At 34.3% G+C, this 72,089-nt stretch overlaps 3 protein-coding genes and 1 non-coding gene across 6 annotated transcripts; 2 read left to right on the plus strand and 2 right to left on the minus strand.

Annotated features, from left to right (window-relative positions):
• Positions 1–3,959: 3,959 nt before the first annotated feature.
• Positions 3,960–17,376, plus strand: LOC141671891 (protein CASP). Its single transcript, XM_074478321.1, has 19 exons — positions 3,960–4,231; positions 5,133–5,243; positions 5,512–5,690; positions 5,853–6,002; positions 6,609–6,697; positions 7,465–7,574; positions 7,741–7,835; positions 8,673–8,728; positions 9,451–9,616; positions 11,210–11,302; positions 12,198–12,326; positions 12,522–12,641; positions 13,097–13,177; positions 14,296–14,397; positions 14,552–14,695; positions 14,808–14,909; positions 15,065–15,144; positions 16,987–17,079; positions 17,162–17,376. Exons 1-19 carry the CDS (start codon positions 4,150–4,152, stop codon positions 17,220–17,222), a joined length of 2,043 nt encoding a protein of 680 aa, XP_074334422.1. The 5' UTR covers positions 3,960–4,149; the 3' UTR covers positions 17,223–17,376.
• Positions 17,377–17,882: 506 nt separating this feature from the next.
• Positions 17,883–22,804, plus strand: LOC141672237 (uncharacterized). 3 transcript variants are annotated; one of them, XM_074478792.1, is made up of 4 exons: positions 17,883–18,093; positions 19,935–20,038; positions 20,879–21,058; positions 21,830–22,804. In XM_074478792.1, exons 1-4 carry the CDS (start codon positions 17,898–17,900, stop codon positions 22,493–22,495), a joined length of 1,146 nt encoding a protein of 381 aa, XP_074334893.1. In that variant the 5' UTR covers positions 17,883–17,897; the 3' UTR covers positions 22,496–22,804. The 3 variants fall into 3 exon arrangements, with proteins under 3 accessions (XP_074334893.1, XP_074334895.1, XP_074334896.1); XM_074478794.1 differs by having other exon boundaries at positions 17,973–18,093; positions 19,704–20,038; positions 21,830–22,801; XM_074478795.1 differs by lacking the exon at positions 17,883–18,093 and adding an exon at positions 18,102–19,837 and having other exon boundaries at positions 20,863–21,058; positions 21,830–22,803.
• Positions 22,805–25,875: 3,071 nt separating this feature from the next.
• On the minus strand, positions 25,876–25,982 carry LOC141676147 (small nucleolar RNA R71). The gene has a single exon (XR_012556753.1). It is a non-coding gene; the product is annotated as a small nucleolar RNA R71 (small nucleolar RNA).
• A 34,726-nt stretch (positions 25,983–60,708) lies between these two features.
• On the minus strand, positions 60,709–62,980 carry LOC141673193 (uncharacterized). The gene is made up of 3 exons (XM_074479927.1): positions 62,233–62,980; positions 61,896–62,128; positions 60,709–61,305 (listed from the first exon to the last, which is right to left on the minus strand). Exons 1-3 carry the CDS (start codon positions 62,978–62,980, stop codon positions 60,709–60,711), a joined length of 1,578 nt encoding a protein of 525 aa, XP_074336028.1.
• Between the last annotated feature and the right edge of the window lie 9,109 nt (positions 62,981–72,089).

The raw sequence follows: 72,089 nt of genomic DNA on the forward strand, positions 1-72,089 counted from the left end.
CATTTTTTAAAGAATCATGTATGTTTAATCCAGTTTCAGCTCACAAAATATACCTGCTGCTGAAAAGAATTTGTTGCACTGGGACATATTTCCTGCATTGCATCTATATTTGGTGTTAGAGAAGATCTGTTTGCCTTTGACATAAGACCTGCCAAAACATGTTCCGGAGATAACATCAGCAGAGACGCTTCTTGAATCCTCGTCAACTCTTATCTCTGTCATCACTCCAGCAGAGGTTAGTTAGCTAGGATATGCCTTGAAAAAATTGGCAGAAAAAACAAGTGAAATAATCAGGATTTCATACCAGTAGAATATGATGCAGTGGATGGGAAATCTGTAACCACACCATCAACAGAGAACTGAGAGTTGTCCTTCGTTACAGGAACAATGTAGTCTTTAGGGACAAGAATACATATGGCTCACATAACAAAAACATATATATAAAAAGAAGCCAGAAAATTAAATCAGTAGAGGAATCCATAACTAACAGCCTGTGGTGTTGATCATAATATCACATAGAAATCAGTACAATTAAGCTAAGAAAATGACTAGTTAATCCAAATGTTCTAAAATTATTTCATACCAGTTCTAAGCACATATGCTCTAAAATTTTAAAGCTACAAAATCAATCCAAATGTTGAAAACCTACAAAAATATCTAAGATTAATTACCCATCCAGGATAAGAAAACAGTCATGTTTATTAGTCTCTCAAACACAAACAAAATGCAGAAACATAAATATAAAAAGACTGGTAGAGACTCAATCAGAATTTTTGCCGTTCACACCAATAAGACTTTTGACAAAAGAAGCTTTAAGTGCAGCCGAACACTTGTTAAAAATCATGAGCTTGTTCGGTTGAGATGTTAGAATGTCGGCAATCTCAAAAATTTGAGTAGTACTAACACCTTCCAAATTGAACGAGAGTAATTCTTCTATCACATTCTCACTTTTTTCTGCTAATTTCTGCTCTCTATCATCAGCACGTGACATAACATTAGCCATAGTGGACAGATGAACGTTCATGTCTTTCATGACAGATTGTAAGTTGGAAATTTCAGAACCTGCAGGAGTAACAATTTTCTTCACTCCTTTTTTATTGGAGGTTTTTTCAAGTTTTGTTTTCTTTGAAGGGGGAGCCTCAGACTCAACAGTATCAGTGGCATTGTCACCTACAACATCTTCCTCGTCATCACTTGAGTCAAGAGTGACTTGAGCAGGGGCTGATTTTTCCATGTTACTGACCGCATCAACAAAACCTTCAGCCGGTTTTCCAGTAGCATAGTCCTTATCGTAAATGGCCATCAAGTCACTAAAGTATGGAAATGCAGTTCCATACAAGTTCTTGCATGAAGTATGAGTCTGAAAAAAATACTAAAAATATTAAACACTAAGTGGCATAACAAGTTAATAATATCCAACAAACTGTTTTGAGTATACCTTGCAATATTCATCATAAACTGATCTTTCCACAGAAATCATTTTTTTATCATCATCCCAGCCGAACCCACTAGTAGAAAGCATTTGAGCAATAGCTCTAAACTTGGTAACAAGTGTTTTAAGCCTTGAATCAATGTGTGGTATCGCTTTTAAACCACACCCAGGAAGAGCCTTGCCTATGACCTCCTCCAAGCGAACCATATATCCGTTCCTAAAACCATTTTTACATTTCCAGTGCGGATCAGTAGCTAGCTCTGACAATGCAGAGACAAGGACTTTGTCTTATTCGGTAGTCCAGAACCGTTTATTTCGGCCCCTACCATTTCCACTTGTACTACTTTCTTCCATCCTATCATAACAATCAAACCACATAAAAGATGCAACCTAATATATATAAATAAGAAGTGCCAAAATAAATGATCAAATTTTAACTAAAATTTGCATTAGAGATAAAACAAATTCTTTTACATTGCAGTTCAAGAAAGATACAACCACAAATATTAAACAATTAACAAATTAAAGTTGGATCACAAGGTAAATCTACGATTATGTCTAGCTCTCCTTTCGTTGAACATGTTTTGAGCCATGTGATTCCTAAAATTAGTCCATGGATCGGTTACGGCAATAGTGTTTATAAACTCCGTTTCCCTATCTTCATTGCCTTCATCACCGTCACTATCATCGTCACTATCAACCTCCTCATATAGCTTATTATCATTAAATGATCTTGGAGGCATATATCTTTTAATCAAGTTATGTAATAAAGCACATGCAAGCACAATACGACCATGTGTTTGTAAACTAAACCAAGATGGACTTCTAAGGATTCCCCATCTCCCCTTCAATAACCCGAAACAACGTTCAATGACATTTCTAGCTCTTGCATGTTTTAGGTTGAAATGCTCCTCGGCCGTGTGTGGTTGACGTGAACCACTATCCCACTCTCGAAGGTGATAAAGATGTCCTCTATATGGTGTAAGAAATCCCTCTCCATTAGTATATCCTCCATCACATAGGTAATAACAACCTTGTCACGAAAAAAATTATTTTATTATTCACACAATTAAATACTTTATAATAAAATTAAATATACGTACTAATTAGATTTACTACCTTTAGGAATTTTTAAACCATTAGGCCTAGAAATTGCATCTCGAAGAACCCGACCATCATGTGCTGATCCCTCCCAACCAGGCAATACATAAATGAATTCCATATCGGGTGAGCATACTCCTAACACATTCATTGCAAGTGTACCTTTTCTTGTTCGATATTTTGATCGTTCCTCAGAAGGTACATTTACATTTATCATTGTACCATCAAGTGCACCTAAAGAATTCTACAAACAAGTAACATTTTAAATTATGTATTATATTTAGGCCTTACCTCTATATAAAATAAAAATAAAAATAGTACCTTGAAGTATTTCCATCTCTCATCGTCGCAATCCTCACATATAGGTGTCGGTTTTTTAAGTAGTACCTCATGTAACTTCAAGATTGCCAATAAACATGCATGAAATTGCCTACTAACGGTTTCACCACTTCTGTAAAAGTGACCACTAATTGTTCTATTTTTTTTGTGGTGAGCTAGTGTATACAGAAAACCTGCAAGAATTTCCTCCAAACACATATTTCTTGTCTGGTTCAACCCACCTATATCTCTAACCATCTCAAGTAGTACAACAAATGTTCTCCGATTTACGCGAAGAAAATTTCTACACATAGTATCGCTCTCCCTTATCATTGTATTCAAATTATACAATCTTCTTTTTCTTCTAGTCCTTTTATCAAGTTGTATACACCGAGAATTATATAAAGTATTTCTGATTGAGTACCACATCAGATTTAACAAAACAACACAATTAACCATTGTAATTATAAACCGAATATAATCACAATTTCTTCTACTTCTCAAGGGAGTACCAATTCGAGCCATTTCTGTATAAGATGCCAGAAAATTATATACACACATATATATATATATATATATATACATAGATGACATGAAAGATAAAAATTTGAGTTTGCATCAAAATAAAACAAGACAATAATTCGATTAACGGTATCCATAAGAACATTACAAAGAGAAAAATGTAAAATCATGTAAAGCTTTAAAAAAATATAAGCAACACACTTCAAAAGTGACAAGATTAACGAGAAAATGAGGAAAAAGATTGATGATGTTGAAGGCTGATTACCTTGGGAGTTGTTGAAGGAAGATATTGGATTTGATCTTCGTTGACGTTTCAGAATTTGTTTCGGTATAAAGATATATACGAGCAACCGATAAAACGAGGGATGATGAGGTAATGGGCCGAGGAAAGAGAATGATAAAACCTGGTGGGTAGCGGGGAATCAGGGTAGAGGAGTATTGGGTAAACCCAATAATAAAAATGGTTAAAGGGAATGATTCTTTTTTCTAACCAAACAGTAACAAACGGAATTAAAGTAGTTATTTCCCTTTCCCTTTCTTGATTACCTATAACCAAACACCCCCTAAAATGAATCCATTTTTTCCCAATTACCCGACCCGAACGAAATCATACTCCCTCTCCCAATTTCATTTTCATACAAACAAAATCCAAATAGATCTACACACTTGATCACACTATCAAAATCTACACACACAAAGATCCACACACATAACAACACAAACGAAGCACAAATTAACATTACACTAGATCTAACACACACACACACACATAATCAATGGACGCTTTAGGCGGATCAGAGCGAGATAAATCAAATTCATCTTCTACACCTGTTCCTTCTGTTGCTAATTTCTGGAAAGGTATATTTATTTTTAAATTTATACTTACAATTTTATATTGTTTATATAATCATGTAATTCAAATGCTCTCGTTTTTGTTATTGTTGTAACTTCGTTCAGTTATAGATGTGTTTGTGCTATTGAGCTGTTTTATACTTGTTTGATCACTTTTTTTTCGAGAATCATGTAATAGGCGTAGCTGTATTGCACGCGTGTGTGTAGGCGGCAAGTACAAATCAGTTGAATCGTAGTCGTCGAGAATCATATAATAGGCGTAACTGTATAGCACGTGTGTGTAGGCGGCAAGTACAAATCAGTTGAATGTCGAGAATCATATAATAGGCGTAACTGTATTGCACACGTGTAGGCGCAAGTACAAATCAGTTGAATGTCGAGAATCATATAATAGGCGTAACTGTATTGCACGCGTGTGTGTAGGCGGAAAGTACAAATCAGTTGAATCGTAGTCGTGTTATTATGCTTTGTGAATTACGGTTTAAGTTCGATTTCATTTTTGTAGGTTTGTAGTTTATTACAATTAGCGTAACTAATAGCACGATGTTAGTTGAATCGTAGTTAACATTTTCGTAGGTTTGTGATTGAATCGTAATTGTGTTATTAGTGAATTATATGCTTATGTTTTATGAAGTAGGGTTTAGGTCCTATTTCATTTTTATAGGTTTGTAGTTTGTTGATAAAATTTTAGGTCCGATTTCATTCATATATTTAGGGAGTACTGTTTATATATGGTGAAAGTTTACAGGTTTCAGGGTAAGATGGTTCAACAGGAATTGACCATATATTGTGTGTATATATGTATGTTTGTTATTTATATGTGAAAGCGTACATGACTTGAAGAAGATATAAGCTGAGTAACTTGCTGTTTATGAAATAAATAATGCTTGTAAGTTTTATTTTGCAGAGTTTGATTTAGAGAAGGAAAGAAGTGTCCTCGATGAACAAGGACTTAAGATTGCCGAGAATCAGGAGAACAGCCAGAAGAATAGACGTAAACTCGCAGAGAGCACTAGAGGTTTGCACAGTGTACTGTATACTAGTAACGTCGTTTTTGTTATTAAAGAAATGGGAAATAAGTGAATATTTAAAACAATCACTTAAGAAAATTAGAAAACTGATGCTCTGCGTTAAATTTATATATGATGAATAGACACCTGTAACTCTTCGTTTTATATAGTTTTGAATATATAAGACTTACTTGAATGTATAGATGGGTTTACTTAGATTAAAAGTGTGCTGTTTGGCTGAGATTCTTCTCACATATTATCTATTCTTGATGACAGGATTTAAAAAAGCATCAGCGGAAGAAAAGTTGAGCATGTTCAACACTTTACTGAAGGGTTACCAAGAAGAAGTTGATAACCTCACTAAGAGAGCAAAATTCGGGGAAAATGCTTTTCTCAATATTTACCAAAAACTTTACGAGGCTCCGGATCCTTATCCGGTTCTTTCTTCTATTGCTGTGAGTAGTATATTGCAATTACGATCTTCCGTCTGTATTTAGTTTTTTAATTTTTTTTCCGAGTGATTATCAAATTCTGACAAGGATGCTTAGTTTATGGAAATTTAATCCCCCAAGCATCAGAGATGTGCTTGCTGATAAACATTTCTTTGGTGTATGCAGGAAAAAGATATGAAATTGACTGAAATAGATTCTGAAAATCGTAAAATGAAGGTTGAGCTTGAGGAATTCAGAACTGAAGCAACTCATCTGAAAAATCAACAAGCAACAATAAGAAGACTTGAAGAGCGAATCAGGCAGTTAGAACAACAGGTTATTTTTATGACAGGAAATCTTGAATCAAATGGAGATGAAAGTGACATTTGCGTTTATATGCTGTGTACCTATCTAGGCACACCGATTATTTTCTGCTTAATTTCTTGCTAAATTGTCAGAGGAAATGATGCCTGCACAAATTTGAACCTGAGTGCACGTTTAAGTTCTTTCTTGTAGTCTAGGATCATGATTCATGACTATCAAATCTCAACTATCAAGTATATATCTTGTTTTTAAGTAATTATACAAAATATGTATCAGAATATTTTTTTTCTCTCATTGTGCATCATTTTGCTATCACGTTTTAAGTGTACAATATTTCAATTTATATATTGTGGGCTATTCTTTAAGACTTTAAATGTACTGAACCTTTATACCACCAGTATTACTGTATTGGTTTGTTAAGTTCTGCCTTTGGGGATAGGGAGTAGAACAACAAACCTTTTACATGGTTTACATGCTTGCATTTCTATAGCTTATGGATTATGATGGTTATTTGTTCTTGTTAAGCTGCCAACTACTATAAGTTTTTTTTTGAGTAAAGCTTACATGCTACTAAAGTATTATCTATTCTGACAATAAGTCTTTATTAAATGATCGTAGATGGAAGAAAAAGTGAAGGAAGTTGTGGAGATTAAGCAACGCAGTTTGGCAGAAGAGAACCAAAAATCATTAGAAGTTTTGAAAGAAAGGTGTGATTTTCTCGAGTTATTGAAAGCATAGATTATAAATTGGCATGTTAATGCAATATTCCAGTAAGTTTTGTTCTTATAATTTGGAAATCTGAAATTTTACTACTTTATTAATTCATGTTTTTTTAACTTATATGGAGAATATATATATATATATGTATATATATATATTTATATGTATGTGTGTGTGTATGTATGTATGTTTATATAATATTAAATTTGACAAAATACTTCATTTTTTATCTATATATACATATATATATAGATTTATATAAATTTGCGGAATACTATTGATTCATGTTCTTTAACTTGTATCATGTTCTTTAACTACATAGAGGGTGTGTGTGAGTGTAGAGAGAAAGTTTGAATGACAACATATATGAAAATAACTGTCGGAATGCATTTCTCCTTACGGGAAAATGCTCCTTAATTTCTACTTTCACTAGTGCAAAAAAGTGGCAAATTTTTTTATAGGGGAAAATAAGTAGTCACTTAACCTGAACGGTTATTACCCAACTGTTTTTGCTACTATTTTTCATTTATATACATATTTAAATTTTGTAATGACCATTTAAATTTTAATGTAGCATACATTTCTGTTTAGTTAATAGTTAGGAATGTCGTAAAAATCTTATTCTAGGCAAAAAATGATTCTCGGATCTTTTGGGAATTCTGTTCTAAATACACAACATTTCCGGTTTATTATATGAAACTTGCACTGCGTTTCTTATTGAATTATGTTTCTTATATTGTTACTTCATATGCAGGGAGCAATTGCTGCAGGATCAGTTGCGACAAGCCCAGGATAGTGTTTCCAATATGCAAAAATTACATGAACTTGCACAGAGCAAATTGTTTGAATATCGTGCACAATCAGGTAATACTCCTAATTTAACATTCTAAATGACAATTAGATGCGTTCTGTAGTGTGAAGAACACTTGTAAAAGCTGCACGTCCTAGTTTATCTTCTTATAAAAAATTGTGCATTTTATGATATTTGTTTCCATAAATTAATGTTTACATTATTATTTCAAAACTTCAGAGGAAGATAGAGCAGCAAAGCAGTCAGAGGTCAATTTATTAATGGATGAAGTTGAGCGGGCTCAAACTCGCCTTTTGAGTCTCGAGAGAGAGAAGGTAAGTTACAGAAGTGATCTTTTATTCAGTACATTAACAGCTCTGGGCAAAGCATTAGCCCTTGATAAGTTACTACTTAAGAACCAGCAAGATAATAGTTAAACCGTATTGTTTTTAGTTTTACGAAGCCTCGAGTTTGGTAAGAGCTGCCAGGGCCGTGGTGTCTCCATGATGTAAAACAGTGATTTTAAACATTACGATTTTTAGTCAATTCATCTTTTAATGTGCAATTACATATTGCATAGAATATATGTTGCTGTAATATTATTTTGCCTGACTTCAACGATCCAGTTTTAACACCCGTACTCAATATGAAATCTTTCATTTCCAATAATTATATTATTTAGACATTAATCTTATGATTATAAATATATATGTATAATTGTACAAAATATGTTACAAGTATAGTTATGAGTATTATAATATATATTTATAAGTAGGGAAATATGATTGCTCTCATTTCTATACGTCTTGCAAGATATATATGGCTACTATGAAGAGAAATAAAACAAAAAGAAATAGCAAAAAGTGAAAATAGAAAAAAGAATTAATAAAGTCGGAAATAAATATGCGTATAGAAATATTGGACTCTATACGCATATTGTGTAAAGAATACACATTAAAGCCATATCCGGCGAGGAACAAAAATATGCGTATTTACAAAGCTGAATATTATTACTTTGTGCATGCAGAGGAATGGAGGAAATCACTTGTAATGTGAAATTTAGTATTGTATCTTATCACCTTCACAAGTACTGTATATTTGACTTTGCATTTTAATTTCATGTTGTTATAAGTGGGGTTGGTTGCCTGATCATCTAGTTTCTTTTCTGCCAGGGTGTTCTTCGTTCGCAGTTGCAATCAGCAAATGAAGAGCATGGAAATGATAGAAGGTGCTTGTCTGCTTTTCTAAGATTTGTATAATCGTATAACCTTAGTTCATTTAAGAACTAAGGTTATGTTGGTTCTATTAGCAACAATTAAGATAATTTTAGTAGTTTTAGTCTTGCGGGAAGGACCTACAATAAAAGACGCCCGACATCCCTCCAATTGGTCAACTTGATACATACAGTTCTTTTTCTGTGGCTATTACTTTTCCCATCTAAGAATATTTCAATGCATAGTATTAAGTAATTATACAAGTAATGAGTGGATAAATAAAATCTCAGTAAGTCCAGTAATAAACATCAATATCTATAATTTGGTACTCCATTAATCTTCCAGTAGAAATTGATACTGACGATAAGAGCCCAAAAAATTAACTTTAGTTATAACCTATTGACGTTTATTCATATGAAATATAGCCATTGTTTATTTAAAGGGTAGAGGGTTGATTTAAGGAAGAGCATGATAAGACCAATTATGATTAGTTACTTAAAGCAAAACCATTATTAAAGACTCAGTAGATCACCCGTAAGATCAAATTAACATCTACAAGGAGCGCTCAAATCTATATATTACGTTTAGCATTGATTCCCAACATCATGCATATTTTCTGCTCTTGTTTATTCAAGTATTTCATTTATACAAAATCTTATAGTCTTATGTACGTCTGATCTATACAGGAATCTATAGTCTTATTTATATGTTCTATCTCCCTTTTCTTCTCTTCTAGTGATGATACGGATCCAAATAGTGTACTAGAGAATTCTCTGAGTGCAAAGGAAAAAGTTATTTCAGAATTAAACACAGAACTTCACAATATGGAAACCACCTTATCAGATGAGCGAGAACAATACATGAAAGAAATCAAAAAGTTGAGCGCACTGCTAAATGAGAAGGTAAGATATTTTTGCATATTGAATATGACTTCCGTATGTTAGTGCTATTGCAGTGTGTAGATGCAGCTTTAAATGTGGCAGTTAGATTATTCATGCACAGAGTCCTGCTTGATAACATACTACCCACATGGTAGAAAGTACTGGTACTATATTCCTTCATGTGTCATGTGTATGTCATCATGGAACTTGGCAGCTATGTTACTTTATTACTGTATATTATCTGTTTTTCTTTTGCCTTGTGTGTCCACTTTAAATACCTCTACTAGGTCAGACCTAAACTGATAATCTGAAACTTTCTTTGCTCTGAATGCTAAATCTGGAACCTGTAAGATGATCCTCGCAGGCTCCTAAATATGGAACTTGTACAGGCATCAAACAAAAAAAAGATGGTTTAAGGGAACCGAAGTAAAAAACCTGTATGGAGTCCTACATAATGAGTTGATTGTCTTGGATATTTGACATTTTGTGGGATGCCCGTATATAAGATTCCTGTCAATGAAGAATTCGTATAGCAAGAACAAACAGTCAAAAGTTACTAGGTATTCAATATCATAGGCAACAGTCTCCTTGGAATCAAAATATAAGAAAAATACTAGATCATCTAGATGTATATGCAATTCTCAATCTTAAATGTCTACATCTTAAACTCTTACTATGTTTTCGTCATTACAAATAAGGTAAATATTACAGTTGAACATAAATGTAGCTAGTACCGATCGGAGAAGATAATTATGTCCGATATCTTCTGTCCAGCATATTGATACATGATGACTAGAAAACAGAAAACGGAAAAAGGAAGGATATGACAGAATTAACACCTAAACAAGGAGATAAGAAAAAGCTAAAAGAGACAGCATTGGACTGTGTGATTATTATTTCTTGACTCTTATAACCTTATCTTATCGCTGCTCTGAAGTACACGAACATATTTGAGGATTACTGTAAATTCGGGTTCATGAGGGGGGAAAAAGAGAAAACAAATATTTAGTAAACTAACACGACTTCTGTGAGAAATAATACAAGTAATATCTCTTGCTTTTTTTATATATGGTATAACTGTACAAGGCATTAAGGTTTCTTATTTGTTTGTGTAGAGTGATGGACATGCCTCTTCCCTTTTTTGTATTTGGGGTGGACAAGCCATGTTTTGAGGCCTTTGGGATCACTTGCAAGTTGCATCATATTGGTTGGGTTTATTTGGTTATGGTCGATTATAGAAATATAAAAACTCTTGCACATATGCCTCCATTGAGGTTTGAAACCTCGACCTCTTATTACCAAGAGGGTGCCCGATAGTGTAAGCCTTGCAGATACATGTCATGTAGTGGTTTTCAATGCTGAAACTCACCAATGAGTAATTTGATATTTTTTTGATGTTTTAACCTGGTTTTGTTTGTTCGAGCTGGTTCTCTAAAATGTGATGAAGTGCCCTTGTGTTTCATTTTAATTTTACTTTCTCCTAATGGCTAATGTATGGTGGCCTTTTTCTTTAGCTTCGTAATCTTGTATATCCAACCTCTTCAGCATTGCCATCATGTACAATTAGTGGTTCCATGTAATTGCTTTTATAACATTTTAGCTCATTGTCCACAGGATGCTGCTCTTGTTGAAACAAAGAAAGAGCTTCATGCCAGGCCAACAGAAAAGTTAGTTGATGATTTACGGAAAAAGGTTAAAATTTTGCAGGTTAGTTTTTGTGTTTTGGTGCCAATGAATTGTACCTTTCAAATTTTTTATTGTTTTTGTTACCAACTCTATCCTTGTAAAAAACTTGGCTCTGTTTTTGGCTGACAGCAAATTTTCTCTAAGTTTTGGTGTATCTATTAGTATACTTCTAAAATACATGACACTTGGTTGTTTCAATTTTTTTTACTGTTATGTATAAATGGACTGGTTATCAATCTGTAGGTGGCACTTGGACTGGGAATAAAATCAGCTTGCTTGATAGAAAATGAGAAAATCTGTAATAAATAATATACATAACTTATAGATGGACATATGAAACATAAATTTAAATTGTGATCTTTGAATTTTTTTTGTGCTTCCGTCTTCTCAGATGTAGTAATGAAACAGTAAGAATAAGAAGAAGCTTAATGATTTGAATGTTTGAATTTTTAAATGACTGGAACCTCCTTATTGTGAAAAACTATATCCAAATAAGAGTGAAGGTCCTTGTTTCATCAGCTATTCACTTTTCTTGAGCAAGAGTCTTGTATCGACAATAGTATCAGTCACCTACGGCCTTGTAGGATAAAGAAAATGATTAGAGATACAGCATAGAGATAGGGAATTTGCTAAACCCAATGTCCTCCTTTGACCAGATATGACACCTCGTGGATGTGTAACTGAGCCGGACAGTGACTCCTACTCTGGAAAATGAACTTCCAGGGTTATGATCTTAAAGACAATATCAGGAACAAGAATATGGATTAAAGTTAACAGTGTGGTCATTTGATATAAGGAATCTTTGTCTAAAATTCTAGAAACTTCTTTTGTAATGCATGTAGTACTTATGTTAGTAGTTTTTTTATTCTTATGTCATCTTCGCCAATAAAGCCAATTTGTTGTCACAATTGTACAGGCAGTAGGGTATAATTCAATTGAAGCTGAAGATTGGGAAGTGGCTACCAGTGGAGAAGAGTTAAGCCAACTTGAATCTCTACTACTTGACAAGAACCGTAAAATGGAACACGAAGTTACACAATTGAAGGTATAAAACTGCGGTAGAATTTCAGTTATCTTGAGTTTTGTATTTCTATTGTCTATAAAGTGCAGTATTTTTTTCTCGCATATTATTCTGTTTAAATGTGAAATGTATCTCCTAATTCGTGGAGATATATTAATAGCTATCCATTAAATAAATTTGTTAGATACTTCAGTAACTGCTACTTCCCACCTCTTTCAGGTCAAGCTTTCTGAGACGACGTCTTATCTGGAGACAGCTGAAGGGAAAATCACAGAACTTACAGCAAAACTTAGTGAACAACAATTGTTAATACAGAAGCTGGAAGATGATATATCCAAGGTTTGAAATTTTAGTTCTGAATCTAAGAATGTGAACAGCTAACATAATCTGCATTGGCTATTCTTTCAACTTTTTAATACTCTTTCTTCAAATGTGACGAGTATTACTTAATTAGAGTTAAATAGGACATCTTGCTTTAAGGTGTTGGCATGAGTGCTCTTTATTAAAAAATTGACATATAGGCGATATCTCTCTTTCTTTTGCATAAGGCATAGGAGGATCCCTTTTGCTATGCACATGTATAAAATTTCTTTTACTAATACTATATTTAAAGCTTTATGACGCTGGAACTTTTATTTTACAGCTCTTGCATGTACTCTTTTGCAGTTTCCAGTATTCTTCCCTAGGCCCTTGTCATTCATCATTTTATGCTGAAATATTAAAAAAATATGGTGTCATGCTATGATATCATTTGCTACATGCCTTTTTCATGGTTAATTATTTACTCTGTACAGGGTTATAATGCTAAAGATCGAAAGGGTGCACTATTTGAAGATTGGGACCTCCCTGAGTCGGGAACAACAGGACAGTCTGAAGTAAGTTTTATAGTTTATCTTCTTCTTTTCTCATATGAGTACGTGGCATCTGATCTTCTAGCTATTACCAGAATAAGAGTAGCAAAATGTCATTGACTGTCTTTTTATGGTTTAAATGGAGCAGAACTTTGTTATACACGTGGATGGTCATAGTTCATAGGACAGGAAATTCTAATCTTACTCTGATTTTCCCTCAAAAGAATCTCATCAATACAAATTAACCTATTGTATAAAATGGAGCGGTACTCTGCATTCATGTGGATGGTCATAATTTATATAAAAAAAGATATACTCCACTATACACGTGGATGGTCATAATCCGTATAAAAGAAGACATTGATATTTCTCTACCTTTTCCCTAAATAATCTCACCAATCCTATTGGACCAAGATGAGTAAATTAGTAGAGAGCAATTTCAAAACAAAATGCGTTTATCTTGTTTTGTATCAATGCTTTTCCTGTTGTGTGTCCTTACCTCTGGGATGACTTGGATAATATGTATTCAGAGTAAAACAGCTGATCCAATACAATAGGTTGGTGCTGATTGCCTGGAGGGTTAGAACCACCCATGTACATTATGTGTAAATTTAAACATCAGGGGTCTAAGTTTTCTTTTGAGCTAATCTTAAAAAGCTGGTCAAGTTGTGGGCTCCATTCTCAGGTCCAGACATTGAAAGATTTGCTATATGTTATAAATATATTTGGTATTGCTCAGTGTCATTCGAAAAATAGAGAAGTAGCGTGTTAGTCCTTCAAGGAGCCGAATCTTGTTCAGGCTTTCTAGTCTTAGGAAAATGAATCTTGTTTAAATTTCCTCAAACTTGCTTAGGTTGTATGGTGACACTGATTTTTTACTGTTAGTATTTGGGCACATAGATATTTATTAATCTTACATTTTATGTAGACATTAATGCCCGTTGCTACTTGTCTTTGGTTTTTGACATATACTATGTATAGGTTGTCTATTCTATGTTTCAAACATTGCCTTTTTAAAATTATACTTTCTACATTTCCCTCTCAAATTTTGTGTCTTTTTATTCAAATGAATGTAAATTAGTTTGTTTAATTGTCTTACATTTTTGTCAGTGATGAAAAATAAATGCTCTTCCATTGTACAGGATCAGAAACATGTGTCTTCAGAACAAGATCAGAACTCCATGCTTAAGGTTATCTGCAATCAGCGTGACCGCTTTCGGACACGGTTGAGAGAAACAGAAGAGGTTCATATATTTTGAATATATTATGAGTCAAATTGTTACATGTTATCAATCTTAGTTGTGTTAAACTTTTGGGAGATTTTTGAACTTAACTGTCCACTCTCCTTTTAATGGACTGGTTTCATATTTTCATTGCCTGGTCTTTTTACCTTTTCAGGAAATTAGACGGTTAAAGGAGAAGATAGGGTCACTAACGGCGGAGCTGGAGAAAACTAAAGCTGATAATGTAAAGCTTTATGGAAAGATACGTTATGTTCAAGACTACAATTTAGAGAAAGTTGTTTCTAGAGGTTCAAAAAAGGTGCTATAGCAGCTTTTATATCAAAATTAAGTTTTTTGTTATTATATTTTTAGAGGTGAAAAAGCATGTTTTTGGTTTTTCTTGGCTCACAGTTCTCTTTCATTTTTATCAGCATGTAGAAGATCTTGAAAGTGGTTTCAGCTCAGATGTAGAGTCCAAGTATAAGAAAATCTACGAGGACGATATAAATCCGTTTGCAGCATTCTCGAAAAAGGTATACAAGTTCTCTTCTTTTTATATTATCTCATTGGTGAAATTTTAGATACAAAATCAAGTTACTTGCTTTGTGTGTACATTATATATGTTATGGTCTTTCCATTATGTATCATTGTTCCTATTTATGATTTGATTTGTGTTTCATATGAGCAGGAAAGGGATCAAAGATACAAAGAGCTTGGTTTAAGGGATAAAATTACTCTCAGAAGTGGACGATTTCTTCTTGGAAACAAGTATGCTTCTATGGGTTTGTTTGATTAATTTAACAAAATTTTATGGCTTTCTTAGCTAAGTTACCCGGACTCGGCTACGGGTGTTAGATACGGGTGCGGATCCAAGTGTCAGACTCTTAGTTTTTAAAAAATTAGGATTCGTGGATATGGATCCAAAAACGGACACGGGTGCGGGGATTCGGCATATAATTTTCACATAAGAGAAATTACACCTACTTTTTATACATTACATTTGTAAATTCGCGTCTTCTACCACAAAAAGTAAACAAATACATAATTTTTAATGTCATGTTTATAACCTAAACCAAAAGGATAACATGAAATTAGTAATCTATAGACATCCCTCCCTAGAATTCAGAGGATTAAGTTGTTGTGAGGCATTGTAAATCATTTTGAACTAGATTTCTTAAGGTCAAAGTGTCCGGTTTCCATCTGAAGGACCCGACTCAGATCCCATACCTACACCCATGTCATGTCCGATGGACAGGGGTATGAGGGTAAGATGGAAGAGTCCGGGTAACTTAGTTTCTTAGTATGATTATAGGAAAATTATTGACTTGCTCTTGCATAATTCTAAAACACATCTAAACTTTGCACCACTAGTGGTCTTAATGTACATATATTGAGAAGTAAGGAGTGCTTGAGAGGCGGAAAAGGTGCTTTTAGTGCTAATAGCAACACTCACCTCCTCCCTTTTAGTAAAAAATATGTCAACCACCTAATGAAAAACATATATTACAGGTCCCATGTGTCCATGTGGTTGATCAGTGCATTGACTATACCACACAAAGTTTCTTTACCGGTGAATGAATTTTTCAATCTAGTCAGGTCTCTGGATTGACAAGGGTAATATAGCTTTTGACGGCCATGGCTCTTTCTAGAATTGTGCCATTTTATGTCACGTGGGAAATAGAATGTGATGGACACTTAAAGCTTTATAGTTAACCCAGATCACATTTGCACGATGTAGTTGTCACCTGAGTTTTAGTGAGGAATACATATACAATATTCTGGATAACAACAACTTGAGTTCAGGGCACGCTTATACTAATGTGAGAACTTTTTCACACTGAGCTTGGGATGGGCGTCGGGGCCGGGTAGTGCTATCCCCGTCCCCGGTCCGCGACTTCAAACCTAATTTCTGTCCCCGGCCCATTCCCCGTCGGAAACTATATATCATTTCCCGTCCCCGGCCCAAACGGGAAACGGGGATCTCCCGGGTAATCGAGAATATTTTATTTAAATCAAAATTTCTGTTAAATAATTTTTTTCATGCAAGATGTAGAAAAAAAAGAGTAGGAAAAACTAAATATTATACTGCAAATTCCAATAATTTTGTCTTTTGATACATGAAACATTTATGTAAAATCATAGTACATCTGTAGTACTTCACTCTGACCTCATACTTTGAAAAAGATAGTATCTAAAAACATCTCTATCAACATAGAAAATGCAAATTGTCCCTAATACTTACATATTTTTTGAAGAGAAATAAGAATATATAAATATATTGTAGAGTGGGGAAAAATTGGGTCGGAGAAGGGGATTGGGCCGGGTAGACATAACCCGGTTTTTTTTTCTGAAATTGTCCCCGTTCCCCAGTCCGTACCCGCAAAAATCTCCGAATCCCCACCATTTTCGTTGCGGGATCAGTCGGGCCGGAGTCGATACCCACCCGTTCACTGAGCAAAGTTCATATATGTTAAATGATTTTTTTTTTTTGCTAAATATATAGGTTAAATGTTAGTCGGTGTTATTATATTAATCAAGTATGTCGGTGATGCTATGTTTTAGTTGACATACTTCAAGGATTTGCGGATATGACTAATAATATTTTTACAGATATGCCCGGACATTTGCATTCTTCTACACTATTGGATTGCATGCCCTCGTGTTCACTTGTCTGTATAAAATGTCTGCATATAGCAATCTCAGGTAATTTGCTTAAACTTCTTTTATCATTTCTTCAACTTGCGGAATTGCCATTGCTCATAAACTAAAACTTGTATCTATGCAGCCATGGTCCAGAGGAGTTTCTCGCCACAGAGAAAAATATCGATCTTCCACATGCCTTGTAGTTCCTTGCACATCTGACACACTGGGTGTTATTTTTGAAATGACCAGTCTGATTAAACATGATGTAAATACTGCAAAATGAAAGTGGAACTGTAAAATGGACCGGAGAGGAGGATAAGATTATACTATAATATATATACAGTTTTATTAATTCTATGCAATTCCGTAAGAGCGATAATCTTGTAGTGAGAGCAGTTACTTCATTTGTCTAAAGTTTAAACCCTAGATTTTTATGTTAGGTTTGACATTTGAGGTACTGAGACCTAATTTTTTATTTAATCTCCAGATACGTCACAGTTTCACAGTTGAACTAAAATATATAAAATACCTTTTAACTAAAATATTTCATAAATTAAGGAAGCTAAATTGTTCATCCTCAAGTTCCAAGTACATACTCTTTTTCAATATTATGACTAAATTACTCCGAACTACTCACATCTGTAACTCAATCTTTCTGCGTATATATTAGCTCTCTTATTCAATACTTTAACATTTTTGATGAATTATGATTTTTTTTATTACGATAATGATGATTAAAATAAGAACTATGATATGTAATAATATCTATTTTTTTGAAAAAATGATATATATATAGTAATATCTTATTATGGACGTTTGGATAGGATTTGAACTTCGAAAGAAGAAAAAAAAAGAAACCTACAATTGGGGATAAAGATATGAACGAGCTCATAACTTTAACTCAACGTGTCCACTTTCACTGCTACGTGTCACCGCCTCGGTTCTTGTTGTTTGCAGTCATTAGTCATAGAGTTTTGTTCAGTAGCGTACATGAGACATATACATACATGCGTACTACATACTTTCATGCTATCTCTCTGCTCAATGAAGCTTCCAACTCCATTTTTAACACTTGTACGTAACACCCTCCCTCTCAGTGTGTGTTACTATTGGCGTGTGTGTTATAAAGAAATCTCTCTCTCCCTCTTCCTCTGTTTATATTATTGGTGTTTGTAGTTTGTGTATCATAAATAATCTCCCTCTTCTCTCTCTCTCTCTCTCTCGCTCTCTCTCCCTCTCTCTCTCCCTCCCTCTCTCTCTCCCTCTCTCTCTCCCTCCCTCTCTCTCTCCCTCTCTTCTCTCTCTCTCTCTCTCCCTCTCTCTCTCTCCCTCTCTCTCTCTCCCTCTCTCTCTCGCTCTCTCTCCCTCTCTCTCTCCCTCCCTCTCTCTCTCCCTCTCTTCTCTCTCTCTCTCTCTCTCCCTCTCTCTCTCCCTCTCTCTCTCCCTCCCTCTCTCCCTCCCTCTCTCCCTCTCTCTTAGTGTTGTTTTATCAGGGGTCTAATATAATTAAGTGGTTTATGGTATCAATTCTAATAATATTGTAAATGTTGTGGTGATTTTTTGCATTTATCGTCTTGTGTTTATTCATATTAATTAAAGTACTCTTATTAATCTTGATATTCTTGAAACCTTTTTCTTCTTTCAGTGTCTACTGTTTTAGGCTGTGGTGATTAGTTAATTGACATAAAAATGTGATTTTTCAGCAACAAGATTTGACTAAGTTGAGTTTTATCCATTTAATAGGTGTTTAACAAGAACTAATGTGCATTGGTTCGTTTATAATGTAGAATATAGACCTCTACTTTTACATTGAATTTGTTACTTTGTATCCATTTGTGTATTGATTTAATGAGCAATGTTTATAGATATTGAGGCATTCTTGCCACTTTGCAAGTTCAAATCAAATTCTTCGATTCTAAAAATAGTGGAACTTGGCTGTATGTCAAGGATGAGGTAAAAAAAATTGTTGCATCGAGTAAGTGGGATTGCTGAGGGCCAGTTTTAGGTACTGGCAGATGTTCAATTGCAGTAGAGGCGGATCTAGAAACTTTGCTCTAGGAGAGGGGGGGGGGGTCAGTTCCCTATATTTTCGAACATTTTAATGGTGAAAAGATTTTAAATTTTGTGTTAGGACCCTTACTAGGTTCACCCCTGATTGCACTGGCATGATAATTTAGACATTCTACATTGGTAAGTACGGTATATGTAGTATATGAACGGTGTTGTGAACTCGAAAGTGTTCACAGCACCACATAATTTTCCGTAGCATTGCCAATTTTCAGTTATTTGTGTCAAATATACCTCAGGGAACCTAGATGAAATTCTGATTAAACAATGCACAATGACATTCGAAGGTGGTTCTCAACTTTAGTTTTCCACCTAGAATCAAAGGAGTTCTATATAATAATATTCGTAGCTCTAACTCCAATCCTATACAGAACAGTATCATGCGCTAGAAAACAAGAATCTAAACTCATATTGTGTTTTGACCAATTAAAAAAGGTTCAGACATCTTCATTTGGTACTTTGAAATCTGAATGTTGATAATATATCTAAAGGCCTATTCAAGTCGGGCTTTGTCTGTTTTACTTTTGCATATCCTTTCAATGAGTATAAATGTGCTTGCACATATTTATCTAAACTAACTTTACATATATGTAATTTGGACTGTTATCATCTCTCAGGAACATAAATCATCTGTGCAGCATTCAGCCTTCAAGTTATGGCGGGCATGTAGTTAACTGTGATTAGTTAGCTTCAATAGATAATGGATTTAATGGCCACACTTGTAGAATTTGTATCTGCCTTGATAATCCTGGTTACATTACCTTTCTCGTTATTTATATCGTCTTGTAGATTGGGTGTCAAATGTACTTTTTTAGTTATCAGTACATTGGCGGAACTGTTGTCTGCAGCTATCTTCCTGCATGTACACATATTCTGGAGACTTTTGGTCTGGACTGGTGCTCTTATATCTCTTCCCGGGCGACTTCTAAATGCACTTCAGAGGAACAGGATGGTCAGTTAACTGGCATAACCGTCCCCTTCTCTATCATGCTATTATGCTTCTGTCCCTTCCTACTAATCCATGGGCACCCCCTGTTTTTGCTAATCCTACGTGCTACCTTTTTATACCATTACGCTGCCTTTGTCCAAAAATTTTCAAGTGATTTCATGGGGATGCCAAGCATTTTATAAATTATTTTTGTACTTTATGTAACCCAGGGAAACAGGCTCCACGAAAGAGGATAAACAGATCATTGAATTTTTACTATATCTATTTTGCACTTGAAATTTATGAAGTACATAAAAATATAGTGATTCAGGACACTATATTTTCTAACTGTAGTGTCTGATATGTCCTTGCACCCTAATTTGGTTTAAGGGTGTTCCTCTGTGATTTAGGACAGCCCCTGAAAAGCCAAAGGAAACTTGTGTTGAACAAAATTGAAGCTTTATAAGCTGTTACTTGAAATTATTCGAGGAATATGTTTCTATGTTCTATTGTTGTTCTTCTAGTACATGTTTTATGACTAGATTTGAGTAGTAATTATATTTGAGTTACTGCTTGGCATCTGGCTAATATTGACTGTACCTGTCCATTAAAATCTATGTGGAGATATATATTTTTCTTATTTGAAGTACCAGCATCCTCAGATTGTAAAAAAAATATAGAGAACAAAAACTCAGCATCCTTTTATATTGTTTCAAATTCTTGTCTCTAAGCCTTATCCGTTCTTTATTTCTGTCTCCTTCCTTTGTTCGGAAATGGTGGTTTCCTCTATAGGTTGGTGCCTCTTATTATGTTTAAGAAGATGTTTGGTTCTACCTAAATGCCAACAGTGCTTGTGACATGCAGATGGAGATGCATCTTCAGGAGATGCAAGATGTATTGGAGACCATTATTTGGGAGAAAAAGCAACTAAAAGAACGATTGAAGACGGCCATTAAAGACGGGAGAATGATGGAGGTGATGCTAGCAGAACTGGAAGAGGAACATGACCAAGCAATTGTAAAGATTGAATCATTAGAGAACGAGGTAACTTTTTTACTTTAGATGTTTGGTACATTAATATGTTTACTATGCAATGTATTATTTCGTAAATGTTCATTTGGACGATGGTTACTTTATGCCATTGCAGTGGGGTAAGAAGAGAAAGCAGTCGGGGATGAGAAGTCCAGAGAAATTAAAGAAGGGACACAAGGGTTTAGATTATTTAGAGAAAATCATGCAAAAGTGTTTGGTTTTTATTTTTAACATGAAAGCTGTTAACCAGAAGTTGAGGGAGGCAATTAGGAATTCTGAGTCTCTATACAATTAATGAAAATGGTCGGAATTCAAAGTAGAATCTAGACTCGTGGCATTAAAAAAGAATCTAGATATGTGACTTAAAAGTATTCATAAGATGGAAGCTGTCACAGAGTAAAAATTTAAGGTGCTAGGACTATTTTTAATATGCTGCAATATTTGGTTAGATAATGCCATAAAGCGCGAACTAAGATCCGTGATACGAAAACCAAAATCAGAATGAGGAAGAAAAAGATATCGTGATGTAAGTCTATTATTCCTTGCATCATAGGTGTTGCTGCGTCTTGAGATCCTAATTGCTAACACGTGGACATTTATTTAATTGATTTTCTGTAATATGTTATCCCCTCTTTAACAGATTGGAAATGTAACTCTTCTCCCGGATACCCTGGAATAGGAGTAATCTTTATATATTGATGTTCAAAACGTCAACATATGTACAATTGTAATGTTACTGAGAATTTGAATATTGTGATTTTGAGCTGTTTTACTTTTGAACAGCTGCAAGGTATCAAAAATGAGAAAAATCAGCTAAAGGAGGTTCAAGAAAAGTCATCGTGGAAGTCCAGAGACCTTGCAGATACAGTTAGCATTCAGAGCGCTATAGATGCTGATAAATTCGCTATTACGCATGAGATATACACATGGAATCCAACTCGTGATGGATCTGGTCTGGCCCTGCCCAACTTGCTGCAGAAAGATATCCGTGAAGACGAGAGCAAAGTTAAGCCTGCAATGCTGCATTTCATGAAAGATGGATCAAATTCCAATCCAACTGTCATCTCATATAAACCCACTAGTATCTCGAAACATTCAAATGGTGATGAAATACTTGATCATCGAAGAGACGTTGCCCTTTCACAGAGCCTCTTCAGTGCTATATTGTCGGTATTGGTGGGAACGGTTATCTGGAAAGCCGAAGACGCCTGCATGCCACTCGTAGTAGCTTTATTTTCTGTGGTCATAGTGTCCCTGAAAAGCGTCGTTCAGTTCTTCTCTACCATAAAAAATAAACCAGCTTCAGATGCAGTCGCCCTCTTAAGTTTCAGTTGGTTTATTCTCGGCACACTCACTTATCCGACACTCCCAAAGGCTGTTCGTATGTTTGGTCCTGCAGTGTTTAAGATTTCCAGCCGAGTGGCGAAATCACTTGGTTTCTCGGCCTAGTCTGCAATGTAAATAGAAAGGAAGTGTGATTATGCCTTGGGTTTTCGAAAGGCTAGGGATGTTGTTTGTAGTTGTAGACATTTTATTGAGTAATTTTGTGTCAGTTTTGAAGGCAAAAGTGATGCTTTTATGAACTAAAGAATCTGGAACTTATGCATTTAGCAAAAAAAAGAAGAAAAGAATCTGGAACTAATGGGGTCCAAGTGTAAAAGTAGAAAGCTAGTATTTGTATTGGTGTTAGGTTTTTTTTTATCGTAGGTAATTCTGGCTCCCGTGGGATTGAACCTGGAGGATAGTTTTTAAGAGACTGAACCAACCCTTGCCAGCTATTGGTGTTAATTATATTAAATAAATATAATATATGGAATTTCCTTGATCGTGTAAATACTAAAATAGAAATATGTGAAATAGAGTTAATTTTAGAAATTTAAGCTAAGATTATGGGCATAACTAATTTGAAATATTTTTTTTAAGGAAATGGAGGAAGTAGAAACCAATGAAATAACCTCATTTGTTATTTATTTTTATGTTAATGATTTTTTTTATATTTGTATTCACTTTTTACAAAGATGATTTTAAATTGGGGTTTTTTGAAAAACACCCAAGACAAAAAATATTTTAATTTGCAATTTTTTTTTAATTTTCTGCAACTCGATTCAACTAGATGAAGTTTTGACGAGTTTCTGTAAATACATGCAAACTCGTACAATGTCTGTTTAATTTGGTTGATCTGTATTTTTGCAAACATTTTCAGAAGATAATAAAATCACAATTTTTTTTGAAAAGTTAGTTTTTTCGTTAATTTTTCTTTTAAATTTGAATATGTGTTTTTTATGTTGATAAATTTTTTATAGATAGTTACACTCATTAGAGTAAAATATTTTAATAAATACCAATTAAAGGTGTGTTTTAATAAAAAAATTAAATGCAATTCAATAAAAAATTAGAAATTTATGTTAGTGCATGACATGTAATGTAATTTTTTTTAATGATTAAAATAAATTAAATTACTCGTGAAAATGAAATTTAAAATCATCAGGTCTCTTTGAACGTTGAAGTTTAAAATGGTTTAGCCTCGTATAATCAATAATTTTATCAATGTGAACGAGTCTCTAATGCACCAATATAATATTCAATTAATGATAAGTCCGTTAATTTATAATTGCTGACCTGATGAAAAACCTTTGACTTTAAATCTTTAATATTAATATGTATAGTTAGTTGATTAGGCAATAACTTGGAATTGCATTTGTTTACCATTTATATAAATAATAGCTTTATTAAAATGAGCAAAATTATATGGAGATCGCTTTCTTTTTAGATTTTCGAGAGCTTTTATGTTTTGTAGGTAAAATATTGTATAAAAATATTGTAAAATATATTATTTTAGGAATCATACTCTACAAATATCCTTATTTTATTCAAAATCTTGAATATCATATATGTAGTGCATGTAAAACATTAAAAAAAATTTATTATATAAAAAATGTTAAGTTTGCACAATATTTATTCAACTTGCAGAAATACAAATTCTACTTATTAAACTTAAACGATCTTCAATAATTTTAATAAATTAGTGATATTTATAAAACATATTTCATAAAATAATATATTTTATAGTGTTTTGATTCTCTTGTGATTCTGATTGATGGACTTCTACTCTACATGGGCTGTTATATAAATATAACTTATGATCATTTTTCATAACAAGACATACCAGAGCTTAAGGAGAAGGCGTATGAAGACCGTAGATCACAATTCAACCAAGGCGAAGAGGATCTAGTTTATTCTTGTGATTCTTTATTTTAAGTTGTAACTTTGGATGCTAGTTTTCATATTTTGTAAACCTATACTCTTGTGTAACGTACTTGGTTTATTATTTATTCAGTATAAAGACTACGTTTATTATACCATGCTTTCATCGGAACCCACGTTGATGATGAGTCTGATTATGGGCTAATCGTTATCGTGGGGTTCTAACGAATTTATTTATGGATTTATTTAATTAATTTGTTTCGATGCCTTAGTGTGTGGTGATTGTATGATATCCTAGTATTGGTTATACTTATTCGTCTTATGAGCGTCGCAAACTTATAAGATAGCGTGTTAATCTCTAATGAAGCGAAAGTGAACTTAGGGGTTTAGAACTTGCCATGCTAACATAGGTTCATGTATATGTTATGCATGATTCGTAGGTAATTTTAACCATCTTACTTGCTCTATGTAATCACGATAGATAACTTGTGCATTAAACCGTTATATTATCAAATTCTATAGACATATAGGGTCTCAATATAATTGGTGTCTATTCATCTTCTATCTCTTTTGTGGATGTCTGGTAGTATGGTATTCGTACACCGAAAGTTGGCGTTTATCAGTTTCGTGTTATCTAATTAGTGTCATCACCATTGCATGCCAAGGTTAAGAACGAAAAGGCTATTAAATGAAGTATTTAATGAAGTTAGAATCCCATGTTTGTGTCATATAGTATTCAACTCTCTTTATTCTCTTAGTTAATGTTCTTTAGTATAATCTCTTAGTTAAGCGTAGTTAAAAAAACCTCAATTTGTTATTCGTCTTAGCATTGGATAATAACCATACCATTGTTGCATAAGTACATTGATTAAAATTAACTTAAACCAGTCCTTGTGGGAATGAACTAGAATTAATGCTATATTACTTGCGATCACGTATACTTGCGTGAATATTAGCGTGTATTTTCGTCCTAACAAGTTTTTGGCGTCGCTGTCGGGGACTTGGGGTTAATTTTTAATTTATGTGTCTGTCATTAGTGGTCGTTAAAGTTCATTGACTCGAACATTGTTACTTACTTATTTCCTTGTCGTGTTTCAGGTACTCTAGCGAGCGTGTATGCGTACGCGGTCTCGTAAGAGAAACTGGATCAAGCTGAGGAAGAAGTTGAAGTAGCTAAGGAAGTTTTCGAGGGAGTTCTTGTTGAGGAGAAAGTTGAAGAAGAAGCATTTATTGCAATGGGAGAACCAAAAGCGAATCCGAAAGCTTTGATGAATTACTCTCAACCAAAGATTAATGATATTCAGTCTAGCATTGTTCGACCAGCCATCTCGGCTAATACCTTTGAGATCAAGTCGATTACGATTTGGATGATACATAACTCAGTTCAGTTTGGGGGTTCTCCGACAGAAGACCCCAACATGCACATCAGAGATTTCATCGAGATCTGCGACACTTTCAAGTTCAATAGAGTTTCTGAAGATGTTATTAAGTTGAGGCTTTTCCCATTCTCTATGCGGGATAAAGTTAAGTGCTGGTTACATTCTCTACCACCTAGGTCTATCACCAAATAGGAGGATCTTGCTCAAAAGTTCTTAACTAAATTCTTTCCTATGGCGAAGACTGCGGCAATCAGAAACACACTTACTCAATTTGCTCAGCAATCTGGAGAATCTTTATGTGAGGCTTGGGATCGCTATAAGGAGATGCTTAGGAAGTGCCCTCATCATGGGATGCCTGACTGGATAACTGCTTCTATAATGGTTTGGGTGCTACTTCTAGACCCATGCTTGATGCAGCATCAGGAGGAGCCTTGTGGGCTCAAAGCTATGATGAAGCTTATGAATTGATTGAAATGATGGCTGCTAATGAATAATAGAATCCCTTTTGGAGACTAACTCAAGGCAAGGTAGCAGGAATTCTGGAGTTAGATGCAGCTACTGCTATAGCTGCTCAGCTTAAGGTTTTGACGATGAAGGTGGATTCTTTGGCTAATTATGGAGGTAATCAGATCACTAGTGTCTGTGAGCTTTATGCTGATGCGTATGAGACGGAGCAGTGCGCTATTTCTAGTGAATCAACTCAATTCATGAGCAACTTTCAGAGGTCGCAGCAGCCTGTGCCAGCCACCTATCATCCCAACAACCGCAATCATTTTAACTTCAGTTGGAGCAATTCTCGAAATGCGGTTCAACAACATTATCAGCAGTATCCAACAAAGCAGTACAACCCTCCTGGGTTTCAGTAACCGCAATACGCACCAAGGCAACAATTCCAGCTGCAGCAGTCTAATGAAAATCTGAATTGGAGGAGTTGAGGCTCATGTGCAAGAGCCAAACGGTTTCTATCAAGACCTTGAAAAATCAAATTGGACATACTGCCAATGCCTTGCTAAATCGTCAACCTGGTAGACTCCCTAGTGACACTGAAATGCCAGGAAAGAGGGAAGCTAAGGAGCAGGTAAAGGCAATTACATTGAGGTCTGGGAAGGTTGCGAATCTTGAACACTCTCAAGTTTCGGATGAAGAAGCTGTGGCTGAAGAAGAAGTGCAGAAGGAAGCTGAAGTGGAACCAAGGAAGACTACTGTTGAACACATTCCTCCCGAGGGTAATACGGGGGAGAAGCAGATCTATCCTCCACCTCCTTTTCCTAAGAGGCTGTAGAAGAAAAATCTGGATAAGCAGTTTGAGAATTTTTTGGAGGTGTTCAAGAAACTTCATATCAACATACCTTTCGTTGAAGCTCTTGAATAAATGCCTAGTTATGCGAAGTTTATGAAAGGTATTCTTTCTCGGAAAGTAAATCTTGATGACTTAGAGACAGTTGCTCTTACGGAGGAATGCAGTGCTGTGCTGCAACAGAAGTTGCCTCCAAAGCTTAAAGATCCCGAAAACTTCACTATTCCTTGCACCATTGGAAAAGTGTCATTTGACAAATGCTTATGTGAATTGGGAGCTAGCATCAATCTGATGTCTTTGTCAATCTTCAAGAAGTGGGACTTACCTGATCCAAAGCCTACTTATATGACCTTGCAGTTGACCGACCGTTCTATTACATATCCACGAGGCATTTTGGAGGATGTCTTGGTCAATATGGACAAACTCATCTTTCCTGCCGATTTTGTAATTCTTGATTTCGAGGAGGATAAGAAGATTCCCATAATCTTGGGAAGACCATTCTTGGCTACGGGCCGAACCTTGATCGATATGCAGAAGGGTGAGCTCACCATGCGAGTGCTGGATCATGATCCAACTTTCAATGTGTTTAATGCCATGAAATTCCCTACGGAAAATGAGGAGTGCTTAAAAGTGGAGTTGGTCGATTCTGTGGTTACTTCAGAACTTGATCTATTGCTAAGGTCTGATGCCTTAGAAAAGGCCTTGTTGGGGAATTAAGATAGTGAAGATGATGAAGGTGATGAGCAGTTCAATATCTGAATTCTTCTCCTTGGAAGCAGAAGATGGATATTCCTTTTGAATCTCTTGGAATGAAGGAGCTGAACAAATCTCCAAAGCGCCTCAAGCCATCTTTTGAGGAAGCTCCTACACTTGAGCTTAAACCATTGCTTGAACACTTAAGGTATGCTTTTTTAGATGATGCATCTCCTTTTCCTGTGATTATTGCATCTGACCTTTCAGGTAGTGATGAGGAAAAACTCTTAAGAATTCTGAGAGAGTTCAAATCGGCAATTGGATGGACAATAGCAGATATTAAGGGAATCAACTCTTCTTATTGCATGCATAAAATTCTACTAGAGTAAGGTAGCAAGCCTACTGTTGAGCAACAGAGAAGGATTAATCCAATCATGAAAGAAGTTGTGAAGAAGGAAATTCTGAAATGGCTGGATGCAGGGATCATCTATCCCATTTCTGACAGTTCTTGGGTGAGTCCAGTTTAGTGTGTGCCGAAGAAAGGAGGTATCACGGTTGTAGCTAATGAGAAGAATGAGCCCAAGACAACTGGAAAAGCTTTGGTCACAACAAACTCCAACAGTGACTGGATGGATTCATCAGGAACCGTCAATGATGATGAATGCTATGCACTCATGGCAACTCATGGAGAGAATGCCTCAGGAACTGATAAGGTACCTTCAGTTATATTTCCTGTTAATATTGATAATTTATCTGAACTGAAAACTTTCTTATACTTTTTGCATGTTACTTTTAAAAGTAAGACTATTGTATGTGATAGTTTGATTGCCGATAATAAAAGGCTTAAAGAAAGAAATAATTTCTTATAAGCTGAGTTAGTTTGCATGCATGAGAATGAAAAGGCATGTAAGAAGGCAACAAGTGGTATCAGAGCTATGTTTGAGATGATGACATTTCAAATGATAATATTGATATATCCCAATATTTTTCCTATATTTCCATCTCCATAGGAAACCATTGGGCCAGCCTTCTCCTTATATTATGACAACAAGGATTTAGTTCTATTCATATGTGATGAACAACCACTTTCCAAGATAAGAACATTCTTCTTGTTTTCCTGTAATCGGAAATATGGAAATCAGTCAGAATTTTTAAGAACCCACACTTGTTGGGTCCTTTTTGACATCTTATGGATTTTTACTTTGGCAGACTTTTTGTCAGGATTTGATCCATCAGGATTTACTCCATCAGGATTTGTCTCGACATTTTTAACTCTATAAGATGTATGCACATTCAGTTTAGCAGTTCTTTTAAAACAATAATTTTATTAAATTTTGGCAAAAGATCACAATTGTTGTGATACAAACTATGATTATGATAATACTGATCTACCACTAATATCAGACTCAGGAATTTTAGAAACTTTCTTTTTAGGAATCCTGCAATCAATAACAATATAATTAGTATTACCACAGTTAAAACAAGCTTTCCTAGGAGCATTAGGAATGTACTTATAGTTGTTTATCTTATTTATTCATTTTTTTCCATTTCTACCTCTCTTAGACCTAGGTTTGGGAGTCTTAGAAGTTACCTACACATATCTTCTTGTCTAACTGACTCTTAGAGAGAAGTCCTATATTTTTACTTTTCTTTTCATGCATTTTATGATCTTCTTTCTTTTTAGCAGGGAGTCTAGGTTCAGCTTTCTCTTCAACATTGTTCTTAGAGGTAGAACCAAATTCATATACAAACTCAACTCCTCTTTCATCAGTTCCAACAAACTTAACTGGAGTAGTGTTATTGATGGATTTATTGATATCTTTATCAGCAAAGTTGTTATAACCTTGAGAAGATGGTTCTTGTGTATTGTACCTCTTCTGTGATGATTGAAGTTTTGTCTTCTTGCTTTGAGAAACTGATGAAGTCTGTGCCTTTCTCTTGATAGACTTCTGCAGACCAACTTTCTTAGCAATTTCAACTATCTTGGCTGTGTGAGATGTAGTAACTCTCTGATCAGGAATTGTCACTATCTTGTCAGGAATTACTTGAGACCTGTTAGGATTTGACAATGATTTGTCAGGATTTGGAGATTCCTGATCCAGAGCAATATCAGCCAATACTGTAAGACCATTTGGTTTTTTATGAACCTTTTATGCTAACTTCATTAGTCTTCTTTTCTTAGGTTTAGCAGTTGCAATAAAATTTTGGTCTTCTTCTGCATTAGGACCAGTAACCTCCATTGGTCTAGCAGGCTTCTTGAACACAATTGGATCATCACTGTCACTTTTAGAGTTTGATGATTTATCAACCAGCTTAACACCAGCTCTAATTTTCTTTTTCTTTCTGCAATCTCCTTAATTTTTGTTACTGATGAAACACTTTTCTTCCTTACTCCACCTTGTTACTCTACCTTGTTACTCTAAAGATATAGTTGAGTGTGAAACAACCTTTAAACCTGATTGTCTCTGAGACAAATCAGACTTAGCTATTGTCTTTGATTTTGCAACCGATTCCTTTTAATAAGAATCATAGGTGATATTGTGTTTCAGTTTGAGTGAAGAAAAATGAACACTTTGGTCACGAACAAGGTTGGATGTGCCCTGTTCCACAGCGTCAGGAGTTGAAAAATTATATTTGTCAGGCATTTTCTTAAACAAAAACAACCACAATTCTTGTGATAAAACTGTTCCTCTCCAGAAAGTATCTTTCCTTTTTGCTAAAAAAAATTAGTCAGAGATTTAAAATTGATTTGAAAGATCATCAATAATTTATCTTTTTCAAAACTTTCACCAGGTAAAAGATATGTAAAAATCAATTATAAGAACCTAATGTAACAAACACCACCAGCTTTATCACTAAATCGAGCTATCAGGAATTGTATAATATTGTTACCATAATCAAAAGTATGACTAAATATCAATGAATAACATATATGTAGTGACGATAATGGAAGAGCATTAAAATTAGATACCTTATTCAGAAAAACTCTGCTTAGTGAACCCAACAATATGACCAATATCTTTGACCCAGTCAAAGAGTGTTGTAATGGGAGTCACAACTGGAATCCTGCCTTTCAACGCAGGCAATTTCAAAACTGCCTCAACCACAGTAGCATTTATCTCATAGTCCTGTTTTTTGTATGTGAAGAGAATGACCCCTTTCTCAGCATCAACTATCAAATTCTCCCATATCTGTATAATCTGTTAAACCAAATTGTAGAAGGAGTAGTTAGATAATACCCAATATCACTTTGGGCTAAAAATCATGAATTACCCTGAAAATATCAGGATTATCAGCTTCATGCAAAGAGGGCTTTAAAGTTATTAGCTGGAAAATTCTTGTGATTAAACATGTACTTAATCGCATATAGCGAAGAAGCAGACTCAGTGTTAGCCATTCAAAAAGTTAGGGTTTGTAGGAAGAGAGAGAGAGAGAGATCGATAATAAGCAGTTCGTGTTAAATGTATGTCTTAGAAAAGAATGATGACAGAGTTAAAGCCTTTGTTCAGAGATATTGCAGAATTTATCAAGAAATATGAAGATCAAAGTCTGAAATAAAGTAAATTTTACACTACTTATTTTGTCTATCTGGTTTTTGGCATTAGAGAATCTTATTAGAATTCATGCTTATTCTGCAAAGCATAAATTGTGGGAGATTGTTGAGAATTGGCTAAGTCGAGAATCAGGATTTGTCTAACAATCAGGATATGATCAACTACTGTGATATGATTATGCGTTGAAAGCTTCGCTATCATTCGTTGACGATCTTTAGTCATTCGTTGATATATACAAATGATTATCCGTTGAAACTATATCATATATCCGTTGATCAAGCTATCCGTTGAGAATGACTTGGATGATAACTCAGGACTGCGAGATAAATCAGAAGGTGCTGATATATTGGATCGTAATTTATTTAGATATGTAAAGTGTTAGAATTATATTGTAACATATCTTGTAATTGATAGAGGACTGATTTGTAGCTGTGTAGTATATAAACACGGAATAAGTTATCACAATGTGGTGCGCAGAACTCGAGTATTCGTATAATCTATAAGCTCTTAAGATTATTGTTCTTAAGAGAGTTTTGTAACAGTTTAGTAAAGATCAACATAAACTGTTATTTGATTCATCTGTTCTTACTTTACTTTCATACTACATTGATTTGTTTAGTAATTGTATCCAACCTCCTTAAACAATTATTTTATTGGGCAACAAAAAATTTAGTTCTTAAGAAAAGAAATTGGTCAAGTTTTTCTTAAAAAAAGAAATTTGGATGAAATAGGAGAATTAGATTCATTAAAGTTCTTCAAAAATTTTCGTGATTTCATAATGTAAAAATTATAAATAAAATTTTAATAACTATTCCGGTTACCGTTGCACTTATAGACAAGAGTTTTTCCAAACTCAAGTTGTACAAATTTTATTTACGAACAACTATGTCATAAGAAATGTTAAATATTGATGATTATTTCGTTATAAACTAATCTCTTTAAGTGAATATATTGAAATTTATTTATGGTTTATAATGTTTTTTAATAGTTAATTTTGTTTAGACACCGTTACTTGAATTTCTTCTTGAAGTAAAGATTATGAGCCCAATTTTAAAATTTCGCACATGGCCCTCAATTAGTTAAAATTTCGTACGAGACCCTCAATAAAAATTAGAGTGCGTTAGTAATTAATGCTAAGGTTTGATAACTTTGAACTTTATTGGTTGCTCTTGCGTTCGGGACTATCGGTCCTTACAAGATACCTACGTATCTCTGTGCGGTAGAAAATCAAGCCAAAAACATAATTCTAGGTTGATGGGTAGACCCCTTTATATAGAGGTAAGTATACGGTTAGACTTGTGTTGGGAGACTTGATGGAAAAGTCTCCAACTTAGATGGTGATTGAATCAGCTTCGTCAAAATCTGTTAAACCGGTGAAAGATGATACCTCCTTTTGATGTAAATGAACTAAATGGTTTTCAACAAATGTACAAGTGCATTCTGCAGTGCATCTCATCAATGAGCCACAGAGAAATAATTTTTGAAAGTGTTCAACATCGGTGCCAAATCTTGGGCCTGGATATAAGTCCCGGATCTATTTAAAATATTTCCAAAAAGTGACATTTCTGCAGCGGGGGCTAGGCTAGGAACAACAAGTATTGTAACTCACTTTGTCAACATATATGGAGAATAATTTTATGAGATTGAAGACAATATATTCCTTCAGACCATGGCAGACATTGATGGTTTGAGTGATTACTCTTATTTCCGAATGAACCTTTTGGGCCGCTAAAGGTTCAATTTCCTCCCAACAGACTATAAGTTTAGGAGAGCATTGTGTTTATTTGAAGAACAGTTTGGTGTCGTGGGTGGCATGGCTGCAGGCACCACTTCAACCTCTCAGCAAGCAATACAAAGATCCCAAATATGGGTGCCGCGTAGAGGAGTTGCACCTTATTTGGTTTGCTTATTTGTCTCGAATTTAAGAAATTTTTGTACCTGGATGAGATCTTTTGCTGGTTCATGATTAACATTAGTATCCTACTTGCTGGATACAGAGATTTTAGCACTAAATGAGTTAAGATCTAGCGGTCATGAACAATTATTAATACATCATTTATAAGAATCTGGGCTATGATTTTACTGCTTGAATCAGTTATTGAAATTTAGATGAAATATGTGCGAGCTAAATAGAAAGTTGAGGCAACCAACGACTAAATCATACACACACTCTACTAAATTAACTTCAACTAGCTGGCAACTGGATATCTGACAAGTAACAAAAGTTTTGGGCCAATTCCCTTTCGTACTACCAAAAAATGATACTTGATCATGACAGAGGGATTCTTGGCATGGTAAAAGCTTGAAATCAAGATCGACATAGCCTGGACATGATTTATTTTAATCTCCTATTAGCCCATCCCTCTCGTCACACGTGCTTTGTAAAAGTCTCTTTCCTCTTCTCCATAAGGTTCTAGTCAGTATCATGTCACTAACAGATGTCTCGAGTAGCTCTTCGAAATCTCATTGGACTAACATATCAGTAATAAAGAATTATGAATCTTACAAGACTAAACTTATCCCATCACACCAGCCATATCACCATCCCTAAGCAAATTATTTTTATGTGTATATAATTTGTTGAACCAGCTCAAAAAATTTAATCAAATTATTAATCCCTATAACAGCAACAACAAGTGTCCACCTTCAAGGCAAGCCCAATTACATTAAATGAAACGTTCAAGATTAGAAATGATGTTATAATCAAAAACCCCGTATGAAAAATTGAAGAACATATAGGATCAAATTACAAATGATATTGTGCACTAACATCCCTAAAAGATTTCCAGGCTTTAATGACTTCTTGCTCACGTTCAAACTGCTTTCTCAGAATTTCTTCTTTCTTCAAAGACTCAGTTAACTCATCTTTAGCAATCTTACGCTGCATTTTTCAATCTCTCAAACTCAATGAATTGAGTTTCTAATGCAACATTTCTATCACTTAAAACACATTATTCTCTTTAATTCTATTGTTCTCGTTTGTCAGTGATTTAAGTGTGACACACAAATGATATAATTCAGTAGACACATCATTAATTGCATTATTTTATTCATCTTTAGAAAGATGTGCAAGATTAGCTCAGTGATATTTTAGCCTACTAACTTTTTACAATGAGGGACTAATGTGATATATTTAAATAAAACAAGTGACGTTTTTAATATTTACTCATCTTGAAAACATAATACTTACCGTATCTACAACATCAAGGCTGTTTATATAACCGTTACTTTGATCAATAATTAAGGCATGTAACATACCGCAATAGAAAAGCAGTAGTAATTTATGCGCATCACGAATTTATTTATACACACCCTGAGATTGTTATAGACCACATTACCCTTGCGTTATTTTTTTTAAAATATTTTATCAATTATAGAATTATATTTGCATCTACTTATGCTCTTATTAACATTATTTTAATAGAATTATATTTTCAAAATTTATTATAATATAATAAAATAAGTTAAAAAGTATCCAAAAGTGTATCTTATATACGCAAATGTGATAAAATTAAAACACAAAATCAAATTTAAGGAAATCACATCAATAAAAATGAAATGGCCATACCAAACACATATATATAATAAAATCATCTAAATTCAATTGTATTATCTAAATTTAACAAATAAATTTTAATAAGTTAACGAGTAAATCTCATATATCACTAATATAGAAATACATATTTGAAAAAAGAAGAATTAAAAAAATCAATAAAATGTTAAATATCGATTAGAAAAAATATGAGGGTACTTTAGTCTAAAACATTTTTAAGTATGCATAAATAATATTAGGATGCGTATATGTTATCACTCTAAAAAAGTATTCCTATTTCATTAATAATAATAATTACTGTAATTTTACATTTTACATCGATAATAATACATATAGTTTTCATTAAAACTTATTATAGTAAAAAAATCTAACACAAGTAGTTCTTGGTCACAAGTTCGAATCTCACGGGAGGAGAATTTATGTTTATACCTCCTGAACCAGAGTTTGTCGCTTAAGTGCGATTTATCTTGGTTCACATACTTTGCAGGTTATTTCGTGAGCCCGTGGGGTTTATCCAGTGTGCAACCGAAGGATAGCGACTGTGGGTTCCCTACGATAAAAAAAATCAACACAAGTAATATTGATTTTATACAAATCATTTTTATATTCCCACAAATCATTTTAGCCATTAGCTTGTTTATTAAAAGCAAATAATTAATTTACAAAATTTATTACGATTTTGTTGTGTTTGAAAAAATTGTCATAATATTTATGGTATATTAAAGTTAAATATCTCGTGAATATAAAAGTTAATATATTAAAAGTCGAATTTAAAATTGAAATTAAATTATAAAAATTATCTAATATTATAAAATAATTGAAATCTTGTACATTAATTGTTGATATTAATTATATTGATATTATTTATAAGATCTAGCCATATTTCATTTTACTTTGTATGCTTCATGATTTTGTTAAACTTTGTTATGTTTGTAGATTTTGAAATAAAAAATAAAAAATGGATCATGGTGGATAATAAAATTTAAATATGTTTGCAACTTAATATTAATAATATTGAAGAAAAAAATGGGTGAATATTATTTTTGTGAATTCAAAATGTGATTTATATATAAATTGTAAATTTTGTAAGTTATTTTACAAATTATATTTAGTTGAGTATATGCGAACTAATATCGAATTTAATTAGTGTTTGAATCAATTTAAAATATATATGATTAATATTATATTCGACTTGTCTATTAATAATTTGAATTTGAACATCCTTTTTATTATTATTAGGTGATGAGCAAAAATGACATATTACGAGGCATGAGTACTCCAAACAGCACAATCCGAAAGACTGACCCAGCAATGACACTTATATAATACTAGTCAATGTGCCCGCTACGCTAAGGCATTAAAAATTTGGGTGAAGATTTGTTTTATTAAAATTTAGTTAAATTTTAATGAAAAAATTGACGAGAACCCAAAAATTATATAATGAAGAATAGAAGTATAATTTTGTACTAAAACTGTTATTTAGCACAATGAATTTTTTAAATTTATGTTACATAATTGAAACCTCAATAAAATATAATAAAAATATTTGAACATACATTGAGATAAATATATTAATAGAATATGAATATAAATAATTACAAATTAATGGCCCATATATGCTTTATAATATAAGTAATTTAAATGAACCTTAAATAAAAGATACTACCAATATTTTCAAAATTAGCTAAAAATGTATTTAAAATTTTAAAATACTTATATGCAATAGGATTATAAGCTCGTTAGTTATGTCTTTGGAAACATATAAAGCAACGGTTACACTCTACTTGATCTTTGTGCATGAAATTGAATGTGTGCATTTACTGTGCATTTAGTTGGGGGCTACAGTGTACATAATTTATGTCTAAATTTTATTTAATTATGTTTACTTTCTAACTCTCTTCAAGCTGTTTAGAATTCATCCTCTCTCTTCTCAAGCTTCGGTTTCATCTCTGAGAGGTAATTTTTTTCCTTTGAATTTCTTTTTGCCGTTGTTATTGTTAATGTATCTGAAACAGTAATTTGATGTATTTGTGTTAATAGTCATGGATTTGGAGGAATATCAAATAAGTTTCATTTGCCTCAATTTCAATTGTGATTATAGTGAAACATCTCTGGTAAGTTTTCATATAAATTTGAAAGTTCTAATAATTAGCAATTTTAAAACCCTCATTTAATTTATTAATTTACAATTTGGTTCTGCAGAAAATTCCTTTGGTTTTTTATGTTGATTTTGCTGAAGATTTGCCTGTAGAACTGAAATTGCATGGTCCCTCCGCGCTTGTTTGGAGTGGCAAATTGGATCGGAAGACGTATACTATTTACTGAGCTCAGCGAGATGATGTCTTTTTATGGTATTAAACCGTACCATATGGTCCTCATGAAGTATGATGGCGGTCCTAAGTTTGTTTTCAAATTTTTCAACCCTTATGCTGTTCAGATGACCTATCTGATTCAAGCGCATGCATCTGGATCCGATATGTCTTCCCGCTCTATTGAGGTAGAGTCACTTGAATCCAAAGTCTCTTTCAATGCGTTGGGTAATTTTTCTGGAGTTTATATATTTCTGATTAAGTCAGAACATATGTTAGGTTGCATGTTCACAGAGGTATATACTTGGTTCTCTGCTACTACATTACATACTTCATTTGTGGTTAGACCGCATCACCCTAATTTTTTTTATTCACAATTAGGTATTTTCTCCTGAGGTTAGTGAGCAACTTGGTTTTGTTAAGAAAACATCAATGATCACTATGGGGTTTAAAAAACAGAAATGGGATATTAGGGTGAAGTGGCATTTTGGTTTGCCACTGTTAGGCAAAGAATGGAATAGCTTCACGAAGGATTGTAACCTTAAAGTTGGTGATACCTTAGTTGTGCAAAAAATAGAGGAGCCTCTAAAGTTTAAAGTCTGTATTTTTGAATGTTCTATGTTGCCTAAAGCTGTGTCATTGGAATGTAATTTCTTTAAATTATTTCCGTTATGGTATTCTTAGTTTTATTATTAATTAATTAATGAATAAAGTTGTAGGTGGGTTACACGAGTTAGCATCTTCCTCTATATTTTTCAAGGTTATTACTGGGCATGTAATGGAATATGGAGAGATGGTATGTAATGTACAAATTAAAAAATGTAGTTCATTTTGAATTTTATAGTCTCTGTATAGGTGACTAATACTTAATTAAAATTGCACGAAGTCCCTCGTCTGTTTTTATGCCAATACGGCATGGAACTTACGGACCAACTGGAACTCTCACTTGGTGAAGGTCATGTAACAAAATTCAGGTTTTCCATAGGTCATGTAACAAAATTCAGGTTTTCAGGTATTCAGACTCATCTTTTAGTGCTTCTTCAAATAGTTGAACAAAAGCATCCCAGAAAGTTACCTTAACCGATGTTTTTCCATCGGTGATATGGAACTTCATTTGTGTCTCAGGTATATTTAGCTTGTTAACGAAGCTTGCAAGTCTGAGTTCCGGTTCTTCTATGACGCCTATGACATCTTCACTCAATTTGGCAACAAACAATAAATATATGTAATGAAGAAAAAAGTGTGTAATACACAATCTACCCCCACACACTGTTACCTGCTAAATAGTATTGGTTTGTTTTGAGAGATCTTTCAGATCAACAAGGTCAAAAAAATCAAATACCAGCTTGTCTATCCGAACCACAATGGCATCCAACTGGACAATCTTTTTATTCTCTGAGAATACAATTTGTATGTCCTTAACAACTACTCTGAACTTTTCATCTTCTTTGTAATCTTTAATAGTAAAATTATGGAATAAGTAGACGTTTCCTACTTCTAAAGCCGGTTCTAGAATGGGAGCAACAGACTGGGGAACAAAAACATGTATTCGGCAACGCTGTTATTATGGAAATTAGTTATGCACATGATAGTTTATAAAACTTGTAGAATATCTCTAATCACATAAACATAAAATTTTACCTTACTATCAACCAACAATAAGTTAAACGGTTTGAATGGTTCCCCCTGCTTTGTGTATCCTCTCCATAGATTTAGCACTCTTGCTGGTACTGTCCAGTCATATTTGTCATTTCTTAAATATTTAAAAGAGTCATACATGTTGGTATGTCTTGTTATTGAAACTCAATAAAAGTTTGAAGCTGCTTTGTTTTTAAATATGCATGTCATGCACTCACTATATATAATGTGGATCATTTGTTGTAATTGGGAATGAGTACAATGACCTATGAGGATAATAAATATGAAGCGTACTATATTTTAACTTAGGTTACATTTTGTCTAAAGAAAGGACAAACAATCCATTAAAGAAGTAGGTAAGACGTTATAAATGTTGAAACGTACAATGACGATTAGAAATTTAAGGTAGCCAACCACATGAATAAATCCCAGACAGAAAATTTAGTCTTATATTAAACTTATACTACAAAAACATTTGTAGCAAAACTTCCAAAAGGTGGCTGACTTAGTTCCTGGAAATCGTCTCTGCATTTTAAAGGGTGCTTGAATTTTTTTTTCAAATTTCAGCAAACCTAATTGAGGGAATTCATTTCACAAAAACATACGTATGCTTTAATACCGTAGACTTCTAAGATTTCTTAATTTTGGAAATTCGGTCATCATCCTCTATCTCACATTTCACAACACTTTTATTTTTTCGCCCTCTTGACCTATTTGTAGACTTCCCTGTTGGAGGACTGGTGTATGTTTTGAGAGGATTTTTTGCCTCTGCCTATTCATAAGCAAAATTAATGGAAAGTAGGAACTGAGTTATGCATCATTTTTCCAGTAATTGGGAATATGTTATGCCTTATAGTATACACTTACAGGGGTGTTAGACAACTCTTTAATTTCAGGACTTACACTATCCGTCCGATTATTACTCTGTGAAACCTCATTGGGTTGACTGATGCTTTTTGCCGTGTACATATTAGACTGGTTTTTGATATTTTCCTCTGAAAGTGTTAGCATCACCAGAAATTGTTTGTTCTGTAACTGTAAAAGCTCAGGTGGGAAACGTTTTTCATCCCCTGCCTGAGGATAAATTATTTAGATTAGCAATAATTAAAAACATAACTTAAACTTTCAATGAGTACATAACTGAAAATGTAATATTTTACCTCTCTGCCTTCATTCTCAAGCTCATAAACATCTTTTCCGATTATTCTCTGCACTTCATCGTCGGGGAAAATAATTGGCATGAAACTGGTTTCATCAACACAGACGGTACAAACTTTGTACCTGTTAGGATTAGAGTTGCATTATTACTGTTAGACATGACATTCAAATAAAGTTTATAAGATGTGTAATAAATTTTGTAGTGTATATGTTCTTAGTCAACTACCTCTTGTCGGGATATGGCAAATTACGGCTGCAGTTTGTGCATCGGAAAGTCCCCTCAGCAAAAATAACCTCCTGGTCACATTTGACATGGAAATTTTCATACCATTACACGCAATATCAACCTTCTTAACTGTCACGTTGCATATACCATGTTTTTGCAGTTCATGATTAGCAAAGGGTGAGAATAAACATTGGGTCTAAACCTATAAATTTGTAAATTATGTGATTAAGAGTACTGAAACCATTTGGCCACCTAGAGACAATCCTCTTTCAGATCCTTTATCTGCCTAACTGTGTATACAGTGCTGTCGATTTCTTCATTTTTGGCCATTTCTTCCAAGCTATTAAATTATTCATAAGAATTAATGTTAATGTGTGATTTTTTAATGATATATTAAAATTTCAGGGTAAGCAACATTTGTGTTACCTTGCTTTAAGAATTTCAACACTATAATGGTTTGGATTTATGTAGTACCGGGTAGCTGGATAATTAGTAAGATAGATCTCCTTTGTTGCTGTAATTAGTGAAGGTATAGTTTGTTGTTAGTACAGTGTGTGTGCATCTGGTAAATTGGGTAGTGAACTCACAATACCTTCATACTTATTCACTTTTGCACTTGCTAGTATGATAACCACTTCATCTTCTTCATAGTTTTTTAAAACATTCTCAAATCTTTTCCCAAACTCATTGAAAAGGGTCACATTTACTTCATTGCCGATCAACATTAAGTTACAAATATATAAGCAAATTCATGGTCAGTATTAATTTTATTATGTACCTGATGCCTTGGTTACTAAGAAAGCTTACCTGCCATTCGACATAACAAATTTAACATATAATTTGCTTGGTTCGTCCTTAGCACATATAGATCTTACAACAGCTGTCTTTACAGTACCCACGACATCTGTTCACCAATATCACCTTATTAATATATATGGAATTTAATTATTCAATACTGGAGAAATGAAGTTGAAAATGTCATACTGGAAAGGGAATAATTACCAATTAGGAAGCAATTATCGTCTTCAAAAATACAAATCAAAAGCATAGTCTTTCAGAAGCGGGACCTTTTCGCTAATCAGTTTCATTTTAGTTTGACTGTCAAAGTATTTATGCATTTCATTCCGAACGCATCTATTCTTCTCATCTCCATTATATTTGAGTACTTTGAAGTTGCACAATGTATATGCCTGGCCTTCTTTAAGTTCATTTCCAAACGCATCTGCTATTTTCTCACTAATAAATGCATGAATCCTATAGCTCTACAAAAAAAGACAACTCAGAACTGTAAAGAATATAGTTGAAGTACATTTAATGGAATAAATGAGGTGTTTGGTTGTTATACCTGTTCATCAATAAACATGATGTTGAATCCACGGAATGTGTTAGTTTGCCTATTGATTCCTTTCCATACAGCTTGAGCTCGTACACGCACTGACCATATGATCTTTTCGGTTGTGAGTTCTAGCAGAGAATGAAATTGGGTAGACATGGCAATGAAGTTGGTAATTGTTGTGTTACTGTCCCAAGTTTAATATGAATGTATTGTTTAGAATAGCAGGAAATAAGCTACATATTTTGGAACCGATCAATGTGGTAGATAAGGCCATTGGACTTGTTATGAAATCTACTATCACTGCAAAATCAGAAAATACTAAATTCCAACTTAAATGATTAAACCTTTGTGTTAGGTCTAACTATATTTTATTTGTAGTTAAGTATTTTAACAAAAATTGTAGAAGACCAATTAGCACTGCGGGTTTAATGTTTCTAGTATAATTTAGAAATAATTTTTTTCAGTACTAATTTGTAAATAATTGTGTACAATTTATTAGTAAATTGAATCACTTCACTCCTTATTGTGTAAAATTCAATGCTCTTAAAAATCTGTTGCATGTGAAAGATGGTCTTATCTCCTTATTGTGTAAGATTCTTTTACAGTAGTAGTATAAAAAAATACTGTACATTTCATCTTTGGATGTCTAAATAATATATTTCTCGGGCTTTTGTACAGAAGACGTTAGCAGGACAACTCAGTATTTTGGTATAAGGACAAACTGCCAGGTAAAAAGATGGTCTTTCACATGTCAACATTGAAAGGTTGATGTCTGTATTCATGTAAAAGAGTTACCGGGAATTAAACCATGTCATTTCTTTAATAATAAACATACATGTACTTATATATAGACTATGCAGACTTAGGTATCAGCTTTTGTTATTTTGCGTGTAAACATGTTTTTGCACAGACAACTTTACTGTTCTGGGGACTGGTCTATATAAGTAGATGGAATAAGGAGAAATTGACGGGCATGCGCATCGGGTAGAGCAACATGGTAAACTCATGTAACAAACCTCTGTGACAAATACTGTAAAATGTATAGATGATATTTTGAATTACGTTATGTAATAGGTAATTTTGAAAGTATTATCTCTTCTATACATTGGATTTTGTTGAATAATTAGCGTTTATAGTTTTACAGAAAAATTATCTCCGGTGCGTAAGTAGTTCACATTAACATTAATATTCAATACAGATTTAGAACTGACAATGTGAATATAAGTAAACTTATAAATGAATTATTGTGAACTTGACAAATAATAATACAGTATGAAATCATGATTAAAGATTTAAATGTTTCGGCAAGTAGTCATTAAATAATTAACCGTTGTAAAAGTGGTCTAATTGTAATTATACGTCCTAACATTAATAACTTCATATTAGAACTATAAGCTCAAACAATAAGGTCCAGTCATTTCAAAAATTTTGTGGGAAAATAAATGACTAATACTAATACATATAACTGTACTGGGTCACAAACGACAAAGATAATTCTTAAAAAAGAGCAAAAATTAAAATATGTTAGCACAACACAAAATCCACAAAGTTATTATAAAAACTTACATGTGTTAGTACGAATGAATAATTGGAATGTGGAAAATGACAACAATAATTAGAAAATGAGAAGCTAGAATAATACGCTTAGTAAAAAAATTATTTTCATGAACTTTAGTGCTTAACAAACAAAGTTTAAAGTAACTATTCTATTTAACGTTTAGGTTATAGAACATTTATGAAATGATTTATAAGTAGTTTACCTTATAATTGATATTCAATACAAAATTAAAGGTGACAATTTCAATATAACTAATTTTACAAATGAATTATCGTCAACTTTCCAATAACTATTACATTATGAGAGGGAGGTGACATTTCCAAATGTGGTTGCCGTAAATTTATCCGTTGTACATGAAGTCTACTTGTCATTATACGCAATAAAAAAGGTCATTTGTATTGATTAAACAATCAATATGCATACAATATACGTGTAAATTTAAAAATAACAAAATAGTAAAATAATAAAGATATATTACAGTAATTACTACAAAAAGAAAATTGTGATTATGAATTTCACAGTAAAATTTATTGAAGAAAGAATAAATGCTGTAATTAATGTTTACGTGTACACAGAGGTTTCTGGTGTAAATGGTAAGTAGTTAACATTAAAATTCATATCAATTTCAAAAGTTAAGATAACAATGTCACTATAAGTCATCTTTAAAGTACATGATCATCTAAACCCTTAAAATAGATAATCCAATAAGTGAATATATTAGTATCAATTATTCATTTCAGATAATTAACAATTACGGGTAACTATACAAAAGACAATAATATAATTGATATTATAATTTGAAGCGTCAATTAATACTAACATTGAATAAAATTTAGAAAGGTTCCGTACAATAATAAAATAAAGTCATAAGAAACAAACTTCTATCTATCAACAACAATCATAAGTTACAACATAGAAAATGACTGCATTTTGAGTTATTTAAAATAAGTTAATAATATAGTACATTAATTAATATACGAACCGCATTCTTATTATCAATTTTGCTGTAACAGTAAGTCACCGAATAATTGGACTATTTCTTTTATTACTTATATCAGTGTATAAGTAGTAGAGTATACATTAACGGTTCGTAAGTAGTTTACATTAAAATTGATATTCAAATTATACGCTCTATAGAATTAGGGTCTAACAATACAGAATACAATAATTTAATTTGGAAGTTACTTATAAGCTTCAATTCACACTAAGATGCCATAAATTAAAGACCTATTACACGGTATACTAAAATCATGTCCTAACATACAAACTTACATATATAAGTAGCACCGAAGAATTAGAATATGGACAATGACCACATTAATAAGAAAATGAAATGCTACAATAATATGCTTAAAAATGCGTTGTTTTATGCAATTTTAGTGTTTAACTAACAGAGTATACATTAAGTGAACGAATTAATGTTTAGGCTTGTTAGGTCACACACACTGTAGAGGGGGTGAATACAGTGTATAATACAATCAAATCGAACTTTAATATCTTAAGTAACAGAAAACAAACTTTATTGAAACAATAAACTCTGTTACAGTATGGAACTGTTACCTCTCAGTGATGAACAAATATCACGAGAGCTGCTAGGGTTATAATGAATAATCTTCTCGAATATGATAACACTTGTAGTGTAAACCCTATGTCTGTGTTTATATACTATACAATTACAAGATAATCGCTAATTGATATGGAATATAATTCTGCTTCCTAAAATATATCAATCATATATCTTTTCTTCCAAGTATTCCATTCTTCACGGAACTCCTTCTTCATGCATATCTCTTCTTATGTTTATCTCGATCTTCTTTCCTTTAATCAGCTATTTTCCTTATCTAATCGTCCTTCAGCACTTAAGTTCTGATATCCAACTTCTGATGATTATCTCCTCATAATATAAGTACTGATATCCTTAAGTCCTGACTTCCAGTATAAGTACTGATTCCCAGTTAAGTACTGATTTGTCCTGTTAAGTAAGATCTGAAAACTAAACATAAATCGTATTAGCCATGACATTATCAAATATATCTGAGAATCTCCCCCAACTTGTAAATTAGCATAATATACAAGTTTAACAGATATTTGATGATGTCAAAAACATTATGTACAAATGCATGAGAATTAGACTAGATAACTACAACTTACAGTCCTTAAAGCTTTACCAATATTTAACTTCTGATAACAACTTCAGTCTGTACAAATATCAGAATTTAAGTAGTTGTAGATCTTTGACTTGGCTTCATCTTCTGATCTCTCTGATGTCAGGAGTTGTTCTGAGATAGTTCTTCAACAAACATCTCTCAGCATATCTAAGTTCATCAATCATTCTCCTTTTGGCATCTTTAAGCTCTGCAGTATCTTCACCAATTTGAAAGATTGCAGCCCTGAGATCATTAATCTTTGCTTTTCTTATATCCTGATCCAGTCTGATCAAATAAGCTTTATCAGACTCAAGATTGAATTCAACAGCCCTGTACCCCAGAAAGGTAGTTATAATCTTAGCAGTGTTGGGCTTCATTTCAACTATATCACCATTGTGATCTCTGTACTTTGGAACGTATGTGCTGTCAGACTTAACAGAATAAAGCCTTTTCTGTCTCTGAATCTGATCTTTCAAATAGTTTGCAGCAGTTTCTGTTATTTTGTCATCCACTTGAAGTAAGAATAGTACATGCTCCAATTCTTCAAAATACTTCAATGGAATGACATTTTGTCTTATATGATAAACCCTACCATCTGTCATGAAATACAACAAGATGTATTCTTTCAAGTAGGTATGGTAAACCATCTGTACAGATTCCAGTTGATTCAATCTCTCAGGAGTTGCTCCAATACCTGGTTCACTCAAGGAAGTTGGATCATTGGTAGTGTTATGTATTCTTCTTTCATCAGCACTTCCCAATCCAGTTTTATCTCTTGCTTCCTTTCCAGTAACTACTCTTGCTTCAAAACCACTTGCAGTAGTCTTCAAAGGTTGAGTCTGTTTTGCTTTAGTGAATCCTGGTAGGAGTGTCTTTGGTCTATCTTCTGATATCAAGTTAACTTGAGCTATGTCAGAGGTTACTTGCTTCTTCTGAATATCAGAACTTACAGTTTCTTGACTCTGAACAACTTGAGCCATGTCAGAGGTTGTTTTAAGAACTTTTCTTGAAGTCAGAGCAAGATCATCCTTTTCATCAGTAATTTCTTCATCCTCAGGAGGCACATAAACCTTGATAGGTTCACCAACCTTTTCTTTACCCTTGGATCTTGGATCTATCTGCGGTTGTGATTTAGCCAATGTTGCTTCAGTATGTGTCCTTTCTTTGATCACAATGCCTTTGAGTTTTGGAAGTGGCTTTTTACCAGAAGCTTCAGATTTAGATGTGACTTTCTCTGATTTAAGTCTGGCTTCTTCTTCCATTAAACTCTCCAAGTCCATTCCTGGATTTTCCTGAAGAAATAAATGTCTTGACATTTCCTCATCAAGATCTAAAAGTTCATCAGAACTTATCCTTTTACTAGTAGCAGAACTTATTCTTTTCCCAGTATCAGAACTTGTCATGTGACTTGTGATTTCAGCTTTTCTTGATGTGAAACCTCTACCTTGACTATGACCTCTACCCATTGCAGAGTTTCCTTGATCATCCTTTTCATCATCCTTCCCTTTCAGTGTCTTGTCAGTCTTGCATTTGGACTTAATTACTTTCTCCCCCTTTTTGGCATCAGCAGGTAATAGGAGAGAGACAAGCAATTCCACTGAGGCTTGGATTTCAGTAAGTTGAGATTGCTGAGAAGCTTGATTTTTCAGAATATCATCAATCTGAGCTTGTTGTTTCTCTTGAGTCTTCTCAATAAAAGCAATCCTGTCAAAGGTAGGCTTGAAGAATTGTTTCTTATCAATCTTGTGAACTTGATCTTGTTTGATAAATTCTTCCTGAATCTTGTCTAGCTCTGCATGAGTAGTTGAATGAAGACCTTGTAGATGTTTAGTACTCAGTGCAGTGACTCTAAGCTGGGTTTTGAAATCATCAGAATTTAAGTCAGCTTTAGTCAAGTGCTCAGCAAGATGCTTTTCAGTTGGAACACAGGAAACTGAGTTCCATTCCTTAGTCCACTCCTGTCCTGCAGGAGTTTCACTCCAAGGCACTGGTGCTTCTCCGGTAACGAACTTCTTAACAAGTTCAGACTTAAGAATAGTTTATTGAGGAGCATGTCCTGAAGGACCTGCTTTATCAGCATCTGCAGTTGGAGCAACATCACCAGTATCTCCAGCATTTGCAGCATCAGAACTTACAGAATCAGTATACTCTGATAAAACAACAGTGTGAGTAGCAATGGAGGCTTCAGCATCCTCTAATTGCTGATCTGGTTCTAAGTTCTGATCAACAGCCATATCCTGATGCTCACCTAAAGTCTGATCATCAGCATCTAGATGCAGAGAAGGTGTTGTAGATAACTCTGGAGTTTGAACAGCATCAGTAACAGGTGTTATTGAAGGATTAGTTGTTGTTGGAGCTTCTAAAAGAATTACTTCAGGCACAACCAAGTTTTGAACATCAATATCAGCACTTGTGCCTGGATCAACAGGAGATACAGATGGTGTGTTGACCTTTTCAGAAACGGCTTCCTTGGATGGAGTTGATGGAGAAGAAGTAACTTTAGCAAATTCCTTTTCTTGTGAGATCAGAGATTCCTGATCCCCTTCCTTAGCTGCTTCCTCTTCATCATCTGAAACTGGCCTATTTGCCCTCTGTTTCTTGTATCTCTTTGTAGATTTGGATTCCTTGGGAGTTTCAAGAACTGTCATTCTTCTAAGCCTCTTGAGAAGCCTAGATCCCCCAATTCCAGAATCCTTCTGAGAAGTCTCTTTCGCAGCTTCATTAACAACAGGTTCTGAAGAAGGAACCTGTTCCTCAGTATCAGATTCATCTCTCAAAGCAATCTTCCTTTTCTTCTGAAGTGTTTGAGGAACAGTCTTTGTCCTCTTAGGTGTGGAAGATGAAGGCTTCACTGTAGGTGCTGAGGATGAAGGTTGAACTGTCTATGAAGTGGAGAGATATGATTTGAGATATTTCCTGAGGGTAGGTTGAGTAGAATGAGTGGTAGGTGCTGATGGTTGTTGTGATGTTTGGGAGGTTGTTGTTGGTTGGACATCAGAATAAACAGATCTATAAGTATCAGGATCAGCATTTACTAAGATCTGTTTTACATACTGAGGAATTTGTAAAGGTCTAACCACTGATTTCTTAGTGTCAGTATTTATCAGGTCATTAAAGTAGCGTTTTGCAACCTTAAAAGATGGAGTTGAGGAACTGACTAATTGAGGTTCATCAGTACAAAAAGTATATATAAGTTGACAGAATCTAGCAAAGTAAACAACATTCCTATCCTCTGTCATCCTATCCCCAAAAAAACCAATTATAGCAGTTGCAAAATCAAAATGAGTTTGGTTTATAACAGCATACCCGATGTGCTGACTCATAATTGGGATAACATCAAAATTCGAACACTTGTTTCCAAAAGCTTTAGTGATGCAGTCGAAGAAGAAGCTCCATTCTCTTCTGATATGAGCCCGTTTCAACTGCCCAAGTTTTGCCAAACTCTGTTCATACCCCAAATTGGCCATTAACTCCTGAAGAGCGGATTCCTCTGGAATTGAAAAAGTACATCCTTCTGGGAGATGTAGAGCCCTGCGTATTGTACTAGGAGTAACTGCATATGAAGAATCACCCACTTCGAAAACAATACTAGGAGTGCCATGTGTACCACCATTATCAAAGTGCCCAGTCCACCAAAATGTCAGAACTTGTTGGCTCGAAAAGACTGAAGGCTGGGTTAATGCATACCCAATCTCACTGTGTGCAAGAAGATCTTGCACAAAATGCAATTCAGATGGAGCTTCAGCATGATCAAGAATTGCAGCATAGTTGTTTGGAACAAATTTAGCTCCATCAATGATTAAATCATTAGGTGCCATGTGAAAAATTGAGATGTAAGAGTGCCTGTTAGGTGTTTGATAAAATGTCTGTATGAAAAACCAACGTGAGAAGAAGAAAGAGAGTAAAAGCAAGTAGAGAAAAAGTATGAAAGGAAATAAAAGAGTAAAAAAAATCTTCTCTCTGTCTTACTTATACCCTGAAAAAAATGTTACCGTTGGACACCTGTCAGACATGCAGTAATAACGGATAGTTACTGGGCTCGAGAAAACAGTAATCATTACTTACCCACTTGCCTTTTTTCAAGGAAAAATCGTTCCACTTACCCAGATATTCCATTAAACAAGGTGAAACAGTTTTAATTCAAAATTGAAACCGTTCCCACTTATTTAATTATTTTTCACTGCAACATTAATATTCTGAAAATAAATCAAGTGAAAATGACCAAGATAAATCAGATGAGTAAGTACTGATAAAGGAAAATCAGAACTTAAATTAAAACAGAATTTATATGGTCATCAGAATATTAATATTTATCAGGATTTATCAATGCATTACAAAATATCTCAGAGACAAAATCTTGAAATAAAAACAAATTTCATTAATATATCAAGAGAATACATTCATGAAATTGAAATTACATCAGAATTTATACAAGATTTCCCTAAGCTGCTAAACCTAACATCAACAGCCTTAGTCCTAGCTCAAGAAGCAGGGCAAGGCTGACAATGAAGAAAAACAGGAAGAAGAAAATAAATCATTTCTTCTTCCTACTCTCGACAAACAGAATGGCGAGTCGAATGATTCACTCTTGCTGGCGGAGAGCTTCCAGCCTTTCCTCCTCCAATCGCTCCAAATGGCGATGGTAATCCATATAGAAGAACAGGAGGTGGGTGAGTACCTCCTGTGGGATAGAGTCCCATATCTCATCAGGAATGGCAGTGACGTGCCATTCCTGCTGCCAATCGGCATATCTTAGCTCCATATTGAATGTTTTGTAGTTCAAAAACATGTTGTATCTGACCATGGTGTTTTTGAAAGAAAAAGGATGAAGGTAAGATGAGTTTGTGAGAAAGGATTTGATGGGAAGGCTGATGTGAAGTGGTTGCTTATATAGGCAAGCGAATGTCAGGAGACGCAAAGAAATTTAATGCTGACAGGTAGAATTAATTCTACCTCGTCTCCCCAGACTTGGAAAAAGAAAAACATTCATTGGAAAGAGAAAACACGGTTTAATGCGCACAAGAAGCAAGTAAAAGTTGACTGTTCAAGTACGAATACCATTAACCCTAACCATAGTGACTATTAATCTTCCACTTCAACATATTCTAGTTTGAACCGAGACTGTTATCAAATTTTATCCACAGATAAATCAAGTAAAGAATTAGACTGTAATATCAGAACTTAGACTTATATCAGAACTTAACAGTCATCAGAACATAATTTCTTAACTCGAAAAGGAATGCCTATCTTAGTAAGTCCTCATACAAGTTCTGAGTTATATTCTTCAGAACTTAATCATCAGAACATGCAACCAGAACTTGTCCTCAGAATTCGTGCAAAGTGACACAATGACTATTTATCTAAAACAACATAGATCACCACAATAATTTTCATCATTCATATGGAGTGATTAGTGTGTGCATTAAGCTAAATGTCAGACAAAGAGTAAAGTCTGATTCACTTCAGTACATCTTAGAAATAAGGCATAACTAAAATTTGCTAAAGAGCTGTCATTATTCTGTAACCTACTGTTGAATGAGTTCATGCTTAAGTCCACCTCAACTATTTTGTACTAATTTTGTGCATCTTTTTAAATTCCATTTCACAGTGGCTTCTCAGTGTAAGTGAGTCACGACTGCTTATCAGAATTTATGCTATTATCAGAGTATTTCTTCAGTAATCATAGAGTGTGAAAAGTTACCAAGAAAATATTTTGCTTTTCTAATACATATTAACTTAATAGCAGCAATGCACTTGGGTCGTCCCTTCCACATTTTTACTCTAGATCTCAAAGTGGTACCTGATTTTATTCTTTGATCCTTTTGCTTTTTCTTTTGATAGGTGAGGTTTATCAGCACTTAGTGCATTCAGCAGATTTACTAGTATCAGAACTTAACAGATGAGTAGCATTATTCTAATTTGTGACTTAGTAATAAGATAAACAAAGTAAACTCAACTAAGCTTAATTATCAAAATTTTGCTTGTGTCAATAGATTTCCACAGAAATAATTACTTCTTACATGGGATTATTTGTTTATTGAAGACTACTAGGTCAGCATCTAGCACAGTTATCCTCATAGGATAGAATAGTTACTTAAACAGACATATTACTTATCAGAGTTTAGAAACATATATCAGACAACAGTCAGTACTTAAACACATTTGTCAATTAAGCACAGAATACACAAAGAGATTAATTTCTGTAAATACTGATCAGAAAGTCTGATATAACAGAACAAGACTAGGCAGATTTAGAGAAAGAACCTGAAACCATTCCAAGTTCATTTACCAATCTTGTAAAAGTGGCTTCACACAATGGTTTTGTGAAGATATCTGCTAGTTGTTGATCTGTTGGAACAAAGTGCAATTCCACTGTACCTTCATCCACATGTTCCCTTATGAAGTGGTACCTGATGCTGATGTGTTTTGTCATAGAGTATTGAACTGGATTACCTGTCATAGCAATAGCACTTTGATTATCACAGTAAATAGGGATTTTGAAATATGTTAACCCATAATCCAGTAACTGATTCTTCATCCAAAGAATCTGTGCACAACAGCTTCCTGCAGCAATATACTCTGCTTCTGCAGTTGATGTGGAAATTGACTTTTGTTTCTTGCTGAACCAAGAAACCAATCTGCCTCCAAGAAATTGGCAGCTTCCACTTATGCTTTTCCTGTCAATTTTGCAACCTGCAAAATCTGCATCTGAGTAACCTATTAGTTTAAAATCTGATTCTCTAGGATACCACAATCCCAGATCAGCTGTTCCTATAAGATACTTAAAAATTCTTTTCACGGCTGTTAAGTGAGGTTCTCTTGGATCTGCTTGAAATCTTGCACAGACAGGTATCATACATGATATCAGGTCTACTAGCAGTTAGATAAAGTAGAGAGCCAATCATACCTCTGTAATCAGTAATATCTACTGGTTTACCAGTATCCTTATCCAGTTTTGTTGCAGTAGCCATGGGAGTGGATGCACTTGAACAATCTTGTATTCCAAATTTCTTCAGCAAGTTTCTGGTGTACTTAGTTTGACAAATAAAAGTGCCTTCTTCATTCTGCTTGACTTGAAGGCCCAGAAAATAGCTAAGTTCCCCCATCATACTCATCTGATACCTTAACTGCATCAGTTTGGCAAACTTCTTGCAAAGTCTGTCATTTGTAGACCCAAAAATGATATCATCAACATAAATCTGGACCAGAATTAAGTCCTTTCCATGGTTGAGGTAGAACAGTGTTTTGTCTATTGTTCCTCTGTTGAATCCACTTTCCAGAAGAAACTGAGCTAAAGTCTCATACCATGCTCTAGGAGCTTGCTTAAGTCCATAAAGTGCTTTATCAAGCCTGTAGACATAATCTGGATGTTTGGAGTCTACAAAGCCTGGAGGTTGTTCAACATATACTTCCTCCTCCAATTCTCCATTGAGAAAAGCACTTTTTACATCCATTTGAAAGACAGTAAACTTTTTGTGAGCAGCATAAGCCAAAAATATCCTTATGGCTTCTAACCTAGCAACTGGTGCAAATGTTTCATCATAATCAATTCCCTTTTGTTGAGAATATCCTTTTGCAACCAGCCTTGCCTTATTCCTTGTAATTATGCCATCACTTTCAGTTTTGTTTCTGAATACCCACTTTGTACCAACAACAGATCTATTCTTTGGTCTTGGCACTAGGGTCCAGACTTTGTTTCTTTCAAATTCATTTAACTCTTCCTGCATTGCTTGCACCCAATCAGCATCTTGAAGAGCTTCTTCCACTTTCTTTGGCTCAGTCTGAGAGAGAAAAGAATTGTAAAGACATTCGTTTGAAGTACCTGTTCTAGTTCTGACACCTGCATCAGGATTTCCAATTATCAAATCAGGTGTATGTGATTTTGTCCACTTCCTTGCAGATGGAAGGTTTTCTCTAGAACTGGATGCTCCCCCATGATTCATGCTGTCTTTATTTTCATTTTCTGATGCTCCCCCTGAAACTATGCTCTCTGAGTAGGATTCTTCAGAATTTAGATTTTCAGCACTATCAGAACTTGGCTTATCAGAACTTGACGAATCAGAACTTGAAGATCCAGACGTATGTTCTGATGTTTCTTGAGATGTGGTAAGATCTTGAGTATGCTCCCCTTGCACAGGTGCATCTTTCTTTGGCGTAGTCACCACAGTTTCAATAATATCAGAGTTTAATCCATCAGAATTTACAGCATCAGGACTTAGACTGTCAGGATTTTCAGTATCAGAATTTGAGTCTTCATTTTCAAATCTCAGCTGATCATGGTCAATAAAATCTTCAAGACCAGTAATCTTCTTGTCATCAAAGGAGACATTGATAGATTCCATGACCACTTTTGTTCTCAAATTATAGACTCTGAAGGCTTTTATGGAAAGTGGAAATCCAACAAAGATTCCTTCATCAGCTTTTAGATCAAACTTGGATAGCTGTTCAGGATGAGTCTTGAGAACAAAACACTTGCATCCAAATACATGAAAGTACTTCAGATTTGGCTTCTTTTTCTTCACCATCTCATATGGTGTTTTTCCTTGCTTGTTAATGAGAGTTGCATTTTGAGTAAAACAAGCAGTCTGTACAGCTTCAGCCCAGAAATAGGTTGGAAGCTTTGCTTCTTCAAGCATTGTACGTGCAACTTCAATGAGAGTTCTATTCTTCCTTTCAACAACTCCATTTTGCTGTGGAGTTCCAGGAGCAGAAAATTCTTGCTTTATTCCATGGTTTTTGCAGAACTCTTCCATTATCAAATTCTTGAACTCAGTGCCATTATCACTCCTTAAGGTTTTCACAGAATCTTTGACCAATTTATCCAGATGTTTGACATGATCAATCAAGATAGATGTGGTTTCACTTTTTGTGTGCAAGAAATACACCCATGTGTATCTAGTGAACTCATCCACTATGACCAATGCATATTTCTTCTTTGCAATAGACATGACATTTACTGGACCAAATAGATCAACATGTAGTAGATGATAAGGCTCAAGAATTGATGATTCAGTCTTGCTCTTGAATGAAGATTTTCTTTGTTTGGCCTTCTAACAAGAATCACAAAGGCCATAAGGAGCAAATACTGACTTTGGCAGTCCTCTCACAAGATCTCTCTTGACCAGTTCATTTATATTGTTGAAATTTAAATGAGAGAGTTTCTTGTGCCAATTCCAGCTTTCTTCAATTGATGCTCTACTCATCAGACAGATTGCAGAACCATCAGTACTTGTTGAAAGCTTAGCTTCATAAATGTTACCACGCCTGTATCCTTTCAGAATAACTTTGCCTTTAGATTTACTCACAACTTCACAGTATTCTTCAAAGAAATCAACATGATAACCTCTTTCACAGATTTGACTTATACTCAGCAGATTATGTTTAAGTCCTGAGACCAGAGCTACTTCTTTAATGATGACATTCTCAAGATTGATATTGCCATATCCCAATGTTTTTTTGATGTTGCCATCTCCATAAGAAACACTTGGGCCAGCTTTCTCCACAAAGTCTGATAGCAAGGCTTTATTTTTAGTCATATGTCCTGAACATCCACTGTCCAGAACTAGGATATTTTTCCTGTTGCCCTGCAATCACAAAGACCATTAATTATTAGTTTTAAGGACCCAGACTTGCTTGGATCCTTTGGCCTTATTAAGTTTGTTAACATTTGCAGCGGATTTAGCATCAGAGTTTATGTTAACATTTTTCTTATCAGAACTTACACTATCAGACTTTGAATCAGAATTTACACTAGAAGGAACAATGGAAACTTTCTTCAAAGAAGGTTTTAATTGATAATAATCATAGTACAAACTATGATATTCCTTACAAGTATAAATGGAATGCCATAAACTACCACAATGAAAACAAGGATTTTGTGGTTTATATCTAACAGACTGACTCTTAACTCCTGATTTTGAAGGTAAGGAGTTAATGTTCTTATTCTTCCTGCAAAAAGAAGCCAGTTGGTTAGAATTTCCACAGTTATGATATGTTTTCCTAGGAGCATCAGGAACATGTTTATAATCATTGCCTTTATTCACACTTTCCTTTCCATTCCTATTTTTCCTAGGTGATTTTTCCTTGTTTACATTCTTAACATCTTTCAGCTTATGCTTAAGCTGCTTCTTTGTCATTAAGCCTATGTTTACTTCAGCTGTCTTTTCCTGTTTTAGTTTGTCAGAAGTTAATTCCTCTCTAACTTCTGATTTATCATTATCAGACTTTTCAGTTACAAACTTAACAGGTTTTAACTTTGGCTTTTGCTTAACAACAGGCTTAATTTCTACAGTTCCTTTATCATTCTTATCCTCTCCATAACCTAGGCCCTCTTTCCAATTTTCACTACTTAGCAAATTTTGAGTTGTTCTGCCAGAGTTAGTCCAAGTCCTGATTATCTCTCTTTCCTTTTCTAACTCAGTTTTTAGAGATTCATTCATTTTTAGCACTTCATCCCTAACATAAAGAGCATCATCTCTATCCTTCTGAGTTTGATGGAACATAACTAACTCTTTTTCTAAGAAATCATTTCTTTTCTTAAAAGCAAGATTTTCAGAAGTTAATCTTTCACATGTTAAAGTTTGATCTCTATAACTAACAAACATGGTTTTAAGATATCTTCTCAACTCATTAATATCATCAGTATAAAAAGCATAAGTAGTCTGAGGTACCTTTGTTTCAGCAGCTTCAGAACTGCTCTCAGAACTTTCTTTATCAGCATTTGCCATCAATGCAAAGTTCTCCTCACTTTCAGAGTTTGAGGTGTTTGTCCAGCTTTTCTGCTTTGTGACAAGAGCCTTGTCTTTGTCACCCTTTACCTTCTTGAAATCAGGAGATATGTGGCCTTTCTCACCACAGTTATAGCATTTGACATTGGTATAATCTCCTCTATCAGACTTTCCTCCTCTGCCTTCAGATCTTCTGAAATTCTTCTTATCAGAACTTATGCCTTTCCTGGAAAACTTCTTTCCCTTCCTGAACTTCCTGTATGCAATCTTTGTGATCCCCTTCACCATAAGAGCACACAGCTTCATCATCTCCTCATCAGCATCAGTCTCAGGCAAGCTTTCAGAATCTGAGTCATCATCACTTTCAGAACTTGATGACTCAGTATCAGACTTTGTGAAAAGAGCTTTACTCTTGTCTTTCCTTGAGGTAGCTGCCTTGGGGGATTCTTCTTCAGCCTTAAGAGCAACTGTTCTTGACTTTCCTCCTTTTCTCTTGCTTCTTTGTTCCATCTCAAGTTCATGAGTCTTGAGCATTCCATAAATTTCATCAAGAGTTGTTTCATCAAGATTGTAATTGTCTCTTATTGTTGTTGCCTTCAAATCCCAACATTCAGGAAGAGCTAACAGAAATTTAAGGTTTGAATCTTCAAGATCATACTCCTTATTAACCAGTGACAGATCATTCAAGAGTTTGACAAATCTATCATATAAATCAGTCAATGATTCATTAGCCTTTGAATCAAAGTGTTCATACTCTTGAGTGAGTATTGTCTTCCTGTTCTTTTTAATCGTATCAGTTCCCTGACACCTTGTTTCCAGAGCATCCCATATCTCTTTAGCAGTCTTGCAGTTAATTACCCTGTTTGACATTACATTATCAATGGCACTATGCAGTAAGTGTCCTACCTTAGCATCCTTAGCAATTGATGTGATATCTTCAGCAGTATAATCACTCTTTTCCTTTGGTACGGTTTTTGCTGCTTCACCTGCAACTGCAACAGCGAGCTTGGTTGGTTTGTGAGGCCCTTCCTTGATTCTATCAAGATATTCTGGATCTGTAGCTTCCAGAAACATGGTCATCCTCACCTTCCATATGGCATATTCAGATGGTCTCAGTATGGGAACTCTGATGGTTTCATACCGACTTTGAATTTGTGTCTTTGGAGGTTCTTCAGTTTTGGTAGGCTTAGTTGGAGTTTCTGTGTCAGACATGATTGTGTTTGGATCTTTAACTGTATGTGTGTTAACAGATAGGCTCTGATACCACTTGTTAGGTCACACACACTGTAGAGGGGGTGAATACAGTGTATAATACAATCAAATCGAACTTTAATATCTTAAGTAACAGAAAACAAACTTTATTGAAACAATAAACTTTGTTACAGTATGGAACTGTTACCTCTCAGTGATGAACAAATATCACGAGAGCTGTTAGGGTTACAATGAATAATCTTCTCGAATATGATAACACTTGTAGTGTAAACCCTATGTCTGTGTTTATATACTACACAGTTACAAGATAATCGCTAATTGATATGGAATATAATTCTGCTTCCTAAAATATATCAATCAGATATCTTTTCTTCCAAGTATTCCATTCTTCACAGAACTCCTTCTTCATGCATATCTCTTCTTATGTTTATCTCGATCTTCTTTCCTTTAATCAGCTACTTTCCTTATCTAATCGTCCTTCAACACTTAAGTTCTGATATCCAACTTCTGATGATTATCTCCTGATAATATAAGTACTGATATCCTTAAGTCCTGACTTCCAGTATAAGTACTGATTCTCAGTTAAGTACTGATTTGTCCTGTTAAGTAAGATCTGAAAACTAAACATAAATCGTATTAGCCATGACATTATCAAATATATCTAACAGTTTAGAGATCAATTCGGAAACGGCCCATAAGTAGTTTTCCGGAAAAATTTGATGTCGAATACAAATTTATAGGTAACAATTTAAATGTAAGTTATCTTAGAAAGTATTGATCATCAACTTTACAGTAAGTCATACAGTATGACCATCCGGTCACATATCCAAATATAATTGCAATAAGTAAAAATAAATTTATCAGTTGTACATGAGGTCTACTTATAATTATACGTAATACTAAATTGTACTTTGTATAAATTAAACATTCATTGTGCATACATTATACACTATTACGAACGTCAGACAAAATTCTCAATAAATAGGAAAAAAAATTTAATTAATTATTAAACAATCAATGTGCATATAATATACTTGTACATTTAAAAGTTACAAAATGGTACCACAATAATGATAAATTACAATAAATAGTACAAAAAGAGATTGGTGATTATGAATTTTACGGTAAAATTTATTGAAGCAAGAATAAATGGTGTAATTAATGTTTACGTGTACAGAGCTGTTTCAGTTGTAATTGGTAAGTAGTTAACATTAAAATTCATATCGATTACTAAAGTGAAGATAACAATGTCATTATAATTAATCTTCAAATTACATGATCATCTAAACCCTACAATAGCTAATCCAATAGGTGAAAATATTTTTTATCAATTATTCATTCGAAATAATTATCAATTAAGGGTAACTACATAAAAGACAATAACGTATTTGATATTATAATTAGAAGTTTCAATTAACACTAACATTCAATAAATTTAAAAAAGGTCCCATATAATAATAAATTAATGTCGTAAGAAGCAAACTTCTATATATCAGAAGCAATCATAAGTTACAACATAGAAAATGACCGCATAAATCATATATTTATAACCTACAATAGGATGCTTAGAAAAAACGTTGTAATTAGGCATTTCAGTATATAAGTAATATAATATAAAGTAACTATTGTCATTAAAATTTAGGTTATACAGCATATGGATGATAATGTATAAGGCACTTCTACAATCATATGAATGATTATACAGTAACATAGTTCTTGTAAATTACTTTGATAGACTTATTGTGAAATCTAACAAAATATTCAATAATCACCTAAAATTGCTATTTAATTAGAAGTTTTGAAATCTTCATTACCAAATATTTCAATGGCACCGATCATTACTACATAGCAGTAAATTTATAGAAACTAAATGTTCGCTTAACAGAAATAAATTATTACATAAGCTGCCAAATGGTTTCGAAATATATACGACTTCCCGGAATGTTGTACGTGGTGAACCGCATCCAATTGACAGACTCAAAATTCATTCATTCCCCAAATATCTGGAATAAATTATAATGTTAATACATAATAATTTAATGTCATTATTTTCAAGGCTAACATTACATTGTGCTCATCACCTGTTGCGAAGATCATTAACACGCGGTATATTGGGATTCACCATAATTTTGGTACAAACAGTGTCTGACAATGTGGTTTCCCCGGTGTATATGTCCTTCACCATTTTGCAACCACAGATAATAAGAACTACTGGATGAACACCCATGAAAGCAGCATCATTGACCGCAATATTGGTAGATAGGGCGCATTCTTCCCAGAGCCTCACCTTAACATCATACCTTCAATTTTTTCCCCACAAATTGTGAAATTTGGTAGCAAACATCACAGTCTTATAAGGTGGATCAACAACACAAACGAAAAAAATTTAAATTATACAAACTTACACATAATCAGTAATGACAATGTCGACATATGTATGAATAATATTATTACGGAGTGTAAGAGATCGAACACCCTGCCGAATCTTAAGGACACCAACAACATCTACAACAAATAATCATAAATTAAATCATCATTGCAGAAACTTTTCCAGTCAACAAATGCATTACTTGGTATTCATCTTACCAATACAATGAGTATCCTGAAATAGAGCTTCACGAACATTTCCAAGATAGAAAAAGGAGAATATATTAGGGACTTTACCAAACAACAGTGGAGTCATTAAAGTGAATGTGTGTTTCACTTTGGAAACATTTATACTTCGCACTGTATGGTTTAACTATGAAATTGTTAATCTCATATTGTTCACCATCAACTAAAATATTAGCAAAAAGAGCTCCTAAATTGGGAGGAATCCAAACATGCATACAGTCATGCTAAAAAAGGAGAAATGAAGCTAAGTTAGAGAGTAGAAATGATTATAAAAGAACTTATCACTTTTATGTTACAATCACGGAAGCTTACATTCTCATCTGCAACAATTACATTCAAGCCGGCTTAACTTCTTTCATTGGAAGGATAATCACCCCAATTTCTGCATATTTGAACCTTCATTTTCCAATCCAACTTTTCCATGGGCTGAAGGTCCTTAATTTTTTGATAAATGAAAGAGCTCATTTTTTACTTTCACCTTCAAGATGGAGAAATGGGTTTGTAATAGAGAAAAGGAGGTAATTAAGCTTCCGACTGGCCAGCTGTTGAGGCTCAGAGGGTGGTTAATTAAAAAATATTATTTTTTAAAAATAATGTCTGATAAATATTTAATAAGTTACAGGTTAAAATATTCACCGTTGGCTGTTTATGGGCTTTGACCCAGGCTCATGATAAAAAAGATGTAATTTGAAATAGAAAGTATAAATTTACAATCCAAGTTAACAAAATTGATGTAATCACAACACCGTAAACAATATAAATTATAGTTAACTAATTAAAAGGAAATTATCTTACAAATTTGTATACATGAAAACAGAAATTTTTAAAGCCACGTTATATTATACAGGCAAGTTATAAAAAATCTCTTTGTACACTAAGTTCCTTGTAACATTGGTAGGATTGTCGTTCTTCGAATCAATGAAAATCTTCAAACCCTCAGGTGAAGTCACTCGACTAAGAGCAACGTAGAGTTGGCCATGAGTAAAAACTGGATTCGGCAAGTACAATCCAACAGTTTGAAAAGACTGGCCTTGTGACTTGTTAATAGTCATTGAATATCAGACTTGGAGAGGCATTTGCTTGCGAATTAACTTGAAAGGCAACTTTGTATCGGTAGAAGAGAGCTCCATCCTAGGAATAAAGTGCTTCGTACCAATAAATACACCGTTTATTACTTGACATTCCACACATTGTTTCAAACATCGAGTGATCATCATCCGAGTGCCATTACAAAGACCAAGTGTCTGATTTAAGTTGTGCATTAACATAACCGAAACACCTTCTTTTAACTTCGGATCATGAGGTGGAAGCCCAGGAATGCTAATAGAGTTCAAATACTCCGGAGGAAATGCAAAACTGAGTTTCGTAGTTGTGCCACCAAAATCACCGGCTCTATCAATGCTATAATAAGTAAAGAGATCGCCAGGTATTGTATCCACAATGACAGAATTAAGATGACCAACCACTTGATTGGTGGGTGTTAATATTGCTCTTTCACTTAAATAATTAGGTGAGCGGTACTGCGATAAAAAATTAGGATAGGTCCACTGGATCATATTCTCAACAGAATTCTTAATTTTAGGGTCACAAAAATTAGGTGGAATTTCAATATTATCTTCTTCATACTGCACAACAGGGTCTTGTATGGGTTGGATCTAACCATTACCGATTTTCAGTAACCATTCGGCAAATTTTTTAATGCTTTCAACCTCAGCTGGATTTTGTGCTTGGTTGAGCCTCATATTTCAATGTAGTAACAATATCTTGGAGTTCAACCACAGACGGGACCGAGTGATAGAGGCAGAAACAACATCGCCTCGTGAACCAAGGTTTATTACGGGGAGAATCTGTCGAAAATCACCCCCTCAAAACAACTGTAATTCCTCCAAATGGCATACTATATCTTTTTGGATCAACAGATTTCATGATATCTCGTAGAGATCGATCCAAACATTCAAAAGCGTAGCGGTATTGCATCGGAGCTTCGTCCAATATGATGGGAGAGGTATGCTTAATCAGCTCAGCTATGTCTGAATCGTGACTAATACCACATGAAGAACAATCATCAAGCACAATAGGTATCTTGAATCACGAATGTGCTGTTCTTCCACCTGGCATCAGTGTAGCTGCAATGCCAGATGAAGCTACTGGTAAAGAAATTAATCCAAGTGACCTTAACTTATAAATTATTGTTTTCCAAACAAACGTCTTCCCATAACCACCACTCCCATAAATAAAAAAAAACATCTCCTGCGTTGGTTTGAACTGAATGGACAACATCTTTGAAAATTTGAAGTTGCTCAGTGTTGCAGTGCTGGAAAAAATTCTTAAAATTGGAATCTATCTCATCAAGGTTATAACTCGTCTCTTCAATCACCAAATTATTTTTCCCAGACTGTAAATATGTAGATGGAGGTTGTGGCAGTTGCCTGAATTGTTTCAATGACTTGCCTACGGACTTAAGCAACTTATCAATCTCTGCAAAATTTACAAAAAGAAAACTTATATTAAATGTAGGTACAACCAAATAAATCTATGTAAGGAATGCATTGCATTTTTAAATGGCATAAGGCCCACATTACCTGCAAGAGCAAAAAATTGGAGTTGCTTGTCTAAATACACATTATTGGGATCAATTGCCGACTCATTCCTTTTAAGCAAAATGTCATCAATCATGTGTTTCCAGTGGTCATCCCAAAGTTTCCTCATGTCGGTTACTTGACAATTGACAATAATGTGTATAAATAGTTGTCGAATCTGCGCAGGAAAGCTACTTACGGCACACTCTTTCATAACAGCATGCCATTCATTATCATCGTCTAGCAATCCTAAACTCTTGCAAGCATCCTTAAAGGTTGAATAATGAACACCATTCACAGTTTGCAAAGACCTGAAAGAAGTACAACCACGAACCTTTGAAAGCAGCAAACGCAGGTACCGTAATTCCCCACTACTGTGATGCGTATAGAGTAGGCGTCCAATTTGTTTGCCTTTTTTCTGAACACACCATTTCCTGTCAGTTTCGTTCCACACATAATACTGGGGAATTTGGTCATATGTATATTTCCTCGCATTAACATCACTTTCATTGAGCAGAAAAAATGTCTCCAACTGACTATGTTTGTATTGCTCGCGACGAACAACTTTTTCAAGTGATTCACTCTCAGTAAAAGTACAAATCCTCTCTCCTGGCAAATGGAACGACAAACAAAGCACAGAAATAGAGCGATAATGTATATGATAACCAAAAATGCGATAGGTTGCCTCAGATGCACAAATATGCATTAATTTCGTCAAATACTTTATCATTTCCATCATCCAGGCCTCCATTACTGGTTGAAATTTTAATTGTGGCACGATCATGACCCTTCAGGCAGTATTTGAAAAGGTATTTTAAGCTACGTGCATGACAACATATCTCTACATTCATGTGACATTGATATTTGACCAAAAGATCCCTATTATATGGAACCACAGACTGATTGTCAAGTTCACATTTACCTTTCATGACAGTAATGTCGGTATTACGACGTCGGTAAATTGGAAAACCGGATTAATCAAAATATGTTTGGTTGCAATACCTACAAATGTATATGTAAGTTTCAGAAAACAAACAATTTGATGACAGTATCTTGTTCATAAGTTAAAAATTTAAAAAACTCTTACTTTTTAGAAAAATGCTTTGTACACCGGCAACTGCTCATACACGGAGATTTGGGATTTTGGAGACCACAAGGACCATGAATCATCAATGATTTTACTGCATCATAACCAACTGGACCGGTCAGAGGATAAGGTATCTTAGCACTCACAAATTTGTCAAAGTTAGAGGCAAGATTCCTCTTCGACTCGCTATCAAGCCATATTAACATATGAACATGAGGTAGTCCTCACTTCTGAAATTCCACAACGTACATAACTACACCATAAAAAATAATCAAAGAAATTAATTTATTAATTTAGGTCATTTAATTACATTCACATAAAAATCTTGAAAAAGATCAGAAGTTTTTACCACCAATGCACGTCCCAAAATAGTTCTTCTTCTTTATGTCATCTAACAACTGGTCGAGCTTGAGATGAAAAATACGGGCAATAATATCCGGAGAATCTCGGGGAGAGCAACCAGGAAGTAATTTCATCAATTCCAGGATTTCGTCCCATAGTGGGTTACATGTCATTGTGAGAAATACATCAGGGTGTCCTACAACACGACATACGACAAGAGCATCTTGAAAGTTCTGCTGCATATATCTTTTAGAGCCCAGAAAATTAGCAGGTAATATAAAGCCTTTACCCACATTCGTTGTATCATTTACACCGTTAACCATTTTCTTAGCAAGTGAATTATACAGATCACTTCTAAGATTTGTTTGATGTGTACGCAACCACCACAACCTAGCTTGTTCAACACATGAAAATGCATCAACAACGTATTGTTGATAAAGACGTCCTGTTAGACGAATATGGAGACCTACATAATTTAAAGATTCAAATATCAGTTAACATTTTCAATCAGAAATTTTGAGAATGAAATTGTTCTGCATATAAAATAAAATTGTTAAAAAAAACCTTCATTACTCCGAACTTGTAACTTGTATGCATAAAATTCCTTCATTATAATTCTTTTGCATTTTTTTATTTGTGTTTTTGAATCTACATATGGGATTTGGTCATGATAGCCGTCTTCGCCTAAAGGAAACATAAGTGGATATTGCAATGCCATGATAGATGGGTGAATGCTACCGATACGTTTAAGACGCTTGGTTGTCTTCTCAATTATAATACCAGGTGTATCATTAGTTCCCTGCTTGTCCACAACAATATCTTCACCATCAATATTTGGCTGCTTCTCAACAATAATATCCCTCTCACCAACTGTAGTTTCAATATCACCAACCATTACACATGCTACTTCATCCGATGGGCCAATTGGATTCTCACGACCACTTTCTGAGCGAGAAACCTTTAATTTGGTTTTCAAATCTCTTACCGGTTGTTCTTTGAAGCGGTCCCTGGCATAACGAATTTTTAATCGTGTGATCAACTTTGCCTCCCATGGAAGTAAAAGCAAACATGGCATTATAAAGATGAATGCATCTCATGAAATGATTTCTCTTCTTCAGATTAGTATTAAGATGCATCAGATATGGCGGGGTGGTTGGTGTGCGTGGAAGTTTTATCTGACCTTCCAAACAACAAAAATTAAACTTCGGAACACCTTTCTTAACATTTTTATTGGTCCTCTCCTCCTTCCACACGACAGCCTTACATTTACGACAAAATTCGGTGGGAGACCTTAATGATACATAACCCTCAGGCACTGTAAACAAAAAAAGAAAGTCATTAACATGTAAGATACATGAAAAAGTCATCAATTCTGGGAACAATACCTGAACGTGCTGCTTCCTGACCATTTTCCAGGATTACTTCTTCAACACAAGCAGGGTCGTGATCTGTAAAAAAATATCTCGGCTTATTATTCATGAATAAAGTATATATCATTTTCTATATTTCAGTTTCATTACCATCATCATGGAAGAAATCAGAATAATCTCCTTCGAACTCGGCTATGGTTGAATGCTCTGGAAACATATACAAAATTATCAGAAGGTACCTGATAGTTAAAATTGGGAATTTTTTTTCTCTTTCTTTGGAAAATAAGGTACCTGCAGATTCGTAGTCAATATCACCAACATTTTCTTGAAATAATGCCATAGACGGGACTGCTCTAACAGACGAATCAATCCTTCTACTTAAATTAGAAGAATTCACTGGAAGAGCTCCTTTGGAACAAGCGTCTTTCCGAATTCGTTGGGATTGTAAGTTACATGAAGCTAAAAATTTAATTGAGCAGCATGACATGTGATGTTAGTAGCCTTATATTAAACCAAATGACAAAGCATAATACAACTACTTCATTGGTAAAATAGTGAATTCTAACTTAATTACCTTGATGATCATTAACAGGTTTCTGCTTATTTGAAAATCGGGATAAAGGTTCTGTATATGCAGTAGGTGTCACCAATGGACTCTCAAACTGTCTGCACTCTTTTGTTGATGACTTAACAAAGGTACTGCCGTCACCTTATGATACAATGGTAGGTAAAGGTTTACATATGCAAAGCATAATTCATTAGTTAAATTGAAGAAATCTATCTTGAAAAATTGAAACGAATTCACACAGTGCATCATGGTCATTGGAAAAATAGCTTAAGTGAAGTGTAGATACCTTGTGGTTGAACAACAGTCCTGGTTGTATTTGAAATATCTGATAAAAGTTTTCTGAGGTTACATGGAGAAGCTGTGACAGAAGGATAAGAAGGGCTCCGAATATTGTTGTTGGAACCACTATTGGAGCAGGGAGTCCCATTGAGAACACCTAAACTTAATTCAGATTTATTAAAAATATTACAAAATGTTTTTTAATAGCAAAAGATTTTTGTAAAATTTATCCATGACAAAAGATTACCATGTTCTTTGTGATTGTTGAAGTGTGTTACAGGAGACAGTGTAGCATCTACAATTTAAGAAACATTTCACTCGGTGATTTCTATTATAAACAATTGGAAAATCACAAGTTCAATAATAATTTGCGACAAAAATTAGCATGTTACTGAAACTTTTTGGGCAAACCAAATCAACCTTCCTAAACTTCCGGGTGTGAGTACCTAATTGTAGTCCACAATATCAAATCTAATACATACAACAAATAATAAAGTTAATTAGCACTAAGCTGAAAAAAAACATACAAACATCCGAGCGGAAAGATGTGAAATTGTCCAGTTTCAAGTGAGAGTATGTGGCCTGCAAAACGAAATCAGAGTGTAAGAACCTCTTTAAAGTGATAGTATGTGGTCTGCAGAATGGAACTCAAATACATCACAAGTAATTAAAAACCTCTTTCATTGTCGAATATGCTCTTTACAACAGCTGAAGGGATGAATAAAGTACCAAAAGTAGAGGACGAATATGCTTGTACAACGCCTAAAGAGATAGATGAATAGAGCACCAAAACCAGAGGATGAACATATGAGATCTGGAAGGGGATTTGAATTTTGAATTCAAATTTGAATTAGTCCAACTTTCTATATTTTGTTTGGATTCTTTTGGTTATGGGAAGTAAAGGTTGTGACAGTACACTTTAGCTTGTACTTTTGGCAAGAAAGCATACTTTCCTTTTTCAATTGCAAATAGCATATGCTACTACTGTTCAAATCACGTGTGGCTGGTGCAAGTTGGTAATGGCAAACTTGGTAATAATGTTTAAAAATTTGGGGTAGGTAGTGTAAAAAGCCACATATTTTGTGGATTCATGGATTCATGATTTATAATATAGTAGATGTTGAGTTAATTTCATTTTGTATCCCGTCAGTTTCAGCTTAACGCGGATTGGGTCCATAACTTTAATTATATGCAATATGCATCCCTTAGGTTTTAATACTCTTACAATAACCACCCCTTAATCAATTTTCTGTCAATTTTGACCGTTAAGTTTCAGTTAACTAGGGGTAAAACGGAGATTACATACATAAAATATATAAATAAAACATTAATGAATTTAAAATATTGAAAAAAAGTAAAACATATAATGATTTTTTTAAAAAAAATTGAATCAAGTGTTAAATCGATTTAAGCCCTTTTTAAAGTAATAATAATATTTTTTTAGTTTTTCTATTTAATTATTTCATCTTTAAAATATCCAAATTAAATAATATTTTTTTGATATATTTATAATTATTACGCACATTATAAATTTTTTATATAGATACTTGCACTATTAAAAAAATTAACTATATTTTTTACATATTATTTTATTAAAAAATTAATATATTTTTTAAATATTTTATCCTTAATATTTCCATTTTACCCCTAGTCAACCGTTATTTAACGGTCAAAATTAATAAAAATCGGCCGAAGGGTGGTCATTATAAGGGTATTAAAACATAAGAAATGCATATTGTATATAATTAAAGTTATTGATACAATCCGTATTATGCTGAAATTAAAGCGATACAAAGTGAAATTAACTCAATTATGTATATAAACTTAGCGTTATTCGTCTCCTGCTAACAAACATTGCGTTATGAAAGGTTTACAAACCTATATTGTTTATAAGCCTTAAAAGTGCATGTAAATTTGGTTTTTATATTGTTGATTCAACTGAGTTTGTACATGAAGTTGAAATGTTTGTATATTGCGTAAACGAAAAAACGCAATTCAATCGACCCTTTTGATTGATAACGCAATTGCTATCAAGGTGTTTCGACACGCAGAATGCAGAGAGTCTTGGACATAAATTCTATCAAAATTTAAGTTGATTTTACGTTCAGGTAGTCAAAACATATACTACCTCCATCCCCCTCGGTTGTATATGTGTATTGTTTACACGTATTTCGAGACTGATATAAAGTAAAGTTTTGTAATGTTTTAAAAAAATTTCTTTTTTCGAATAAAAGTTTAAATATATAATTTTTATTTTGAAAAAAAATTAAAAAATATTAAGTAATTATGTTTTAAAGAATTATTGAAAAGCGTGTCAAAAAGTAATGTATAGAATTTAATGAAATAGAGAGAGCATACTTTTCATAGATATACGTACACACCAGACGATAATGAAAGGATAAATGAGTTATTTGAAGAACCCTAAATAATACAGGTGATAAGTAAATGGGTCGGTATTTTATAAATAAAATCTGGCTTTCAAGTGCGCAATTGGGCTTTGAAATGGTATTGGGCTGTTAGGTAATTGTTTTTCATAACCAAAATATTATAATTGCACAAACTTAAATTACATTATTAGTATTAGTTTGGTTATGTAAGTGCCATGCCCGGGCCATATTTCTTGGGTGTGTTAATTTGGTAATTTGGATATACATGTCATAAAATGTGTTGTCTTGGACAATTTCTGTTTTTTTACAAATAATCAAATTTTATTAAAACTTCAAATCATTTCTCAGTATATTATAAACTTTAAGAGAAATAGAACTTCTATCGAAAACTCGATCCGGAAAAAAATATGACAGACAAGCTAATTCGTGCAACACTATATTAGCAGATCATTTAATAAAAAATAATGACACTGTGTTTGACTCCACCAATATATTCTCACAGAACTGAACTACCTACTCGAGAGGAGACACCATTGACGTCTTATTTCGAATGACCTCAATTCGTCTCCACCACCACCTTACTTCAGCCCTCGCTTTTAATCCAATTGCATGCTTCTTTAATCGCCGAAACTGAGACAATTTCTGTTTTTTATTTAATTAGAATTCGGCTGAGCTAAAAAATGATTGAAAGTTAAAAAATTAACTTCTACTCTCTGTCCCGATATTAGGTCTCATCATATGATGAGTTTTGAGATAAGTCTCGTCCATTGACGTGTTTTTGTTTCTCTGGTTTTATCAAATCGTATCCTTCTATTAGTTTGCTTGTCATCCAAAATGGCGAGTTCATCAAAGCAAGATATTGAACAGAGATATGCAAGTATGTCCATTAATGATGGAGAAGAAGATGGGTTAATTCTGGGTGAGATCAACGAGGAGGTTTAGTCAGCAGAATGGGCTTTTTGTTTGGTGGGAAGATTCATAACGAACAGAAAAGTTAACTTTGTGGCAATGCAGGACACACTAGCAAATCTTTGGAGACCAGTGAAGGGCATTTTCATGGAAGAGTCAAATGTACCTAACCTGTTTCTGTTCAGGTTTTTCCATGAGTTCGATATGCAAAGAGTTCTAGATGATGGTCCTTGGACATTTAATAACCAAGCCTTGATGGTCAGAAGGCTGGAAATGGGAGAACAATTATCTGATATCAAGTTGAATGAGTTGTATATTTGGGTCCAGATTCATGAACTACCTGTTGGTTTCAATTCGGAGTTCGTGTTGAGGTCCATAGGTAATTATTGGTAAGTTTTTAATGGTAGATCCCAATAATTTCCAAAGTATCTGGAGGCAGTTCGTACGTATCAAAGTGGCCATTAATGTTAACAAGCCTCTAAAGAGTCAAATGCGTATGAAGAAGGCAGGGGGTGACTGGATGTGGGTTAAATTTAAATACGAGCGTCTTCCTTCGTTCTATTTTTACTGTGGAATTATTGGTCATTCAGAGAAATTTTGTGAGTCCTTGTATGAGGAGGCAGGTGATATCGGAGTTGGAAATTATGATGCCTCGCTTAGGGCTTCAATGAGGAATAATACTGCTGCAGGTAAGAATCAGTGGCTATGTAATGGTGGTGGGGAAAGCTACGTCCCGAGAAGATGAACGAGAATGTAGGGGATGATGAGTTGACCAGAATAGAAAGCGTGGGAATCATGGTAACAAGATCCCAGAATTACGGGATACGGTTGGCTGGAGACAATCAGGGAAATAGTTATGAAGGTAGAGCCAAATTATCGAAAGTTCAAAATTAAAAATCTGGGAAAGAGGGGGAAAATGTTATGACTTCTAATGGGATTTTTATTGGGGACCCAAAAAGACGTCGAGTGGATGATAATAAGGATGTTGGGCTTACTGAAGGGCATAGCCCAGATGACGAAAATATGGTGGACTCTGAAGGAAATATTATGTCCAATCCAAAAAACTTGCTAGAGGCGGGTGCTGCGATGCAGGCCCGCCTAGGATTATGAGTACGTGTAGCTGGAACTGCGAGGGTGTTGGGCAGCCTTGGAAGATTCAGTTCCTATCGGACGTTATTCGTCAAACTAGGCCTAATTTTGTTTTTCTTTGTGAAACGCTTTGTCGAAAAGAGAAGATGGATTGGTTGTGTTCTAAACTGGGCTATGATGGTGTTTTTGTGGTGGATGTGCAGGGTAGGAGCGAGGGTTTGGCGTTAATGTGGAGAGATGTCGATCAAGTTAGTCTCAAAAGTTATTTTCAGAATCATATAGATATTGAAGTTAGTATGTCTGGTATAGCTCCTTGGCGTCTTACTGGGTTTTATGGAGAGCCAGTTAGGAATCAACGCAGAAGAACGTGGGATCTGCTTCGAACCTTGGCAAGGGACTCTAATTTGCCGTGGTGTGTGATTGGAGATATGAATAATATAACCTCGCAAGCGGATACTAGAGGAGGCGCCAATTATCCTACATGGTTAGTCGATGGTTTTAATGAAACAATTGCAAAAGTAGGGCTGGTTGATATGGATATGGTTGGTTATCAGTATACTTGGGAGAGAGGACGGGGCACAGAGAATTGGATTGAGACGAGGCTTGACAGAGTGTTAACTAGTGACTCATGGCTGGATGTTTTCCCGCTTGCTAAGCTTTACAGTCTGGAGGGATCGCCATCAGACCATGCTGCAATTTTTTTGGAACCTAAAAGACGTAGTACGGAGAACAAGAGGCGTAGATTCCGGTTTGAGAACGCCTGGTTAACTGAGCCGTTATGTTATCAAATAGTAAAGGACAATTGGGAGGGTAGCAGAGATTTGGATATTATGCAGAAGATTAAACAGTGTGGCGAAAGGTTAGACTTATGGGGTAAAGATGTAACTGGCAGCTTTAGCACTCGTATCAAGAAGTGTAAAGTGGAGCTCAAGCAGCTTAGAATTAGACGAGATACTCAATCCTTGCAAAGGTATAATGAAGTGAAAAAATAGCTTTTTCTGGTTCTGGATCAAAGAGAGATTTTTTGGAGGCAGCGTTTGAAACAATTGTGGCTCCAATCAGGGGATTAAAATACCAAATATTTTCACACTGCAGCTACAACTCGCCAACGTGTGAATACAATTCATAAGCTGCAAAATTCTGAGGGTGAGTGGGTCGATTGGGAGAACGGGTTACAGGACTTGATCGCTAGTTATTTTCATCATCTTTTTATGGCGGAGACAGAAGAGATTGTTAACTGTGTGCAAGCGAGAGTAACTACTGATCATAATGCCGAGCTGTTGAAGCCAGTTACAGATGTAGAGGTGAAACGGGCTGTTTTCCAAATGCATCTGGACAAAGCGCCTGGACCGGATGGAATGACCCCAACATTTTTTCAGAGACATTGGTCCATTAGAGGGGATGATGTTGTGGATTTGGTTAGGAATTTTTTTCAGGATGGGGAAATCAAGAGTGGGCTTAATGCCACAAACATTGTCCTCATTTCTAAGAAGAAAAACCCGATAACGGTGGGAGACTTGCGGCCCATCTCGTTGTGTAATGTTTTAATGAAGGTGGTGACTAAAGTGATGGCTAACCGGTTGAAGGAGATGCTAGGTATATTTGTGTCGGAAACTCAAAGCGCTTTTGTTCCAGGCCGGTTGATTTCTGACAATGTTATGATAGCCTACGAGGTAATGCACTATCTCAAGAGGAAGATAGTTGGTAAGGATGGGTATATGGCGTTAAAATTGGACATGAGTAAAGCTTATGATCGTATTGAATGGGATTTTTTGAAAACAATCTTAAGTAAAATGGGTTTTAGTCCTTGGTGGGTGCATCTGGTCTTG

Source organism: Apium graveolens, chromosome 7 (assembly GCF_009905375.1).
Source record: "Apium graveolens cultivar Ventura chromosome 7, ASM990537v1, whole genome shotgun sequence".
Classification (NCBI taxonomy): domain Eukaryota; kingdom Viridiplantae; phylum Streptophyta; class Magnoliopsida; order Apiales; family Apiaceae; genus Apium; species Apium graveolens.

Excerpts from the sequence above, each read along its gene's own strand:
- LOC141673193 (XM_074479927.1), bottom strand. The coding sequence starts at position 62,980 with ATGGAGGCCTGGATGATGGAAATGATAAAGTATTTGACGAAATTAATG. Across the intron at positions 62,129-62,232 it reads CCAATTTTTTGCTCTTGCAG|AGATTGATAAGTTGCTTAAG; the intron begins GTAATGTGGGCC and ends TAAATTTTGCAG. Across the intron at positions 61,306-61,895 it reads TTCAAACCAACGCAGGAGAT|ATCCAACCCATACAAGACCC; the intron begins GTTTTTTTTTAT and ends GGTAATGGTTAG.
- LOC141671891 (XM_074478321.1), top strand. The coding sequence starts at position 4,150 with ATGGACGCTTTAGGCGGATCAGAGCGAGATAAATCAAATTCATCTTCT. Across the intron at positions 15,145-16,986 it reads CGATTTCTTCTTGGAAACAA|ATATGCCCGGACATTTGCAT; the intron begins GTATGCTTCTAT and ends ATATTTTTACAG. Across the intron at positions 17,080-17,161 it reads TCTGCATATAGCAATCTCAG|CCATGGTCCAGAGGAGTTTC; the intron begins GTAATTTGCTTA and ends GTATCTATGCAG.
- LOC141672237 (XM_074478792.1), top strand. The coding sequence starts at position 17,898 with ATGAACGAGCTCATAACTTTAACTCAACGTGTCCACTTTCACTGCTAC. Across the intron at positions 18,094-19,934 it reads CAACTCCATTTTTAACACTT|CTATCTTCCTGCATGTACAC; the intron begins GTACGTAACACC and ends TGTTGTCTGCAG. Across the intron at positions 21,059-21,829 it reads TTGAATCATTAGAGAACGAG|CTGCAAGGTATCAAAAATGA; the intron begins GTAACTTTTTTA and ends ACTTTTGAACAG.